The following is a 72,089-nucleotide window of genomic DNA, read 5'->3' as shown; positions in this document are numbered from 1 at the left end:
AGATGAGCAGGGTGAGTAGCAATTTTCCAGGACCTTCCCAGGCAAAGATGGAAGGAAGGAAGGAAGTTTCAGGCAGAGGGACCACTCTGTACAAAATCCTTAAGCTAAAGAGAATATTGTATGTTCTTCAGCATGGCTGGGGCATGAACTCTGAGAAAGGGGGTTGATAGGAGATATGGCTGGAACGAGAGCCATGGCTCTGTCATTTAGACTTTGTTCTGTAATCAATGGGGATTCATTGAAGGTAAAGGCAGAGGAGTGCCTCCATCAGACTGTGTCCTAGAAAAGCCACTTAGGTGACTGTGTATAGGGTGGGTTTAACTGAGCATCAGCGTGGACAGTAAGCTCAAATTTTTCTGTGTGGGACCAGTGTCACACATGGGACTATGTAGGGCACCAGATTCAATGGGGCAATGAATGTTTTTTGGTTTTTTCCTCCTTTTTTATATGAGGCTAGGCAGATGATGCCATGCCTTCGTTCCATTAAGAGCAATGTGAAATCAGTGAAATCTCCTAAGATTCTGCAAGGCAGATTTTTCTTTGTATTATTTTAAATTCCCCCAAGACCTGAAAGGGCCATTGCTGTAGAAAAGGGGCCTGGTACATGTAACACCTGGATGGAAATAACAGCTTATGGGAAAACATGGAATTTGAGGAATTCTGGGGCAGGATGCTGGAAGTAGATGACCGCAAAAGGCCTTTCCAAGTCACAGCCTTATAGCTCCTGGTCCTCTTTACCTTCTCCTCTTCCTGACCCCAACCTCATGAGGATGAAAGTGTACTCTAGAGACCTTTGATCAAATCCTGCCCACAACAGTCTGTGGTTTGAAAGTTACAAAATTCCCTGAGAATTGGTAAGCTCTCTATCTTCCTCATTAGTCCTTTAGTACCATTTATAATTTCCAAACAGCTACTGTTTATAGAGCCCTTGCTTTCCATTTCTGAGTGTGTTTTATCATTATTCTTTTTGATCTTGGAAATGTAATCTTTAACAAACCACCAATTAACCATGAAATGTCACTGCAGCAAAACATCCGTATTCTCCATGGGGTTTGTTGTACTTGGATTTGACCTTCATTGTTCATTCTTGGACTGTCTTCCTACTTTGTGGCTTATTTGGATTCGCATTTCTTCTTTTTGTTGATTACTTGAAAGCTTTTGTGTAGAAATTAAGCTGGTAAAATAACATAGAAGGCTTTTCCCCTATGATAGTCCCTTTCTTTTGATACCAGTAATTAAAAGTGTGCTGTGATAGCATTAGAGGACTTAAAGTTTGAAGGTTTTAAGAATGACTTGGAGGGCCTCCCTGGTGGCGCAGTGGTTGAGAGTCCGCCTGCCGATGCAGGGGATACGGGTTCGTGCCCCGATCTGGGAGGATCCCATATGCCGCGGAGCGGCTGGGCCCGTGAGCCATGGCCGCTGGGCCTGCGCGTCCGGAGCCTGTGCTCCGCAACGGGAGAGGCCACGACAGTGAGAGGCCCGCATACCGCAAAAAGAAAAAAAAAAAAAAGAATGACTTGGAGACTCAGGAGTGAAAAGGGACTAATACAAGTGAGTATGAATTATTATTTTGCTCAAAATACTATTTAAAAGAGATTAGAATTTAGGTTTATTGAAGAAAATGGTTATATTTGAGCTATTTGAAGTTCTAACAGTCAGATATTCTTTGAAAATCTATTTTAAAGTTCTAACTGGTGATCGTAGAATAAAATTGCCACTTGATGGAATGTGGAATGTGAAGAGGTGAAAGAAAAGTCAGACTGGAATGATGCTACAAAAAAAGAAACTTCCCATCATGACCAGGCAGAGCAAATGGAAATCAGGTGGGAAAGGACATAGAAGCAGAGGTGGTTTTGTGATTCCTGGAGCCTGCAGCTCTTTGAAAGTGCTAACCACCATGGGGCAGGTGCAGAGCACCAAATGAGAGCCTCTCGTAAAAGTCCACGCGGCAGAGATGACGGGGCACCAGGTGGGAAGTCTCTCCATGTTTGGTACACAGGCTGGAATTTCAAAGATATGAAGACACAGGTCTTTCTCTGAAAGGGGCGGACTGTTGACATTTTTTAGATAGAATTTCCAGAGCTAATGACATACTCAAGCTAAAGAAAATATATCTGTCCATCTAGGGACACTGAAAACAGTGGGAGGCAGAAAGAGAAAATATTTTGGCAACTGAGAGACCTGGGCTGGTGTCTGTTACTTCAGTAAATTACTTAATGCCTCTGAGTCCAGCTTCCTCATCTATAAACTGGTGATGTACTAATAAGATTGTTGTGGGCATTAAATGAGATCATGGACGTTGGGCCATTGGTACAGTACCTGGCACATAAGAACTGTTTAATAAGTGGAAACCAGCACTCATTATTCAAATGATAAGAATAGTGCATCTCAGGCTCTTGTTGAGAGAGGTTTCTTATTATCTATTCTAATTGCTAAGATGACTTGTGAAGCCCTCTGAATTTGCATTTGCCAGTTGCCTGCTATTGGCAATTTGTTCAATGTCCCTCTTATATTTCTTAGACCCTACCATTTTGTGCATGTGGCAAACTTTCAATTGCCATTATTTGGCATTTTCCAGCCCAGGAACTTCTGAAGCTGTTGAAGTCTGCTCTGCCTGTGTAGATGGCAGGAAGGAAGTGAGGGGAATTAATAGCTTCCCAGCAGCAGTCCTCAACCAAGGACTGATGGGAGTGGGTATCTAAATGCCCCAGCTCCCTGGCCCTTCAAGTTGGAAGCTTGTGTTTCCCAGAGTTTCTCTGTGGATTACCTCCACTTTTCCACACTGTTACCTGGCTATAACACAGTATTTAATGCTTGCCTTCTCTTCCCTATCTCACTTTCCTATTGGAGTTTCTTCCATTTCTCATATTAACTATTTGAACTGGAATGTTTATGACTGGGTTTGATTCTGGGAGAACCCATAGGAAGTCATTTTCTTGAGAGAAAACAGTTGTCAAGTTGCCTTCTATGAAAAGATATTAAATAATAGAAAAACGTAAGCTTTCTTTATGGTCGATTCATTTTTCCCTATGCACATTAATTGGCTACAGTATTGTTTAAATAATGATATAATATAGAAGTGATTCAAAAAGCAAAAGGACACTGCTGATTTTAGAATATTTGTTTTCATGTTAAGCATCTAAGACACATCAGTTATGTGAAATGAAAACATGATGACCCAAAACCTATGGGATGCAGCAACTGCAGTTCTAAGAGGGAAGTTTAGAGCAATACAATCCTACCTCAAGAAACAGGAAAAATCTCAAATAAACAACCTAACCTTACACCTAAAGCAATTAGAGAAAGAAAAACAAAAAAGACCCAAAGTTAGCAAAAGGAAAGAAATCATTAAGATCACATCAGAAATAAACAAAAAAGAAATGAAGGAAATAGTAGCAAAGATCAATAAAACTAAAAGCTGGTTCTTTGAGAAGAGAAGCAAAATTGATAAACCATTAGTCAGACTCATCAGGAAAAAAAGGGAGAAGATGCAAATCAACAGTTAGAAATGAAGAAGGAGAAGTAACAACTGACACTGCAGAAATACAAAGGATCATGAGAGATGACTACAAGCAACTCTATGCCAATAAAATGGACAACCTGGAAGAAATGGACAAATTATTAGAAAAGCATAACCTTCCGAGACCGAACCAGGAAGGAATAGAAAATATAAACAGACCAATCACAAGTGCTGAAATTGAGACTGTGATTAAAAATCTTCCAAGAAACAAAAGCCCAGGACCAGATGGCTTCACAGGCAAATTCTATCAAACGTTTAGAGAAGAGCTAACACGTCTCCTTCTCAAGCTCTCCCAAAATGTAGCAGAAGGAGCAACACTTCCAAACTCATTCTACAAGGCCACCATCACCGTGATACCAAAACCAGACAAATATGTCACGTTGATAGAAAACTACAGGCCAATATCATTGATGAACAGAGATGAAAAAATCCTCAACAAAATACTAGCAAACAGAATCCAGCAGCACATTAAAAGGATCATACACCACGATCAAGTGGGGTTTATCCCAGGATGCAAGGATTCTTCAATATACGCAAATCAATCATTGTGATAAACCATATTAACAAATTGAAGGAGTAAAACAATATGATCATCTCAATAGATGCAGAAAAAGCTTTTGACAAAATTCAACACCCATTTATGATAAAAAAGCATCCAGAAACTAGGCATAGAGGGAACTTACCTCAATATAATAAAGGCCATGTATGACAAACCCATAGCTAACATCGTTCTCAGTGGTGAGAAACTGAAACCCTTTCCTCTAAGATCAGGAACAAGACGAGGTTGTCCACTCTCACCACTGTTGTTCAACATAGTTTTGGAAGTTTTAGCCGCAGCAATCAGAGGAGAAAAAGAAATAAAAGGAATCCAAATTGGAAAAGAAGTAAAGCTGTCACTGTTTGCAGATGACATGCGACTTTACATAGAGAATCCTAAAGATGCTACCAGAAAACTACTAGAGCTAATCAATGAATTTGGTAAAGTAGCAGGATACAAAATGGACAGAAACCTCTTGCATTCCTGTACACTAATGATGAAAAATCTGAAAGAGAAATGAAGGAAACACTCCCATTTACCATTGCAACAAAAAGAATAAAATACCTAGGAATAAACCTACCTAAGGAGACAAAAGACCTGTATGCAGAAAAGTGTAAGACACTGGTGAAAGAAATTAAAGATGATTCAAACAGATGGAGAGGAATACCATGTTCTTGGATTGGAAGAATCAACATTGTGAAAATGACTATACGACCCAAAGCAATCTACAGATTCAGTGCAATTCCCATCAAACTAGCAATGGCATTTTTCACAGAACTAGAACAAAAATTTTCACAATTTGTACGGAAACACAAAAGACCCTGAATAACCAAAGCAATGTTGAGAAAGAAAAACGAGCTGGAGGAATCAGGCTCCCAGACTTCATACTATACTACAAAGCTACAGTAATCAAGACAGTATGGTACTGGCACAAAAACAGAAATATAGATCAGTGGAACAGGACAGAAAGCCCGGAGATAAAGCCACACACATATGGTCACCTTATTTTTGATAAAGGAGGCAAGAATACACAATGGAAAAAAGAGAGCCTCTTCTATAAGTGGTGCTGAGAAAACTGGACAGCTCCATGTTAAAGAATGAAATTAGAACACTCCCTAACACCATGCGAAAAATAAAGTCAAAATGGATTAATGACCTAAATATACAGCCAGACACTATAAAACTTTTCAAGGAAAACATAGGCAGAACAGTCTATGACATAAATCACAGCAAGATCCTTTTTGACCCACCTCCTAGAGAAATGGAAATAAAAATAAACAAATGGGACCTAATGAAACGTAAAAGCTTTTGCACATCAAAAGAAACCCTAAACAAGATGAAAAGACCACCCTCAGAATGGGAGAAAATATTTGCAAACGAAGCAACTGACAAAGGATCAATCTCCAAAATTCACAAACATCTCATGCAACTCAATATCAAAAAAACAAAGAACCCAATCCAAAAACGGGCAGAAGGCCTAAATAGACATTTCTCCAAAGAAGATACAGAGATTGCCAACAAACACATGAAAGAATGCTCAACATCACTAATCATTAGAGAAATGCAAATCAAAGCTACAATGAGGTATCACCTCACACCAGTCAGAATGGCCATCATCAAAAAATCTACAAACCGTGAATGCTGCAGAGGCTGTGGAGAAAAGGGAAGCCTCTTGCACTGTTGTTGGGAATGTAAATGGATACAGCCACTATGGAGGTCAGTATGGAGGTTCCTTAAAAAACTAAAAATAGAGCTACCATACGACTCAGCAATCCCACTACTGGGCATATACCCTGAGAAAACCATCATTCAAAAAGAGTCATGTGCCACAATGTTCATTGCAGCTGTATTTACAACAGCCAGGGTATGGAAGCAACCTATGTGTCCATCGATAGATGAATGGATAAAGAAGATGGGGCACATACATACAATGGAATATTACTCAGCCATAAAAAGAAACAAAATTGAGTTATTTGTAGTGAGGTGAATGGAGCTAGAGTCTGTCATACAGAGTGAAGTAAGTCTGAAAGAGAAAAATAAATGCCCTATGCTAACACGTATATATGGTATCTAAAAAAAAAAAAAGGTTCTGAAGAACCTAGGGGAAGGATAGGAATAAAGACACAGATGTAGAGAATGGACTTGAGGACACGGGGAGTGGGAAGGGTAAGCTGGGACGAAGTGAGAGAGTGGCATGGACATATATACACTACCAAATGTGAAATAGATAGCTAGTGGGAAGTGGCCACATAGCAGAGGGAGATCAGCTCGGTGCTTTGTTACCACCTAGAGGGGTGGGATAGGGAGGGTGGGAGGGAGACACAAGAGGGAGGAGATACGGTGATATATGTATATATATAGCTGATTCACTTTTTAATAAAGCATGAACTAACACACCATTTTAAAGTAAGTATAACCCAATAAAGATGTTAAAAAAGAAAAGAAAAGAAAAGATTGAATCTGACCAGGACCCGTGTGTAATCACAGCTCGGCATTTAACAACTGGTTTAATTCCTTATCATAAATATACAACCAGGCCAGAGGCATCCAATATTTATAATAAATATCAGTGACATGATAGTATCATCATGAGACCTCTGTGTATTCTTTCTGATTCAGATGAAACCCAAATTTTCTGTCTCCCCACAAAACTTACTTTTTCTATTTTCATGCATTGACTGCATAATTGATTTTGGAGAGCTGTTCCATCTGTGTTTTGAGTTGGGCTGAAGTAAGCAGTCTCCCTCTCAGTGGGTATGCCTACTCATAACTCAGACAAAATACAGCATGGAATACACATTGGATGTTTTGGTTTTATCTATCAGGTTGATTTACAAATGATGCCAGCGGTTGTATCGTCAAAAGAGCAGCTTTCAAACTTTTTTCCCCCCAGTGATTGATTCCTTTTACAAATATAATTTTCTGTAGAACTCCGAAGTATAAACTATATTATGAATATACTGATCTGACAGGCAGGTCGCTGAAAATGGTAATGGACTGCTGTGTGCTCTCAGGACACTCTGCAGTTATTATTTACCCAGAAACCCATGGGAGGTATAGTAAGAAATCCCATTTCAAAATTGCATCACCAACAATGCCTAACTACTGCTTGTTTTTTTTTTTTAATTTTTATATTTTGCGGTACGCGGGCCTCTCACTGCTGTGGCCTCTCCCTTTGCGGAGCACAGGCTCCGGACGCGCAGGCTCAGTGGCCACGGCTCACGGGCCTAGCCGCTCTGCGGCACGTGGGATCTTCCCAGACCGGGGCACAAATGCGCATCCCCTGCGTCGGCAGGCGGACTCTCAACCACTGCGCCACCAGGGAAGCCCTTGTATTTCTTATCATAAGCATCAAAGTCAGGGAAGAAGCACACAAAACTTCTAATAGGTACTAAAAGATTTATAACTAAGTAATATTAAAACATTACCTGTTAGAAATTAGTTATTGAGTAATTGACTATGATGTGGTAAGACTGGGTTCCAGGTAGATGAGTCTGAATTTTACATGGTATAGAAATTGGAGGGGCATGTTATTGTAGAAGTGGGTTACTGATATGGGAAAACGGAATTCTCTTATTATATAAATCTTAGAGAAGGGACAGTTTACCGTGATAAACTTAAATGATATGTACTTAGCCAGTTGTACCAATAGGCCAGTCTGTGCAATGTTCAAGGAACATGGATTTTCCATTCTCTGAGGTCCTATCCAGTTGCATGAAACCCAGAATGGTGTCTCATCTAACCCTTTATGATCCTGAAAACTGTTTGTCACCCTGAAAATCCAGCATGATTCCCCAACATGATTGCAAAATCTGCCATTAATCAAGCAGCCCTTGTAACCTGGCTCTAGCAGTTTCTCACTATACCACTAGCACCATCTTGCCTCATTGCCCAAAGGTTGCATGATAAGACTAGGTACTGCACATGCCCAGTATGGACTGGTTTAGCATGTAGGCTTTGACAAAGGCTTTCACAGACATGAGGACTTGATTACACATCTTTAGAAATGAGAGCAAACCAGGTACTGCTGTTTTAAAAAAATGACCAGGGCCAGTCGACACACTTACTAATAAATAACATATTTAAAGTAAGGTCATTTATATACACAAATTTGGTAGGAGTCTTACACTGAGATTTGCAGACAAGAATGAGTTAACCAGACATGCCTTGCAAGGGGGTTCACCAAAATGTGTTAAAACCTAATGTATATCACTTGTGAGTCAGTGACTCCTAGAATATTCCCACAGTGTTAAAATAGACATTAAAAATAAAAAATTTGGACTAAATTATTTGTATGTAACACCTGAAACAACTATGCAGAATTTTAGGGCTTCTAGAAACATAGCTTAAAAATAAATCCTAAAATGAGGTCCCTGGCTTGGAGAATTTGGATTATTGCCATTTTACCAATGGAGAAAAAGCAAACAAATCAAAAAATGACTTAGGCATGATTACATAGTAACTCAATGGCAGGCCTGAAGAGTGGAACTCAGGGTTTCTGTGCTGAAATCCAGGAATCCAATGAGCTAAACTTCCAGTAAGTAGAGTATAGCACTGAAGTTCCAGACGACAGCTATATCATTGAGTTTGGTGTAAAATAAAATTCATTTCATTCAAGTGAGAACTGTTAGTTGCTCAAAAATAATATTGGGATATAACTTCCTATTACTTTGACTTTGCTCCTAATCCATGTCTGATGGCTTGGTAACGATAAAAAATCCAAGTGTAAAGTTATGTGCAGGAATACTCATTAGACTTGGAGGACAGAACCAGTAATGGGAAGGAATTGTAGGCTACTGTCTTAGGCTGTGAAGTCATTCATAATAAGTTTCTTATTAGCTTTTGGGCCACCATGTTGTACTGAATATCAAGCGTTAATCAACTCAGCTTGTAGACTGTAAAGTGTCTATAGGAAACAGTGTCATTTGATTTTCCCTAAAGTGATGCTGAAGCACATGGGCAATAGATGAACATTTTAAAGGACCATCATTTAAAGAAATGCTTTTCCTCAAAGAGTGAAATTCAGAACAACCTATTCTAGCCTTAAAGTTCGGATGGCTCTTTGTTTGCATCCAACTTCATTCTGATGGGAAATTTTGGACAGTCCCCTTCCCTCATTGTGGAGAGTCAGGGGGAGCTCAGATAAGGTGCTTGCCTTGAAAATGCATGATGAAGTTTGTGTAGTGAAGGAAGATGTAGGGGTGAGTATTCACTAAAGGCGTTTAGTTTTCTCATTCAGAAGATAAGTTCAGATTTTCCCAAAAGGTAGGAAAAGATCTAGAAATGGAAGACAAAGCTGAGAGTAGAAGTAGGACAATGTGAGGTCAGGTGGGCATGGAGCATGGAAGGATCTCTTTTTCTTTTTGTTGATTTTCAACTGGTTTATTGGCTTTATTGGTGTATTAGTTTTGGAGAGAAGGTGTGAACGTAGGCTTTGTGTACGTACAATCTTCTCGTTTCCTTTTACTGAGAATCTCTGGTACAGGGTGGGATTAGGATCAGTGATAGTGGGTATGAGTCAGCAAAGGAACAGATCTCAAGAAATAGTTCAATTGAAGAATTTTAATAACGAACTAATAATTTCATAAGAAGATAGGGCATGTTTCAGCCCACAAAGGGAATATTTTATTGAAAAATATACTCTCTCCATAGTATGTGCTTGTACCCACTGGGGTAATTCTGGGAGTTAGATAATGCTTTGAAGTTAGTTGGGTGGTTTGAAGGTTTCTACCACTCTGTTCCTGAAAAGGTGTTTTTCATCTTTCTTTTTGATAATAATGCTTACAGGCTTTGTAGAGTAGATACAATGATGCAGAATAAACTCAATAGATAGAACAAATAGGTAGCTAAAATACCTCTCAATGGAAGGGGACCAAATGCATTGTGAATAACCAAGTGTTCATTTTATTCCAAGGAGGGGGTTGGGTAAATGACCCTGGTTCTGTGCCAGATGTTGTTTAACAACTGGAGCTAGTGGCGATGGAGTCTTGCTGTGTCACTTCAGAAAGGACGTGTTGACTACCATTGTCAGTCTCTCTGGTGGCAGTCTTTGTCGTCATTCGCCACAGCCGAGAAGGCAGGCGTCTCACACAAAGTTGTTTAGTTGACAGATGTTTCTTGCGTGGAAGCTCTGAGTTAGCTACCTTTGTAGAGTTTCCTGTCCAGCTCAAGCTGGGACTACAGGAACCATTCAGCAAACGAACACTGACTCTACCAGCTGTTCCATCTACAGCACACGGAGGCTTTTCAGCTTGTCTGAAGCCTGGTACAATTTGTCTGCACAGGTGCTGCAGGTGGAAAGGTATATTAGACTCATTAACGCTGGCATTTCACTAGAGGCATTCAAGCCTCCCAGAGCTGGAAAGGGTTGCACTCTTAAATGTTAGGATTCAAAGGACATTCAGATCTTAAGGAGAGAAGCAGGGACATGTAGGCAATGGCCCTCTTTGTTTATAATGTCTCCTTGGTTTCTGAACTCATTCAGTGTTTTGTCCTCCCCTGCCGCTCTGGATGCTGCCGTGCCAGATTCATTAACTGATTAACCCCCCTTTTCGTTTTCATGTGAAATGATTCTAACGTTTAAGTAATGAACCCTGGTCTCACTGGTGTGCTGCTGACCTTGGGCTTGTTTTGAATTTGCTAGCTGGCTGCAGTTTACTCTTCAAGCCTTGCCTAAAGTTATCATTCTGTGATGAGATATGAAGAAAATCGGTTAGAAATGGTCCAAAAGACTGAACCAATACAGGAATGGATGATTTTTTTCACCCAAACAGAGATGGAAGAGAGGGAAGTAGGATAACTGCATCTTGGTGGGACATGGCATGTCTGAAGTGAGTGGGAAAGGGAGACGAATATGGAAATTCTTTAGCCCTTGCAGTAGAGACTGGGGGTAGAGGGATAGCTTTAAGTTCCCTTTAGTTTATTTAAGAAATGATTTTATCCTCACATCTGAATGGTCTGAGTACAAATCCAAGTTAATTACAGTGGAACCCGTTGGACTCCTGATGTTATGGTGGGAGTCCTATACCTGCTTTATGAGTTGGCTGCATAAGATGGGTCTTTGATTCTATTCTGTGTTTCTGTTAGAAAGGATGTTAGGATAGTGACGTATCTTAGGGGTATCAGTGCATTGTGCTGTGATACTCCTTCTTGTCTTTCCTTCTCTCCCCACCTTCTTCCTTCTCCTCAGAACATATAGAAGCCAGAAATGTCCTAACCTCTTTTTACCTTCAATCTTTAAAACATTGACCATGTCCCTGGCTCTGTGCCAGGCAGTGTTGCTTCATTACCCCATTTACTATCCTCAGCAAGCAGCAGAAGTAAGCATTATCAGCACCACGTTACAGACAGGAAATTGGGGCTCAGAGAGGTAACGACACTGATGTCCGGTCGTGTAACTAACAAGTGATAAGGCTGAGATTCAGATCCATATCTCACTCCAAAAGCCGCCTTTCCCCCACGTGACTGAGGTGCATGGACTTTCAATCCGTGTTGTCTTTAGAAAACTTTGGAGAGAGACCAAGTCCTTGACTTGGGTTAGAAAGGAGTTTCATAGACCTGCATCTCAAAATGCTTAAATTACTGAAATAAGAAACAGTAAGAAGTCCAGACCTTCTCCACATTTGGAATCGTTGTTCTTCCCATAGTCTTGTGTCTGTTTCATCAAATATGAGTTGATTATGTTTCAATAACAAAGGCCACTGAAACGTAAAGCTGGGTGATTTAAAGTCATCTTTCGAGGCTTGACAGTCAGTGAATGTTTTATTCTCCTCTGTTGCTATGTCACAAGGACAAACGTAGATCTGATTATAAAATGCAATTGTGTTCCTCTCCGTATTCTACACAGAAAGTGTTATTAAGCCGTGGTGACCTTTACTCCCAAGAAACGTGGTTGGCGAGTCACAGAAAGTGTGAGCAATTGCTCCCCCATGAAGCCCTGCTCCTGTGAATGGAGAGACGTCTTTTGGTAAAATGTAGCCATCTGGGAGGATTTAGGAAGGTTGAATACTGAGAAGTAAAGTGATGTGGGTCTTATGGATGGTTGTTGTGAAGTAGATCATTTGTCTAAATCCCAAACCCTGAAATGGCTATCTCTATGAAATGGAACATAGCTTTTATGATATGAATATTCAGTGACCTGACATCAATAAAAAGAGGAATAAAAAGAAGAAAAGCACATAGGTCAGTTACATTTTTCCCACCTGGAGAGGTCTTTGCCGCTGAAGCTTGGCATGTCTCTGGACGCAGAGCATCCTTCTGGTGTGTGCTTCAGGCATTGTGCGCAGGTGTCTGGTTCCCATTGTGCTGCCAGTGGGCTGGAGGGCCACTTGCTGATGGAGCTCATTGGCAGCTCTTTGTGTATCTTCCTGCTCCCACGAAGCATCATGTCTTTATCTTCTTCCTTCACTGCCTACCTCAGGCACAGCAGGGGGATTGGATCCTCTAGCACCACCATGAACTTGAGAGCTTTGCCTCTGCTCTTAAATCTTGCCAAAAGCTTAATTGACACGTTTTCTTGAAAATTCTTTTTTACGTTATAACTAAATCTTTTGGAGCTTTTTCCAGGTTACTTTGTTGGAGTTTTCTCTTACTTGCTGTGAATTTGCTCTTAGTTCTCAATTCGTGGAAGTATCAAATTTGGTCTGTCTTTTATTCATGGTTAATTTTACGTTATTCATTATCCATTGATATTGTAACTCCTTTAAGCATATTTAATGGTGGTACACGTCATGCCAAACACGTCTGAGTTTCTCAGATCCATCTGAAGCAGAGAGGATGAAAAAAAAAACCAGAATCTTCACTTTCCAGAGGAAGGGGGGCCAGACCTTCTAATATTGTAAAATGTGTGAAATCATTGCTGTCTCCAACCGCAAGATTGTTTCAGCATCCATGAGGCAATTTTATGTGTTTTTGGAATGAGATCCTTTAGTTTCTCTCTGTATTACATTTAGTGTCTGATAAACAATCCCTACTGTCTACACTTTTGTCCTGTTAGTAGTCTAAAGACTTCATTCTCACAAACTGTACCAGTTGACTTTTATCTCCCCTGTTACAATAAGTAGTTTGATGTCTGTTATAAGTAGCCTTGCCAGTAATGTTCGAGAATCATCAGGTTCACTAAAATCCCTTTGGGCTGAAATGTTTTCAGTATTCCTGCTCACCTCATTGTGTTCAGCCAGCCCTTCTAAGCTTTCTTTAACGTTTCCATTGATTTCCTTCCTAAGTCACAGTCCCTATGACCAGTCCTGCCATTGCAGGTGCACTCAGAGTTCACCCTGGTGGATCACAGGTTCTCATGTCTATCAAATGAAGTGGGATGATATTGTAAAGAAGAAATACGTTAAGTCCGTACGGCTGGCATCTCATGAAACTCACTTGGCATGTGGGCTAACATGCTTTCATGATTTTATAGTCTTTGTTTTTAAAAAATGTTTGAAAACATTGTGGTAAAATATACATAACATGTAATTTACCATTTTAACCATTTTATAAAAAGGTATACACTTCAGTGGCATTCACACTGTTGTGCAACCATCACTACTATCCACTTCGAGGACGTTTTTCATCTCGTAAGATGGGAACCCGGTACTCATTAAACAATAACTCCTCTTTCCTCCCTTCCCCCAGCCCCTGGCAACTATCATTCTACTTTCTGTCTCTATGAATTTGACTATTCTAGGTATCGTATATAGGTGAGGTAATGTACAGTATTTGTCCTTTTGTGACTGGCTTATTTCACTTCACATACTATCTTCAAGGTTCATCCATGGTGTAGCATGTGTCAGAATTTCTTTCCTTTTTAAGGTTGCATAATATTTCACGCTAGGTGTATACCACATTTTCTTTATCCATGCATGCGTTGATGCACAATTGGGTTGTTTCCTCCTTTTGGCTATTGTGAATACTACTGCTATGAATGTGGGTGGGCAAATATGTTTTCACATCCTTGCTTTCAATTCTTTTGGGTATATATCCAAAAGTGGAATTGTTGGATCAGATAGTAACCCTATTTTTAATTTTTTGAGGAACTGCCATACTACTTTCCACAGTGTCGCACTGTTTTATATTCCCACCAGCAGCGCACAAGAGTTCCGATTTCTCCGCATCTTCACCAATAGTTATTTTCTGTTTTTTTGATAATAACCATTCTGACGAACGGGAAGTGGTGTCTCACTGTGGTTTTGATTTGTATTTCCCTAATAGTAGAGATGTAAAGCCATCTCTTCATGCGCTTATTAGATATTTGTATATTTTCTTGGAAGAAATTCCTATTCAAGTCCTTGGCCCATTTTTAAATTGAGTTGTTTGTTTGTTTTGTTGTTGAGTTGTAGGAGTTCTGTTTATATTCTTGATATTAACCCTTTGTCAGACATATAATTTGCAAATATTTTGTTTCATTCCAAGAGCTGCCTTTTCACTTTGTTGATAGTACAAAAGTTGGATGCATAAAAGTTTTAAATTTTGATATAGTCCAATTTACCTATTTTTTTCTTTTGCTGCTTCTGCAGCCTTTGTCTTTTTATATTCAATCTTTTATAGTGTTTTTATCTTGAAAGAATAATCTTGGTTATTTTACTCTTTCCTCAAGATTCATGTTATAGACCTTTACTTAACCTCACTGCTAAGCATGCTTTTCACTCTCACAGACACTAAAATCTAGCCTGGAGTGTTGCTCCACGCGGAAGGTGAGTGGGCAGGCTGCAAGGGACCTTACATCCCCATGCTTTTACTTAGGCTTTCTCTAGGTTGAAGTTGTGTTATAAACAATAACGTATGATTTGGTTTGTTGGATAGCCTCAGAATTCCACTTTCTTTTCCATCCATGTATTCACTGTTCATTGGTGCTTGTATTTTCTATTTGTGCAGTTACTTTTCTATTAGTGTTATCTGAAAAATTAATGAGTATTCTAGATACCCTCATCTAGGTCAGGGTTTTTTTAACTTCTTTCTTTAAAGCACTTGAACTCCTTTTCTAACCAAAGCTTAAGTAGAAGCTCAGTACAGTGGGTAAGAGCAGTGGTTACTCAGGAGCAGGGAATGAAGATGTTCAGCTCACTGCTTTCCCTCCTCCAGCCCTTGAACCTTTCCCTTTGAACCTGGATGGAGGCTCTGTGGAGCCGAGTTTGCTCAGGACAGAAAAGCCTGTTGATAAGGCAGGAGATGAATTACAGTCATTCACTTCCCACTTCTCCAGTCCTCCTTACATCAAAGCAATTCAACTTTTGTATGGTAAATGTATTTAGGAATCCGTGTACTATTCAGCTTAAACTACAGGGTTCTCTCAAACTGGAAATCAAATAAACATCCCCCAACCCCCTCAAAAAAACCAGGTTTCTCTGCCTGAAATTGTTGTTCAGAAACCTCCAATCGACTTTACTGACCAAAACGATAACCCACACATGCCAAGGACTTGTAACCATGATACATGATACACTTCTTGGGACACCCCATTGTGCATAGTGACCCATTTTATTGATGAGTATTTCACATAGGAAGATTCAAAAGCCAGAGGAGAGTCCCCTGGTAAGGAGGCCACCTACTGAGACACAGGAAACTTAATTTTGATCCACAGACATTTTAAACTAGAAAGGAACTTGGAGATCGGTAGCCCAAGAGGCAGCAAGAGTGGTGTGTTTGGTTTGCACAGAATTTAAAAAATTAGTTGCCAGCATTAAAAAAAAACCCAGCAGTGTTTATATAAACATTACAAATAAAGATAAAAATCTTGATTTTAGCCTCTCTTGGAAAAATCATAACATGTGACACTAGGCCCATGGTCCTGTATGGCACTGATGAATTACAGGAGGCCTTTAAAAACTCCCAGTGTCGGGCTTCCTTGGTGGCGCAGTGGTTGAGAGTCCGCCTGCCGATGCAGGGGACACGGGTTCGTGCCCCGGTCCGGGAAGATCCCACATGCCATGGAGCGGCTGGGCCCGTGAGCCATGGCCGCTGAGCCTGCGCCTCCGGAGCCCGTGCTCCGCAACGGGAGAGGCCACAACAGCGAGAGGCCCGCGTACCGCAAAAAAAAATTTTTAAAAATAAAATAAAATCCCAGTGTCCAGTCTGCATCCCAGACAAATTAAATGATATTCTCTGTGGTTAGCACTCAGACGTCAGTATATATTTAAAAAATTGTACTAAAAACACATGACAGTGATTATCATCTAAGTCATTTTAAGCGTACAGTTTAGTGTGTTTTTTTTGTTTTTTTTTTTGTTTTTTTTGTTTTTTTTGTTTTTTTTTGCAGTACACGGGCCTCTCACTGCTGTGGCCTCTCCCATTGCGGAGCACAGGCTCCAGACGCGCAGGCTTAGCGGCCATGGCTCACGGGCCCAGCCGCTCCGCGGCATGTGGGATCTTCCCAGACCGGGGCACGAACCCGTGTCCCCTGCATCAGCAGGCGGACTCTCAACCACTGTGCCACCAGGGAAGCCCCAGTTTAGTGTTTTAAGTGTATTCACATTGTTGTGCAACAGACTTCTAGAACTTTTTTTTTTTTTTTTTTTTTTTTGCGGTACGCAGGCCTCTCACTGTTGTGGCCTCTCCCGTTGTGGAGCACAGGCTCCGGATGCGCAGGCTCAGCTGCCACGGCTCACGGGCCCAGCCGCTCCGCGGCATGTGGGATCTTCCTGGACCGGGGCACGAACTCGTGTCCCCTGCATCGCAGGCGGACTCTCAACCACTGCGCCACCAGGGAAGCCCCTAGAACTTTTTCATCTTGCAGAACTGAAACTCGATACCCATTAAACACTAATTCCCCCACCCTCCTTCTTCCAGCCCTTCCTTGGCAACCACTTTTCTACTTTCTGTTTCTATGATTTTGAGTACTCTACATACTTCATATGAGAGGAGTCATACAGTATTTGTCCTTTTGTGACTGGCTTATTTTGCTTAGCATCATGTCCTCAGGATTCATCCATGTTGTCGCATTTGACAGGATTCCCTTCTTTTTTTTAAGGCTGTATAATATTTCATTGTTTGTATGTCCATTCATCTGTGCAGGAATATTTTGTTTGCTTCCACCTCCTGACTATTGTGAATAATGTTGCAGAGTGTGCAGATTTATTTCTGAGATCCTGCTTTGAATTATTTTGCATATAAACCCAGAAGTGGGATTGCTGGATCATATGGTAATTTTATTTTTAATTTTTTGAGGAACTTCTGTACTATTTTCTATAGTGGCTGCACCATTTCTCATTCCCAGCAAGAGGGCACAGGGTTCTAACCTCTCCATGTCCTCTCCAACACTTGTTATTTCTGTTCTTTTGACAGTGGCCATCCCAATGGGTGTGAGATAATGTCTCATTGTGGCCTTGATTTGCATTTCTCTTAAGTTTAGTGATGTTGAGCATCTTTTCATATGCTTGTTGACCATTTGTATATCTTCACTGGAGACTTGTCTATTCAAGTTCTTTGCACTTAAAAAATCAGTTATTTGTGGTTTTTTTTGTTGAGTTGTGGGAGTTCCTCAGATATTTTGGATATTAATCCCACATTAGATATAAGATTTTTAAATATTTTTCCCATTCCAATAGGTTGCCTTGTCATTCTGTTGATTGTTTCCTTACCTGCATGGAAGTTTTAAAATTTGATGTAGTCCTATTTGTCTACTTTTGCATTGTTGTATGTGCTTTTAGTATCATATCCCAGAAATTATTGCCAAATGTAATGTCCTAAAATTTTTACCCTATGCTTGCTTCTAGGAGTTTTATAGTTTTGGTCCTGTACTTCTTTCTTTCTTTTTTTTTTTTTTTTTTTTTTTTTTGCGGTACGCGGGCCTCTCATTGTTGTGGCCTGTCCTGTTGTGGAGCACAGGCTCCGCACGCGCAGGCTCAGCGGCCATGGCTCACGGGCCTAGCCGCTCCGCGGCATGTGGGATCGTCCCGGACCAGGGGAACGAACCCATGTCCCCTGCATCGGCAGGTGGACTCTCAACCACTGCGCCACAGGGAACCCCTGTACTTCGTTCTTTAATTTATTCTTTTGCAAGTAGATATCCAGTTTTCCAATATCATTTGTTTAAGAGATTGTGTTTTCCCCATTGTGTATTTTTGGCACCTTTGTCAAAAATCGTTTGGCCATATAAGCAAGGGTTAATTTCTAGGCTCTCTACTCTGTTAAATTGGTCTAAATGTTTTTCTACAAGTACCATACCACTTTGATTGCTGTTGCTTTGTACTGTGTTTTGAAATCAGGAAGTGTGAGGCTTCTTTTACAAGATTGTTATGGCTACTTGAGGCTCCATAAGAATCATAAGATATTTTTCTGCTACTGGGATTTTGATCGGAATTGCATTCAATTTGTAGATTTCTTTGGGTAGCGTGGCCATTTTAACGATATTCCAATCCTTGAGCATGGGATGTCTTTCCATTTATATACAAATACAATCTTCCTTGATATCTTTAAGCAGTGTGTTGTAGTTTTCAATGTACAAGTTTTTCACCTTCTTGGCTAATTTTATACCTAAACATTTTCTCCTTCTTGATGCTGCTGTAAGTGAGATTATTTTCTTAATTCTCTTTCAGATTGATCATTGTTAATATATAAAAATGCAACTGCATTGTGTTTGTTAATTTTGTATTCTGCAACTTTGCTAAAATTATTTCTTGGGTTCAGCAGGTTTGTTTGTGTGTGTGTGTGTGTGTGTAATCTTTAGGAATTTTTGTGCCTAATATGTCATCTGTAAACAGAGATCATTTTACTTCTTCCTTTCAAATTTGGATGCCTTTTATTTTATTTTTGTGTGTGTCTGATTTCTCTGGCTAGGACATTTAGTACTATGTTGAATAGTAGTGATGAGAGTGGGTATCTTTTCCGTCTTCCTGGCCTTAGAGGAAAAGCTTTAAGTCTTTCACTGCCGAGTATGATGTTAGCTGTCGGTTTTTCATATATGGCTTTTATTATGTTGAAGTACTTTCCTTCTATTAATAGTTCGCTGTGTTTTTATCAGGAAAGGATATTAAACTTTTGTCAAATGTTTTTTCTACATCAGTTGATATAATCACGTGGTTTTGTCTTTCCTTCTGTTAATTTGCTGTATTACAATGATTGATTTTCATATGTTTCATCATCACTGCATTTCATTTGGGCATGGTGTATAGTACTTTTTTTTTTTTTTTTTTTTTTTTTTGGCGGTATGTGGGCCTCTCACTGTTGTGTCTTCTCCCGTTGTGGAGCACAGGCTCCGGACGCACAGGCCCAGTGGCCATGGCTCACGGGCCCAGCCGCTCCTCGGCACGTGGGATCCTCCCAGACCGGGGCACGAACCCGCCTCCCCTGCATCGGCAGGCGGACGCTCAACCACCGCGCCACCAGGGAAGCCCGTATAGTACTTTGAATGTGCTGTTAAATTCAGTTCTCAAACTTTTGGGGGTTGTGAATCCCATTGAGAATCTATGAAAGACATAGACTCTCTCTCGGGTAAATGAATTTCAGCACATAGAGTATTTTAGAAATAACTTTGAAGGCTTCGTAGAGTGCCCGGAAGTTCTTCTTGGGGTCCTCTAAGGACAACTAACCTTTGTTGTCTGATTACCGTGCTAAGAACTATGTGATGCATGTTACCTGAGTCATCTCAATTAATTCCAGCAATGACCTGATGAGACAGGTTCTATGTTATACTCATTCTATAAGATGAGGAAATGGAGGAAGTAAGCAGAGGAGCTGAGATGAAAACCTAGACAGTCTGGTGCCAGAGCTGGAGACCCATGGAGTTCAGTTTGAGACCCCTTGGTTTGGAGAATTTGATTTGATTCTAGGCTGAATTCTAATCTGAAGGAGCATCAAGAGTATTGGACAGGGCCTCCCTGGTGGCGCAAGTGGTTAAGAGTCCGCCTGCCGATGCAGGGGATACGGGTTCGTGCCCCGGTCTGGGAGGATCCCATATGCCGCGGAGCGGCTGGGCCCGTGAGCCATGGCCACTGGGCCTGCGCATCCGGAGCCTGTGCTCCGCAACGGGAGAGGCCACAACAGTGAGAGGCCCACATACCGCAAAAAGAAAAAAAAAAAAAAAAAAAAAAAAAAGAGTATTGGACAATTATGGGGGTTCTGAGTCACCAAGGGACTCAACGGTGTGATCCATAGATCAGCAGCTTTTGACATCACCTGAGTGCTTGTTACAAATGCAAGCACTCAGTTAACACCCCAGAACTCTAGAATTTTAACAAGATCCTTCAGGAGATTTGTGTGCACATTAAAGTTTGAGAAGCATTGGCTTAGGCCCCGTGGCATTAACAATTTTGACACCCTCTGAGACCATTTCGAACTTAAAATTAAATTTTTGGTAGCTTTGGGTGATACTGCTTATTGGTTCCTGGTGAACTGACTGATAGTGATGGTTGTGGGGGAGGTGATATCGGGAGAGGTGGAGTCAGCCCTAAATGAGCGTGTGTGACAGCAACATATTTGCACCCAGTATGTCCCCTTTCTCCGAGGTCACTGTAAGGTCTCTTTCGAATATTCTTTTAAAATGATAGCATTCTAGAATTGAGAAACAAATGGATGAAAGTGCCATTCTGACTTGTTAGCTGCATGCCTTCCAGCAGCACAGGCTGATTCTGGGTAGTACTAGGCTATGGAGAGCCATCAAAGCTTCAAAAGGAAAAGCTTTCATCTCTCGTGAGTATTTCCTGCCAGGCACCATTGCTGTGGTAGGTCTTTAAGGACCAGTGGGGGTGTGTCACTCCTGGGGAGCAGGTGTCCTCTGAGCTGATTGCCTGCGGCCCCCTCCTGATACCCTTACTCTGTGACCCGATTTCTGACCTCCAATGTTGGCTGTTGTCTTAGAGCCCCGCTCAGCTTTGGCGTCAGTGCCTCCCTTGGAATCGATTGCCTCTTGGATTGTTACCGTCTTCAGTTGGATTCTGCAAGTAATCCCTTTCTTGTTTTTGAACTCTAATAAGTTGAACTTCCTATGGCTAAGTGATGGCATATCCCTAAGCCAGAGCTTTTACCAAGCAGTAGTTCTTACACTCAGATCTCCCCTCATGTGGGACCTTCTTTGTCATCGAGAGCAGTCATTATGATTAATTCAGAGGATCACAGGAAAGGACTTTTTTTAACCCTTTCAGGTACATTCTGGAATGTAGGAACATCCTGTAGAATAGTGAGGTTAAATGAGTACAATGTCCTCACAGACAGGCTTTTTTTGATGAGAACTCGAGTCCAGCAAAGAGTTTGTAGTTAATTTAATAGGTTCTGGGATAGAGATTGGACTTTTGTGATGATGAGTGAAGAGATTATCATTTGGATACTAGGAGAGCTGTGTGTGCTTTTCTTTTCTCTGAGCATGGAGCGTGAAATCTATTTAGAGGTGTAACCATGAGCCCCAAATGAGAAGTCTCTTAAAACAAGAAACAAAAAAGGCACTGCTAATAATTGTGATTCCTGTACCAAGAGTGCTCTGTGAAAGCGGTGCTAAGAACTCCCCTTTAAAAGCATCATATGTCATTAGATTTTAAAGTTCAGTACAACTTCCTCAGCTGATAAAGCTGGAGGACACACTGTTTCAGAATGTTTAATATGGGGTTCTATATTTGAGTTAACTAGACGGGGAACACAGAGAGAAAATTGAAATTATAGACATTTATATGATTACCACTGAAGTATATTGATATTTGGCATGGAAATATTATCCCCTAAAATGCAAGGAAATGCACATCCTGGACATTAGACAAACACAGATACCATTGAATATGTGGGTCCTGAGAATTTTGCTTTTCCTTTAATTACTCATTTGAAACAAGTGATGACTGAAAGAGTAAGCAATATGTAGTCAGCTCTTCAGCTGGGGGAATATTTCAGTGTGAGATGTGGATCCATTAAGGTCTTTTGATGTGTAGATTAATTTTTTTTATTAACTAACCATTGTGCAGAAGTCACAGCAAATGGCTGTTTTCCACAGGAATAGAGGAACCAGTGCAAACCTTGGAAATGTCAATGTGCCAACCACCTTGAAAAGGTTGTTCAATGGAAGGTCTTTTTTAAAAGAAATTTCGGTATAGTTGATGTACAATATTATATAAGTTATGATGCAGTGTTTCACGATTTTTAAAGGTTATACTCATTTACACTTATCATAAAATATTGGCTATATCAATGGGAGATCCTAAATTGCAAGTTTACTTACAGTGCCTGGGAATGTTTCTTCATTGGGAAACACCTAATATAATTAAACTAAACTAAATTAATTCATACTCGGCTTAGTTCCAAAGAAGAGTCAAGCTGTTACAGATGTTGCTTTCCTAAAACATAGGATAATTCAAGGTTGCCTAAGGAGACAAAGCGCATCAGTTGTGGAATCATCTATGTGTCATCTGCTGATGTTTCACTAGTGATCATTGAATCATTCAGAATTCTATAAACAATATTCTTCCACCAGGGTAAAGAAGTCCGCACTGCAGTTCACTGTTTCTTGGCAGTTGTGAAAAATGCAATCGGAGAAGTTGTCAGGGACCTTAATTAAAGCTCCCTGAGTGAATCTCATGCATATGCAAATTATCCTCACTGGAGAAGCCTCTGTTTACATACTGAAGGGTCTGACAAATACTGATTGCAACTGTCCGTGTATTTGGGGGTGTTTGTCTCAAGTACCACAAACACGTTTATTCTAGTGATATTCTGAAGGGAATGGTATGAAAATAAACTCTCTAATGTTTCACAAGCTGATGTGTCAGCAGCCTTGAAATTGAGAAAAATGAGCTTTGAAAGGAAGAAATGGGTGAAGTTGGAGCAGGTGATTGGGGACCAGGAACAAGGGAAAGATAAAACATCAGTGAGTCACAGTGGTGGAAGGGCACTGACATTTTAATGGAAGAGAGTCCAAGGAAAAAGGAAATGAGAGAAACAAAGATAAATGAACAGAGAAGAAGTATTTGTCAATTTTTTCATCAGGATTTAAACTTTTTAAAAAGTATTTTTCTTTCCTTTTTGCGTTAATGTTTCTAAGCACTTGTTGATGCAACTGGCACTGTACTAGATGCTTTATTTTAAATTTTATTATTACAACCCTGTGAGGAGGCTAATAGTGTTTAAATGTGTTTAATAATGATTAAATGTGTGAGCCCTAGAGTTTGATCGTCTGGAGTTGGAATACCTGAGGTGTCACCTATTGGCTCTGTGATCTTGGGCATAGTAAGCTTTTTGTACCCCAGTTTCTTCATCTGCAGAATAGTGGCAATAATAATAATATATAATAATAATTATTATTAATAATAGAATACCAACATTATCATATTATTATGATATACTATATAACTATATATTATTATTAACCTAATCTCTTAATATTATTATATTAGTAATACTATTATTATTATGAATATTATTATTACTATATCTCGCTTTCCGGGCGGCTGGGACGCAGGTGGGCCTGGCGGGTCCGCGCGGCCTCGGGGGCCGGAACCCGGGGTCCCCGCCCGCCCCAGCGCCCGCCGCGCGCCAAGCCCCACGCCCCGCGCTTCCGTCCTGGGTCGCGGTGGCCGGAGGCGCATCCGGCTCCGCGGGACAGGCGGGCGCCGAGGTCGCTTGTGTTGCTGGTAGTGGTGCGGCGAGGATCCGGCGCCTCCGTGGAGCATGGCGGGTCAGGGGCTGGGGGCGCCGCGCCTTGCTCTGCCCTCCGCACTTTCCCGGCTCTGAAGCCTCGAGAATACGGCCAGGCAGCGGTAGTTTAACAGGGAGTTTGCCTGCTGGGAACTAGGGGCCTGCTGGGGTCTCAGTTCTTGGCTGGCCCCGAACACGAGGTTGCCAAGCGTGTGACGGCAGCAGGTAGGAGTGAGCCGCTGGTGCAGTGATGAGCAGGGAAGGAAGGACACTGGCTGTTGGCCTGTGAACCTAGGCAAGAATGACCAGCCAACACAATCCAGACCAAGGTCCGTGGGCCCAGCTCGGTCCTGTGCGGCTGGTCAGTGGAATAGACCTGCAGGTGTGGCTCTTGTCACTCTAGGGCTGGCTTCAGGACAGATGAGGCCAGGGAACCGTCCTGGATTCTCCAGGAGGGTGCTCCGGAGTGGAGCCGGGGGGGTGTGCCCGGCTCAGCACGGTGGCCACGCACGTCCAGTCTGCCGGCAAGGGCAGTGGGGAGCCGGGGGAAGTCATGGCCTTGGGAGTCTCCTCCTGCTGTAAAAGAACCCGCAGGCTTATCAAATAACTTGTGTGTGGAATGTTGGTGGGTTGAAAAGCAGTTCTGTGTGCTTTTCCCCCTTGGTGTGGATCAGCAGTGCTGAGGCAGCAGGCGTGACACAGAAGTGTGAGCGGAGACCGTCTGGAGTCCCCGAGCTCCAGGGAAACTAGAGGGGACAGCCAGCCTAGTGAAGAGGACAGGAGCTGGGGGCGGGGGCGCTGGCAGCAGCCCAGCAGGCACCCCTCGTCTCAGGGCCCTAGTCCTGGATCCAGCCGGGTGGTCAGGGGAGCTGCAAGGTCTTCTGGGTGAGCAGAGCCCACAGTCCTGAGCGGTTCTTCGCTGTGTTTGCGTCGTCTCCCCCCATCCAAGGGGAGAAATCTAGATGAGGTTTAAGAATCAGTGCTTTAAGAATGTGGATCTCATAGGTGAAACCTCGGAACACATGTTTTCAGCACAAGGTGTTAAAGTGAATGGAAGGATTCAATGCCTTTTCCAGGAGAGTGTCTCCATGTGGGCAGAAGTAGAGAATACATGGGTCTTGAATTAAAAAAAAAAATATATATATATATATATATATATATATATATATATATATATATATATATCTCATAAGGTTACGGTGAGGATTAGAAGGTTAATATATGCAAAGAGTGTACACATGGAAGCACTCAATAATGACTGGCCATTGTTATTACCATTTATATTAATATTCCAGTTAAGTGGTTGAGCATCAGAAGAATCAAGTCACATTCTTAAGGTACACCAGTTAGTTTGAGACCCAGTTGAATGTGGCTTTAGTGCCTGTGCTTTTAATCACATCCCATAAGGAGACAGCAGAGCTATTTTCTAACTGCAACGTTAACTGACTCTTTTTTAAGTTACTTAAACTCTCTGATTTTGTTTGGGTTCCCCCCTAAAGCAGATTCTATGACAAGGGCTTGATGAATGGTCCCTAGGGAATGTGATGTTTCTTGAAGTGTATATGAACGATTTATTAATTAACGACTGTAGCCAAATCTGCTAAAGCAGGATAAGCACAGCAGATTGGGAAGAGTGGAACAGGGAAGAAAGGAAGCCAATCCAAGGATGCAGTTTTAAGAGGGTGGCCGGGTGCAGCTGGGGCTCAATGCTAGCAGGGCCGCACTGGAGTTATACAGAATATGCCTCAGAATCGTCCACCAGGGATGGGGAAAGGTGAGTGTTTATTTCCCAGTTCCTATCCTATGTTAATCAAGCGTTGCTCCAGGGGTGTTAATTTCCTTGTACTTACAGTTTTGCACATGACCCATCACAGCCCAGAATCTCAGTGGACAGAGAAGCTTGGGCCAGAAAGCAAGTGACGGGCAGTGCAGCAGAGGTGTGTCATTTTGTCAAAGGTTATATCTGCGGCACAGCTGGTTGCCACAGCCATTTGAGCAAAGCCGTGCGCCAAGGGGTTATAAAGGTGTTTAGCACCTTCTGCCTACTGGAATACACATATTGATTCCATGAGATATTTGCTTCACGTTTGCATAGGTAAATTTTCTGTCATTCACACTCAGTTATTGAGGTGATTCAATGAGATGTGTGTACAAGTGCTCTGAAAGCTATGTCATGTAGACTATTACACTACACATGTGATATTGAGCTCTCCAAAGCTGAAGGTCAAGCAGTGGTTGAACCATTTTTTTAACCCATTAGTCTGTAGGTACTTTTGAACTCAACACCTCTCTCATTTCATGTAAGTAAGAAACCTTTCATACCTTCTTGTTATGTGTCATCAGTCTTGACTTTCCAACCAGATTTTGGGTGGGGGGTTTATTCTGTTTCTTCAGAGTGGTTACAACACAGAGCAATCTGGATTTCAGCCGAAAAAAATCACCTCAAGACCGCAACAGGGCATACTTCACTGAATCCCAAACTGATTGCTGATGTGATCCTTTGGATTGGAAAAGTCCAAACAGTTCATCTGCCCCATCCCTGGTCATTTGGCTACTGGCTGCCTTGGATGCTGGACCCTAATATTCTAAGGTAAAAATAGAAGAGCAGAGAATAAAAGTTTATGCTGACTAGGTTAAAATCTGAGCCAGTCTGGCACTTTCTGTCTTGAGTGGAAATCAATCTGTGTTCTACTTTCAGAGCTAAAATACAGTTATGAAATGTTGAATTTTCTTTTTAAAAAAAATATCTATCTGTCTGTCTATTTATTTGGCTGTGCCAGGTCTTAGTTGTGACCTGCAGGGTCTTTGTTGCAGCGTGTGGGATCTTTTAATTGCAGCATGCGGGATCTAGTTCCCTGACCAGGGATTGAACCTGGGGCCCCCGCACTGGGAGCAAAGAATCTCAACCGCTGGACCACCAGGGAAGTCCCGAAATGTTGAATTTTCAATGTTATTTTTCTGCTTTGTGTTTGAATTCTCACTTCTTCACTTACCTGCTGTGGGATGTTGGTCACATTACTTCACCTCTTTGGGCTTCAATTTCCTCATTGCAAACTTGAGATAATATTAATAGTAAATCCAAAGAACTGTTACGAGGATGACTGTAATGTGTTTGGAACATAAAGACATTCAGTTCATGTTAGCTTCTAATATTATTGTTATTATCATTATATGTTTTGACAAAGATCTGTAGGTTTATTTTTTGAGTGTTTAAATGTAATGGTTATTTCTATTAATTGAATTTAGTGATGAGCTGCTCTAATCTGACATTTATATGAAATACAGAGGCTCTTAGAATTATCTTGATGTCTTGACTGAGAGAGAAGTTTAAATGCTTTTGACCCTCTGGGGAGCCCTCTGACATCATGAAATCACATATCCTTTCTAAAGTTGATTTTCTAAACAGAAAATTGATAGCCCGGTCCATAACTGATTTAGAAACAATTGGAAAATGTCAGGTAACTTGCAAAGGAATAATGATTTTGCTGCTGCTACTGTGTATTAATAGAGGTTGTTTCCCACTTAAAGAGCTGGAAGTGCCTTGTGTTCTTATTCCAGGTACTTGACATGTACCCTGTGAAGGTGATTTGGGCACACATGGTACCTATGTAACAGATCTCTATCTCATAGACTTATGTAAAAGAATGTAAGTGTAGCCCAGTGTAATAGTCTGACCGCATTTTTAAAGCATTTTAATTAATTTATTTTTATTTTTTAAAATTAAAAAAACTTTTAAAAATTTTTCTATTTTTAACGTTTTTTAAATTAAACACATTTAAAAAATATTTTAGATTTTATTTACTTTAAATTTTATCTGACCCCATTTATTTGATGTTTGCTGACATCTTAAACCTCATCCTTCCCTCCTCCCCTTGTGCCCCACTTCCGGGAAATCTGATAAGAAAGTCTGAGTGAGGGCTTCCCTGGTGGCACCAGTGGTTGAGAGTCCGCCTGCCTATGCAGGGGACGCGGGATCATGCCCCGGTCCGGGAAGATGCCACATGCCGCGGAGCGGCTGGGCCCGTGAGCCATGGCCGCTGAGCCTGCGCGTCCGGAGCCTGTGCTCCGCGATGGGAGAGGCCACAACAGTGAGAGGCCCGCGTACCGCAAAAAAAAAAAAAAAAAAAAAAAAAACAGAAAAAAAAAGAAAGTCTGAGTGCTTCCACCTTTGGTGTTGATGGGAAGTTCAAGCCACACAAGCCCCTGCCTGTGCACAGAGGCCCTCATACCAGCCTCACCCTCTAACCACCATAAAAGCCCCCGCAGGTCTTCTTCCAGCTCTCACAAACCATTTTCAGTCCAGCTTATGAAGACTACCCTGCTCTCCCCAGAAAGCCTCATTAAGTAAGTAATAAACCTTTCATACCCTCTTCCTGTGTGTCATCAGTCTTGACATTCCAACCAAATTTGGGGTGGGAGATCCATTCTGTTTCATCAGAGTGGTTACAACGCACAGATATTGGCGTGTACTGAAAGGAACCAGGGTTTCTTGGAGAACTAAGTCCAGGTTTGGGGCAAGGACAATACAAGGTAAGTCTGGGATATCTTGTCACACTGTCAAGCAGGGAAGTGCTCCAAGACTAATGGGATCATGTCAAAAGAATAACAGAAGCCAGGATGAAGGGGCTTCCACTTGTCAAAATGGGACAATTTGAGCATTGAAAAGAATAATGATGGTACGAGATTATATCACATTGAACATAAATCTAGAGTGATAGAAAGAAGAGGGGAAAGAGAGGGAGAGAGAAGAAATAAGTAGGAAAGCTCTTCTTTACAGAAGATTATAGTACATGTAGAAAAAGGAGAGAATTTTTTAAAAAATCACCATTTTGCACCTGAATGCAATTCAAGCAAAGATCATCAAAGAATACTAAAACTTTTGAGTAAAATGTTGTTGGAGGTGGCAAGAGGTATTATCCCATGGATTATGTGTTTCCATTGCCAAGGAAAATTAACCTTTAGAATAGATACCTGACCCAATGGGAGGCATACAGTGTCCCCTGTGTGCTATGTAGTACTTAAGCCAAAATATTTAACCTGATTCTCGTGGTGAAGAACAATTAAATATAGAATGTGGGGCATAATATAGGACAACTGTCCTGAATTTTTCAAGGTTGTAAAAATAGAAACAGAAACAAAAAGAATGCTCTTCAGGAAAAGATGTAAGATACTAAAAGACAGGGCTTCCCTGGTGGCGCAGTGGTTGGGAGTCCGCCTGCACATGCAGGGGACACGGGTTCGTGCCCCGGTCTGGAAAGATCCCACATGCCGCGGAGCGGCTAGGCCCGTGAGCCATGGCCGCTGAGCCTGCGCGTGTGGAGCCTGTGCTGCGCAACGGGAGAGGCCACAACAGTGAGAGGCCCGCGTACAGCAAAAAAAAAAAAAAAAAAAAAAGATAAGATACTAAAAGACATCATCGAAGGCAATGTGTGAACCTTGATTTGACCCTAGATTGAAAAAGTAAAACAATTAAAAAAAACAATTTTGGTCAACTGGGGAAATTTGAATGTGGATATATGAAAGTGATACTCTGATTATATAGGAGAACACTCATTCTTAGCAGATGTGTGATATTTAGGGATGAACTGTCATGGTGTCTGGAACTTATTTTCAAATGGTAGAGCAAGAAAGTATATATATATATACATATATATATATGTATATATATATATATTTTTTTTTTTTTGCGGTACACGGGCTTCTCACTGTTGTGGCCTCTCCTGTTGCGGAGCACAGTCTCCACACGTGCAGGCTCAGCGGCCATGGCCCACGGGCCCAGCCCCTCTGCGGCATGTGGGATCTTCCCGGACCAGGGCATGAACCCGCGTCCCCTGCATCGGCAGGCGGACTCTCAACCACTGCGCCACCAGGGAAGCCCTGAGTATATAATTTTGAAAAGCTCCTCCCACCCAAGGAGTTTCTTCAGACCCCGAGGAAAAGTCTCTAGTTGGGAGGGGAGATGTTTTCCCGTACATGTATTGAGCACCTCATATGTAACAGGTGCAAGTCACCATTCAAAGCGTCCTTTATGTGTGTCATTTAATCCTTAATGATGATAACACACACTTGTATAGAACTTCCTCTGTGCCAGACTCTGTTCTAGTTAGTTTACATACATTCACCCATTTAAATCCTCATCACGAAGTGTATGAAGTTGGTAATATAATGATCTTCCTTTTGCAGGTGACCACTGAACCTTAAAGGAGAAACAAACATAGTGCCCTAGGGCCTAGGGCTGATCTCAATATTCATAAACCAGGACAGGACAATCATCTTCTCTTGACAGATGAGGACGATGGGGTTCTAACAGGCTAAGCAAAACTGCCCACAGTCACAGAACAAGTAAATAGCACACTTGGAAATCAAACTCACGTCTGATTTGTTCCAGAGCCCCCATTCTTTCCATTTTGCTGCTTTGCCTCCCAGAGACGTTTTTACTTTGTCATAAACCGCAGAGCAGAGTGTGGCACTTTTAACGAAGGAAGAGTTTGCCAAATGAAAAGCAGATTAATGAGAGATTTGGGATGCTTTGCAGTAAATAAATCTCTTTCAGAATTCTCATGTTCTCCCACTCACATCGTTAAAGCCATAACAGTAACAATTACCTCAGCCTGGTTGAGGCCGTGTGGGAGTGTCTGTCGCCCTGGGAAGACACTGGGGACCCACAAAACTTTCCTTGAGCTGACTGAGCCATAGGTCAGAAATTGGATATATCAGAGGTTGGCTTTCCCCGTCAGAGCCTCGTCTTGCCCCTCCTGTTTCTGGCTGTGTCTTGAAACGCGGTTACCTGATTAAAATTGGGTCAACATTAAGAATATTAGACATGTCAATGTCAACCTGTTCTCCGAGACTTAGAGCACCATTTGAACACGATTGCCCAAGACTTGAGTAGAGTCTATCTTTTTTCTTTTTAATAATAGGTAATCTTAGCTATTCCCTGGGAATTAAAAAATACCCCTTTGAAACTGAGAGGCCAGAGCAGAAATGTCATTATTTCTAGATGATACACAACTGAATTTAAAGCCAAATGCTCACATTTATATTCAAGAGGAATGTGTGTCTACTTAACGGTGGTGTTGAGGGTCTGGGGGATGTGAAGACAAGCAAGTCCCGGGCCCTTTGTCTAAGAGCTAGGGAAATGGGGTGTAAGCTGTAATAATCTGTGCTGCGAGGGGAAACATAGCATTTACTGCCCATCCGCCACAGGCCAGGCATTGTGTCAAGTACTTTATACAAGGCCATGGCAAGATGGATGTCTTAGCCCCATTTCTAGGGGAGGAAAGCAAGACTCAGAAGAAGTTGTCCTGGGCCAACAGCACTTTATGCATATGGCTGAGATTCGGACTCAGGTGACTCTAATGACAGACCTGCACTCTTTCCCCTAGGATTGACTGTTAATTAGGCAGGATCCACTTAATGGTCTAACGCATTAGGTATCCTTCATGGGATTTAAAGATTCACGAAATTAGCTCACCGAGCTGCATAACGTTTTGAGATGACAATTTTTGACCTGGGGTATTTTTTTTCTTTTCTTTTTTTTTTTTTTTTTTGCAGTACGCGGGCCTCTCACTGTTGTGGCCTCTCCCGTTGCGGAGCACAGGCTCCGGACGTGCAAGCTCAGCGGCCATGGCTCACGGGCCCAGCCGCTCCGCGGCATGTGGGATCTTCCCGGACCGGGGCATGAACCCGTGTCCCCTGCATCGGCAGGCAGACTCTCAACCACTGCGCCACCGGGGAAGCCCCTGACCTGGGGTATTTTGAGGAGTCTTGGGCGAATCAAATAATTTTCAGCTTTTTCCAAGGAAAGTACAAAACAGAAAACTTTACCCATTTCTTGTGCTTTTATGTTGGTGGGGTGAGGCTTATGGATGGTCTTTGGGTGAGGGATAGAAGAGGTCTGGATAACCCAGATAGCTCCATTACTTGGTGAGAAATAATGGTTTTGAAGTATGACTTGGCTACTTTAAAGTGGCTGTATCAGCTCAGTAGGAGTTAGCAGTTTGATGTGGCTACCAAAAAGCCAGTCTTAAGAGAAGTATCTCTGGTGGGGGAGGTAAGAACCCCACTCTGCTTTGCCTTGGTCAGACCTTAGTTGGAATACTGTGTTAAGTTCTGGGGACTGTAGACTAAGATAAATATAAAGCAACTAGGACCCACATTCAGGAGAAAGTTTGGATCACAATGTGGAAATGAAATCTGGACGTTTAGGGAAATAGGGCTGTGCAGCTGAAGAAAAGACTTGAAGGGCTGAGATAACAGTCTTCAAATATTAGAAGGATTGTCTTGTGGAAGAGGAATGTTGATTTTTTTTCCTCTGTGGCCCTAAAAGATGCAACCAGAAGCCACAGGCTCTGGGGAAGTGGATTTGTCCTTACAAGGAAGAATTTTTTGTTCTATCTGCCTAAATATGTTTTATCTGCCTAAATATGTTGAGTTTTGTTGTTGTTTTAGAAAGTGGTGGATTCCCAGTCCCTGGAGGTCCTAGGACATGTGCCAAGTAATTACTTGGTGGAGCCATGGCAGAGGAAATTCAAAGGTACCGTGGATTGGATTTCACAAGCATCAAAGTCCTTCCCAACCCTGAGCACCTCAGTACCTGTGGACTGTCCTTCCAGGCTTTGCCTCCACCTTTGTCACTAGGGTTGGGGTATGTTTTGCGGGGATGGATAGATGGATGGGTGATGGGGAATAGGAAGAATGTACAATGGCAAAGCAGTTACTTGGTCCATTCAAATTTGGTCTGCCATTTTTAAATTTTGCCTTTCCTATATACTCATTTGCTTGCCCTAAACTCTGGGCACCTGGAGGCCTTTGCTGTAACTGCTTGTGATCCTCAACATCGTACCCCATCTCATGCAATTGGGTTCTTATAAATGTTATTTGACAGTGATTTTTATCAGGTATCAAGTATTGTCAGGCTCCAATAGTAAGCGAATCTAGCTTCGCTGTATGTACAAACGCTAGGTTTGTAAAGCTTGTGGCTGCCTCCCCTCTCTGGGGAAAGACAGAACCTGAATTCTTTTCCAAATTTCAGTGAGATGGAAATTTTGGGACACCCATGAGACAGAGAACCAGTCAAAGGGCTTCACACTTAAAAGTAGCCTTAAAAATTACCCATATGCCAGTTGCACTACTCCCAGCCCCCTGTCAGGTAGCAATCTTCAACTGTTTTGAAAGATCTCTAGCTCTTTTTATCCAATTAAGGACTGAAAGTGATTGACAGAAGGTTTTTGCTCATAGTCTACAGCTGAACTCTTGTGTCAACAGTAAATATTCCAGCAGAAGGAGTGAGGGTTTGATCATTTTACTGCTTTCTGCAGGGCAGACTCTGTGGGCTCATGGCAACATCTAATCTTCAGTGACCCCAGTTGTCACACCCAGGAGTAGGTTTCTCTCTAATCCTTTTCAGAGCTATGAACAGCAGGGAAACATGACTTATAGACCAAGAGGCATTTTCATCATGGGATTTGTGAGCATTTCATATCCCTTTCCTCATTATGGATACACTGCCCATCCTTTGGAAGAGACACTAAGGTGTTGGTCAGATCCTGTTAACCTCATTTACTTCCATGAATTCATGTCAAGTGTATTATGTTCATGGAGGAGATTTTCAAAACCCTACCAAATGGGTTTAGAGGAAGATGGGGCTAACTTCAGATGACTTCTTTAGGCCAGAGGTTTTCCTAGGCACCAGTAATCATCTGATTCTGCTTTCTAAGGCTGCTTCCCTTACTTACAATTCATACATAGAAGCTAAGTCCTTGATGCAAAGGTGTTCTTTACAGCTGTGGGTTTTACCTCAATCTCTGGGCTCCTTGAAAAATAAACTTGGAATATTCTTCTCAACCCTAGTTATTTGAACTCTCTGAGTCTCAGCTCAGTTTATTAACATGATTAATTTGCAGTGGATCTCTATGTCTTATGTCCTTAATACATTGCTTCACACAGGGGCACCAGCTCAGGAAGATTTTGTCTGTTGCAAATTTATGAGGAAGTTGAATATTTATTTTTGGTACTTTTTCACCACCTCCCCAACTTCTACCTCCTGATCAGATACCATTTCTTCTTCTTCCTGTCTCTACATTTCCAATGCCATTAAAAAATGGCCCAATTCTCAGCCTGTTTTCCCCTAGTCCTTGCTAAAACAGTGGCTGATGATGGTTTAAGTTAAGGCACCACTTCTCATGAGGTTACTTGTATTTTAATAAAAATCTTTGAAGGGTAAACATTCAAAGTCCTGATTCTCTATGGTTAAATTTTAGGCAGTGTAAAAAATAGTTTTAGATGGAGACGAAGGGAGTTGGGTGGATTACACAGGACATGGGATGAACAGGGCTGTCACTTTTTTTGTTTTTTGCGGTACGCGGGCCTCTCACTGTTGTGGCCTCTCCCGTTGCGGAGCACAGGCTCCGGACGTGCAGGCCCAGCGGCCATGGCTCACGGGCCCAGCGGCTCCGCGGCATGCGGGATGCTCCCGGACCGGGGCACGAACCCGTGTCCCCTGCATGGGCAGGCGGACTCCCAACCACTGCACCACCAGGGAAGCCCGAGGGCTGTCACTTTTGTTCAGTTACGTGAACATGGTGACAGGCAAGCATAAATGCAGAGATGGCATTCCTGTGCTGGTATGGGGAAAAGGAAGAGAGGCCACTGGTCAGGACATTGTTTTGCCTAGGGAGGAAGAAGATCCAGTACTTTGCTAATTTATTTAAGCTTTTGTTTTTTTTTTTTTGCGGGATAGAGGAGCAAGTAGGGGAGCTCATACTTGAAGCCGAATCCGGCCTCCGTACCCTGACACTGAATTAAATCTCAAGACAGAGTTGTGGGTGAAGTAGAAGAGAATAGCTTTATTGCTTTGCCAGGCAAAGGGGGCTAGAGCAGGCGATTGCCCTCAAAACTCTGTGTCCCTGACCTGGAGAGGGTAGTGAGGAGTTTTATAGTAATCGTTCAAAGAGGAGAGCATGATCAGCTCATGGACATTTCTCTGATTGGTTGGTGGTGAGGTAAGTGGGTGTCAGCATCATCAACCTTACGGTTCCAACTGGTTCTGGGGTCTGCGTGTTTGTGGGTAGCACACCATTAACTTCTCCCACCTAGTGGGGGTTTCAGTATCTGCAAAACAGCTCAAAGATATTGTTATGTGTATCCCTTAAGGGGGAACCAAGACCCTGCCCCAAGGCTGCACTAGTGTTTCTTTTGACTATTCCTCCCTTGTCTCGCATCCCCTCCCTTCTCTAATTAGCAACTGTTTGAACCTGCTCCTTGGAACTCAGGGAAGGTCATGGAGGCTGAATGAAGCCTATTTCCTGTAATCAAGAAATGGGGGACACCGATACAGGCTTTGTGCCCAGGAGCCCACAGGGTCCTGCTAGGGATCATACTCGGTGCAAGGAGATGTGGAAAATCCAGAGATAAGGAATCATGGCCTCTTACTTTCCAAGGGCTCCTACTCTATGTTGTGGGGGAAATCAGACACATTCATTAAGAGTCTGCCCGATTGAAGGATGTGAAAAGAGTTATCACAGAGGTACAACTAACATGCTGGGAAAATGTGTGGTCCATTCTCACTGGGATATCTGGAAGGGCTTCCTGTAGAAAGTGGGATTTTAATTGAACTTAAAAACAATTTGTACTTTGAAAAATTATACTCTTGAAAGAAATGAGTTGAGCAAGCGCCTGTCCTCTGATGGAGGGAGGGAAGTCTGGCCTAGTTGAGTGGAGGCGGGAAGGTGAGTGTTACGCTTAGTCTGGAAAACTCGGCAGGGTCTTCAACCCTACGGGGCTTTGAACGTTCGGTTGACTATTTTCAGTTTTATTCTTCTCGCATTGGGAAGCCATTTAAGATTTAAGCAGGGGAATAATATTCTTAAAGAAAATAACTATGACCAGGATGAATTGAAGGGAGGGAGAAACGACATACTCATTTATCTACAATTTGGGGAAGAGAGGAAGATTATCTCCAATTCATTAGATGTGCATTGTATCAGCAGGAGGGAAATAAGCAGCATATCTTGATACATAAATCCTCCTCCCATATATGCATTCTTTTTCACCAGGGAGCAAGTATTTGGCAGCCAAGTTATCTTTAAAGTAATAATAAGAAAGCTATTTGGAATAAGTGTTTCAGAACCATTTGTTACTTTGCACAGACCTATGAGCAAATAGGATTGAGCTAAAGCATTTACAGTGGTATGTGGTTCTGCAGGGGCCGCCACCCTATTATATATACTTATATCTTGGCTAACCTCCAGCTGTTGCCACTGCTATTAGTCAAAGAACTGAAGTGTCAACGAGCTAATCAAAATAGCAAAGTGGGAGTCAAGAGTTTTTCCGCCCGTTTCCTAAAGTCTTAGGAAGATTGTTTCCTTTTTATTCCTTCTATTCAGAACATAAAAGCCTCCCAGACATCTAATCTTTACTAGGTCAAACATTTCAAAAGGCAGTGGGATTATTTTCCAGTTGCTTTTCAGTTTAAGGCAAGTGTTTTAGGGGCTTCCAAAGCCTCCCTCCTGAATCAATTTATGAAAAAAAAACAAAAACAAAAAATGAAAGGCATTATTAACCCAACTACATTGTCTCGGTGTAAAAATCCTAACATATAGCATAGTGGGAAAAGGTTCTGAATCATGACCTAAGAGATGTGAGTTCTAGACCCAGTTTTGTGAATGCATAGCTTGGTGGTTTTGTCAAGTCTCCTATTTAACAGGGAGGGATTCGAATTTTCCTGTATGGTTTCTGTACTATGCAGTAGTAGTGTTCACAATTACTTTTGCCTAAGGAGTTTAGAAAATGGAGAGACACATGATAATGTTGCAGGAAGAGGGACCTCTTCCAGGGCCCAAGAGTGGGCTCTTGTCTACCACTCAGAAAAGAATTTTCTGAGGAGACACACGTGCTGACAAAGCAACAGACTTCATTGGGAAGGGGTGTCCGGGTGCAGAGCAGGAGGGGAGGGAACCCAGGAGACCTGCTCTGCCATGTGGCTCGCAGGCTCAGGTGTTATGGTGATGGGGTTCGTTTCTGGGTTGTCTCCGGCCAGTCATTCTGACTCAGGATCCTTTCTGGTGGTGCACACATTGCTCAGCTAAGATAGGTTCCAGAGAGAAGGATTCTGGGAGGTTGGTAGGACATATGGACAGGAGTCTCCTCTCCTTTTGACCTTTCCCTAATTCTTCCGGTTGGTGGTAGTTGGTTAGTTCCGCGTTCCTTACCAGGACCTCCTGTTTTACGACAACTCGTGAAAGTGGTTACTATCGGGCCTGGTCAGGGCAGGCAGTTTTGGGCAGTGGTTTCCCTAAAAATAAGATTGTGGTCAACAATTTTGGGTGGAAGTGATGTGTGTTACTTTTGGGCGAGAACTCACACTGCCAGTGTGAGGCTCCAGAATTCTTTCTCTCTACAAAGATGACTGAGAGAGGTGGCTTTGTCAAGCTGGGGGCAGGAATAAGGAAAACGAAGAGCAGAACTCCTAGGCAGCCCATGATGGGCATGTACAACGAGCGGGAAATGAACCTTTGTTGTTTTAAACCACTGAGATTTGGAGGAATGATTCAAGCTTATTCCTTTTTGTTTGTTGGTTTGTTTGTTTTGCAATATGCGGGCCTCTCACTGCTGTGAGAGGAAGATAATAACAATGACAAGTAGCAAAACCTCTAAAATGGAGACTATAATCCATTATAGCCAATTAATGGGAGTGGGAAGCTCGGGCTCACTGTCCAGGACATAGAAATAAAAGCTGAGGATGCTCTGAGGCATCTCTTGGATCTCTATAAGCCTCCATCATTTCTGCTGAGTAGGGTTGACAGATAAAATATAGGCTCTTCAGTTAAATATGAATGTCAGAAAAACAACGAGTACATTTGGAAGATAAGTATGCCCCAAATAGTTCATAGGATCTACTTATACTAAAAGTGATGACTTATTATTCATGTGGAGTTCAAGTTTAACTGGGTATCCTGTACTTTTAGTTACTAAATCTGACAGCCCTACTGATGAGCCACAATGGAGGCAGTTGAGGAGCGGTACGTGCTGGCTCTCGCACAGTCAGAAATGGCTCCAGCAGACCCAGGTACAGTATGAACTGCTCTTTGGATGTAGCTCAGAAGCCATGGCCAGCCCTTGACTGCAAGTACTGCCTCGGGTTTCCCTGAGGTGGGGTAAACCTTCCTCTTAATAGCCTTTGGGTAAGTCTGGAAGACCATATCCAAGGGGAGCCCCAAAGTCAGTTTCATCCTCACAACCATGTTTCCAATTCCTGGAATTGGCTGCATGTGACTCACAAGAGCTGAGGAGGTTTGTGGAAATTGGGAGTGTCATAGCTTGAACCCTTTGTAGGTAAAGTTTTGCTGTTGTGAGAGTTTGAACAGGAGCAATGTGAAAGACTCCAGGTCCCCAGGTAGATAGAAATAATCCTGTTCTACCTGTGTGTATGTGACAAGTCTCTAATAGTTCACAGAGCAAATATCTGGTCTTAGACTGATCCAAGCTTGGATGTTTCTGGTGACAAGGCAAGATCGTGAGTCTGCAGTTGACCTTTTATGGCTGAGGAGACAATAAGGTGGTCAGAAGTTCAATCATGGAGGAGACGTTGGCTTCATCCATTGTGCAGGCTTATATATGTGGTTCTATGTAGATTGTGTTTCAAAGGTGGAGCTTGTTTACAAGTATGAACATTCTCTGACGTGCTTTTTGAACCTTCATACCCAGAGCGAGAGCAGTGCCGAGGCTCTAGAAATGCCATGGATATTCTGAGCTGTCAGTGGCATTTCCCAGGTACTGTTGCCTTGGTGCTGCTCCTTGAAATGTCCAGAGGGATTATCATCTGTCTTGTGGCGGGTCCTAGCATTGTGAAAGGAAGCTGCTGCACCGGGCCCAGAGGATTTCGGATGTGGTGGGAGGAGTAGTAGTACTACGACTCTAAATTGTATCACAGCATATCTATTCCATCTTGAGAGTGGGGTTGGGGGGTTATGAAGGGGGGCTTTTATTGTACTTTTATACATTGTACCCTTGAAACTAATTCAATTTTTTAAAATTAATTAATTTATTTTGGGCTGCATTGGGTCTTTGTTGCTGCTAGCGGGCGTTCTCTAGTTACAGTGAGCGGGGGCAACTCTTGGCTGTGGTGCACAGGCTTCTCATTGCAGTGGCTTCTCTTGTTGCGGAGCATGGGCTCTAGGCACGCAGGCTTCCGTCATTGTGGCACGTGGGCTTGGTAGATGTGGCACACGGGCTCTAGAGCGCAGGCTCAGTAGTTGTGGCGCGCGGGCTTAGTTACTCCGTGGCACGTGGGATCTTCCCAGACCAGGGCTCGAACCCATGTCCCCTGCATTCGCAGGCATATTCTTAACCACTGCTCCACCAGGGAAGCCCAATAATTCAGTTTTTTTTTTTTCTTTTTTTTTTTCTTTTTGCGGTATGTGGGCCTCTCACTGTTGTGGCCTCCCCCGTTGCGGAGCACAGGCTCCGGATGCGCAGGCCCAGCGGCCATGGCTCACGGGCCCAGCCGCTCCGCGGCATATGGGATCCTCCCAGACCAGGGCACGAACCGGTATCCCCTGCATCGGCAGGCGGACTCTTAACCACTGCGCCACCAGGGAAGCCCAATAATTCAGTTTTTTATAAAGAGAAGATTCCTAATATTATTCCAAAATTTTAAAAACATGTAGTTGTATAACACTATGAAACATTAACTAATATATTCTTTTATTATTTCTCTTTGCTCCCTGGATCTTTTTCCCCATCCAGTCAGCTAGGCACTGTGAGTTCACTGCATTAGGAAGGTAAAGACTCAGCAGAAATGAGGGAGAAAAAAAGAAAATTCTCAGCTTTGGAATGTTCACAACGGAGGCCACAGTAGAACAGGTGAGAATTCTGTGAACAAAAAATAAATGTCGTCTCAAATGCAAAAAAGTATTCTCTGCACTGGGAAGCAGGAGAGGGAGGGAGGGAAGGACTGAAGGAGAGAGATCAGTGTGGCCAGGGACATGGAGACTGTGCTTGAGGACGATATGCCCAGGAAGAGAATCAGAATCTGGAGAAGATTCAGCCTGCACGTGATCATTGCCTCCAGCCAGCCCCCTCATCTCAGACGTTGGGAAATTCAGAGAGAGAGTGGGAGTACGTCAGGAGGGCCACGCGCATAGTCTGTGTGGCAGGGGTTGTGGCCATTCCCTATTTGTGAGGAGTCCCCAGCAACTTGCAGGCCTCTTCTGGAAAATGCTGGCGGACGTCTCTAGTGCTTATGTGAAAGCTTGTTCACAAACCTTGAAAGATACAGATGTAGATGACAGGTAGATGCATAGATAGAAAAATGTAATTAAATAAAAGCTCCAGGAAAGGTTTGGAAAATGCCCTTTATTGCATAGGACGCTTCTATTGTCATATGATGTTAGACTGAGGGCCGGTCCCTTCATCCTCCTTCAGACCACGGCATTCTGTCTGCTACTCTCCCGAGGGTCCTTTCTTCTCCCTGGAAGGGATAAAGCAAATGAGGTAGAACAGGAAGAGACAAGCAGCACTCCAAGCTCTGCTGGTCAGGGTTACCCTCCAGCATTGCCTTAAAGCTCAGAGCCACACACACCACAGGGAGCTTGGCTCCAGATCAACGACCACGCAACGGAGGTTCTGGAACATTTCCATATCTCGGGGGACCTCATTTCCACGTGACTCTCTTTCATATTCCCCTTTGTCACAGAAGGCTAGGTCCAGTGGTCCGGGTGAGATCTCGGCTCAGGCCCAAGGCTCTCAGACCTCAAAGTTCTGGTCCTGCAAGGGCCCCTGTCCTCTCTTGAGACCACTCCTGGCTCTCTCTGCCGAGAAGGAGCTGCTGGCAGTACGTCCTCTTAAGAGTTGAGGTCCATCGTGCAGACCCTGAGAAAACGCCTAGGAAAAGGCTCCACCTTCTTGTTGACGTCAACAGAGGTCAACGCCTTTGGTAGTGCTGGGTGTGTCCCATCGGATGCCACTGCAGAGCCATTAGGTCAACCAGCACATGTGTGCGGCCCCTTCCCTTAGACTCCTCTGGGCCCTCGTGACATAGGCTCAGAAGACTGCCAGCCTCAAGCCTTACCTCTTCCAAGGCCACACCGTCTCCAGGATCTTCTGTCCCATGAATCTCAGTTGCTGTGTAGAACTCAAAAGAGAGAAAACAGCCTGCCTGCGGGGTCTCTTCGGGCTGGGGCCTTCTTCCTTCTCTTCCTCGTCCTCCTCGTCCTTCTCGTCCTCCTCGTCCTCCTCGTCCTCCTCGTCCTCCTCATCCTCCTCATCCTCAGAGGTGGTCTCGGGTTCCACACTGCCCTCCTCCTCAGGGGTGCTCCCGGATTCCACATTGCCCCTCATCTGGGCCATGGTGAGATGAAAGACACGGCAGCTGAAGCCCTCCAGGACGTCGAACGTCACGTGCTGCTGGAGGATCTCCAAGGTGGGGAAGACCCGGCAGCAGGCCATGCACCTGAAGCCGGTCTCCATGGTCACCATCCAGTCCGGTGTCTTGGCCCTGGGTCTCTCCTGGACTGCAGGTGACCCTGATGGGCTGCCTGGCTCTGCCCTTTCCTCATACTCTTTCTCCTCCCCAGTGGGCTCACTGTCAGACAGGAGGCTTTCGGTGGACACATCAGAAGAGGTGTCAGTGGCTAATGCACACACATCCTCAGGAAGGGTCACTTCTTCTATCCTCAGCTGCTTTTCAGGCAACTCCAAGGGTTTCTTTGTCTTCCAGGAGACAGCTACACCCTTATTCACTTGTACCTGCATATAGTATATTTTCATGCCCCTTTCCTCTTTGTCTGGGTGCAGATCGTTCTTACAGGGTGAAGAGGGTAAGGAGGAGACACAGTGTAATGGGGGAGCGGTCTCCCCTTTTTCCTGAACCTGGGCTAGGGGTGCGGTAGGCTGGGTAGTGTCTTGATGTGATCTCCGTATTCCTGAAAAAGGAAATTAAAAACATAATAACATGCATGGGCCATGCCGGAAGCTGAGGGAGCAGGTGTGGTAGACGAGGGAGGGACATTTGCATGACGTAGCTATGTCGTGAGCTTGGTGTCTTTTGGCCGTAGGATGGAGCGGTGTATCTGGTGTCATCTGTGGGCTTTTCATGTGCGTGGGGGGGATACTGGAGCGGTGTCTGTATACAGGGGTGTGGAGTATGGTGGTGAGGGCTGTGGTATGTGAGGGATGCGGCTGGATGCGTGTATGACAAGGAGTGTGATTTTGGGAATATCGGTGGTGCATTCCTTGTGGAATGGGGCTGTGGTGCTTGGGGCTTCTGTGTGCTCTCAGAAGGGCTGTGCCTGGAGGGCGGATGTATGTGTGAGCTGTGTGGACCTGAGCTGGATGGTCCTGCTCTCAGGCTGGAGGTGTATGATGCAGAACTCTGTCCTTCTCTGGAAGCAAAGGCAAAGGCAAAGACAATGCCTACATTTTCCTCTGAAGATGCTTCATCTGGTCCCTCTTCCCTCCACCTCAAGCCCAGACCTTTCTGGCCCCTGCTCCTTGACTTCCCCACCATGGTAGTACCAGGATTCACACACACCACCAGACTCAGCTAGGATCCACACCCTCGTAACAGCTCAGCCATCCTTCCCAGGCTCCTCCACAGAGCCCTCATCACCTCTGATGACCCTGGGTTTCCTCTCAGCCTCCCTGGGATCTGTGTGCCTCCTGCCTCACAGCCAAGCACCCCCTCACCTGAGGAGCCCTGCGCCCTTACCAGCGTAGATGAGCTTGCGTGGAGAAGAAACACAGGAGAAGAATGTAGAGGCAGAGGAGACCTCCCCTGCCCCTGGGCTGCAGCCTTGGGCCACCACAGTGGATCCAAGCCGAGGGGGATCCTCTTGTGACTTTGAGATTCCTGAGGGGAGAATGAAAGGCTCAGGGTGGGTTCATCAGTCCTCTGTCCAGAAGTATTTACCGAGTGTCTGGCACGTGTCAGGTGCAGTGAATACACACAGTTGAGAGTGTGGTTCCCAGTGGATCCTCCAGTATTTAATTCCAATCAGTACTTACTCTGTCACTGTCTTGTTGGTACTGTAGGCCTCGGTGGTGACTGTGAGTATGTGGGAAGAGTGAGTGATGTGTATCAGTTAAGTCTGTGGTAAGTGTGGGGTTGGCATGGGGAGCACAGTGCAGATGTGTCTATGTGTGTCTGTGGCCTTTGTGTGCATGGTTTCTGTTCACAAGTCAGGAATTCTGGGACATGTAACTTTTCCTCATTACATGGTGTGGCTTGTATTTATGGTGTGTGTTCATTCACCAAGATTCAGTAAGCAGCTACTCCTATGTATCTGGCACTCTTCCATTGTTCTAGTCTCTGGTAATGCTGCACATTCTAGTAGGGGAAGACACAGACTAAACAAAAATACAATAAATATATAATACCTGAGCTGGTGGTAAGTATATAAGGGTTGCCAGGCTTAGCGAACAAGAATAAAAGGCACCCAGTTAAATTTCAGTTTCAGATAAACCCAGAATAATTTTTTAGTGTAAGTATTCCCATGCAGTATTTGGTCTTACTTAGTTTTAGTGTAAGTATGGCCCATACAATATTTGGGACATACTGATACTGAAAAATTACTTGTTCTTTATTTGGAATTCAAATTGAACTGGATAGCCCATATTTTATCTGGCAACCCTGACATGGGTTAGTGAGACTGTGGTTTACTGTGGTTTGTAGAAAGCGGGTCTGGCATTACTCAAGAATGTGTTACATGGGCTTCCCTGGTGGCGCAGTGGTTGAGAGTCCGCCTGCCGATGCAGGGGACAAGGGTTCGTGCCCCGGTCCGGGAAGATCCCGCATGCCGCAGAGCGGCTGGGCCCGTGAGCCATGGCCGCTGAGCCTACGTGTCCAGAGCCTGTGCTCCACAACGGGAGAGGCCACAACAGTGAGAGGCCCGCGTACCACAAAAAAAAAAAAAAAAAAAAAAAAGAATGTGTTAACAAGTGTGGTGTGTATGACACGTGACTGGTTCTTATAGAGGTATTTAGCGATGGCTGAAGTTAGCTGAGTTTGTGCGAGATTTGAGGAGATACATATATGTATATAGTGTGTGTGTGTGTCTATATACATATCTCATCTCCAGCGTTTGGTGTTGGAGGAGAGGATTGTGATACAGGTGGGTTGTTTGAGAACGTAGTAGAGGAGGGATCCGTGTATATATCTCCATGTGCTGTGTGTGGTTTACTAAGGAAGTTATATGTGGGGTGTGTGATATTTTTGCTGTATCAGAGTGTACATGGGTGTATGAGTTACTGTCTCATAAAACACCCCTAACAAGAAATCTGTATACACTCTTACGTACACCGAGTGTCAGCCAGGTCCAGGCAGGGTGACAAGAAGTTTACCATGCAGACTTTATATCTGGTAAGCACTCTACCCCCATTCATCCCGCACTTCTCTGCACTACCACACACACATACACACACACACACACACACACACACACACACTCACACACACACACACACATCCACAGGAACATAGAGCAAAATATTCTGAATGGTCAGGGGCAGTCATTGCCTTCCCCAGCCTGTCCCAGCCACTGCCTGGAAATCTGCCTGCTGTCTAGACCTCCATTCCCAGGGCCCATCCTACAGTCTCCAGGGCCCTGGGCCTGGTAGGAGCTACTGGGCTCTAATCTGGGGCAGAGGCCTCTAGCTGGAGCTCTGGGGTGACCACCCCTCTCCCAGGGCAAGCTACTCGCCTACATTTAATGCACGCAGGCACCCCGTGGCCCGTGGCTCTCAGAGCTTCCCCCAGGACCCTGAGGCCATTTCTCACCCCCGCCCACGCGGTCTCAGTCTCTGGAAAACCCTTCCCTTCCCTTGATCTCCTTTGGGAAATTCTTCCTGTTGAAGGAATAAAACCTCCTTGCTTTCAATATGACACCATCCCTAGACAAACAATCTTCTTTCGAAGTGCATTCTACTTGTTAAGATATTTTTCAACAGGGCCTTCAACTCATGGGGCTTCTCTTTCCACTTTGGTAAAAGAGGCCAAGCAACTCATGGGTCTCTCTCAGCATCCTTGCATCCTTCACATCCCCCACCTCATGACCCCAGGGAAAGATCCAAGAGCATAAGAGAGAAATCGGGGACTGAGAAAAGCTGCACCTCTAGGTCTGTGCAAGCAGGATGCAGCCTGCTGTGAGTGCGACAAAGCTCCAGGCCCGGCTGCCCCAGGAGAGAGTCCTCAGACCAGCGGAGCTGACCTCCCATCTCCCAGGGGGCATCTGGCCGTTCTGTGCCGTCTCACACCACAGGGACCCTCCGGATGGATACGGCAGCATCAGTGAGACCAGGTCTCTCGCTCCCTGCTTCACAGGTGACACGTTCTCAGTCCCCCACTTCCTAGAGAAGGTTCAGTTTGGCAGAAACCCATGTGCCCCAGACAAGTTGCCCCCCACATACCTCCTCCGTTCTCGGCAGTTTCCTGGGACTCTTCATTTTCCAGATGTTTCCTCTTTTGTCGCCGTTCCATCGTACCAACTAGAAGTCTCCCTTAGAAGATGCCTCAAGAGATGTCCAACTCCTCCTCTTCCCTACAGGTTGGCCCTTGTTGGCTCTTGGGCAATCCGTTGAAATGATTCAATACAAACAAAAATAGTCAAGTCTCCTAAATGGCTGAAAAACTTGTGCCACTTAGTGAACCAGCAGTACTGCCTAGTGCTCACCAGGGCTGTTATGTTTGCAAGGTTGCCAGGCGCACAGCGGAATTCTGTGACCTCAGTGCTGACATCAGAGCATTCCGTGGACCTGGGTTGAGCACAGTGTCTGCAATAGCACAGGCCCCATTTTCAAGAACAATTCCTTTTTCCCAGCCGAACCTTTCCCGTGAAAGGGGAAGGTTCATACCATATCTATTATAAATTGTATCATACCATGTCTGTTATAAAATTCACATTTTGATTGGAGATCTTTGAATGTCTTTTCTAGAGAGATTTAATATGAATATTTTAAATGGTCTCCAGTTTCCCTGTGGATTATTGACATTTTAAACTCTGCACTTCAATTTTCCCTCAATACGTGTAATTTTGTCACGGCTATTTCTGTACTTAAAGATGAGGAACTATATAATTGATTTCTTCACTTTTTCCCCATCTCTTTCCAAGGTACTGCATTTGATTGTATCTTATGAATGAGTGAAAAATGCTAGTCCTTGAGTCAGGACATTGGGCCCTTTACCAAGTAACTCAACCTATCTGGGCTTCAGCTTCTGTATGTGCGATCAAGAGGCTTGGACTAGCTGACTTTTCAAATGCTGTGTTTCTTTGATTCACTCTCACTTACTGATCTGCTCCTTAAGAAGAGGGTCTGTTCTCATAAAGTAACAACAGTCTTTTCCTAACCTTGGGTTGGGCGGAGTTTAACTGTTCGTACTCAGTCTGTTAGTTATATTTCCTTCTACGTATGCTTAGCTCTAAATAATTTATATGGCTCTTGTGACAATTTTTAGATCTTCTTTTTTTCTTATTTTCTTTTACAGTTTCTAATTTGTTATCGCCAGTGTAGAGGAGCCTGATTGATTTTCAAAATGTATTGATCTTGTATGTGTGTGCCTTGTTGAACCGTCTTACTAGTTCCTGCTAGTCTATCTGTGGGTTCTTTTGGGTCTCCTAGATAAATGAGCATATTAAATGTAAATAATGTGTTCTTTGGATAAAGTTTATTTTATTTTATTTTTTTTATTAGTTTCTGCTTTATAACAAAGTGAATCAGTTATACATATACATCTGTTCCCACAGTCCTTATCTCATGCATCTCCGTCCCTCCCACCCTCCCCATCCCACCCCTCCAGGCGGTCACAAAGAAAGGATTTCTAGTAAAAAAAAAAAAAAAAAAGCTAGATGCATGGAGGTTCCCTGGGGGAAAGAGCTTGGGAGCATGGGTTTTGGGCATACCTGTTTCTAAGGCAGACAGTTCTATGTATGGAATGAAAAAATACAAATTTTGAAGTTGTATACAGAAATGGTATCTAAAGCTATGGGAATGAAAGAGGTTGCTTATGGTGAATGTATAGTGTGAGACAAAGCAACTACAACACTTAGGAGCTGGGCAGCGCAGGGGGAGCTGGCTAAGGGGACTGAAGAGTTGGCAGAGTTGGTGGAAAACCAAGACAGGATAATGTCAAGATTGCCCACAAAAGTCTTTAAGGTGGAGGCAGTCAGCTGAAAGTGTAGATGAGGACTTGAAAGGTCCACTGGATCTAGCAACATGAATGGCACTAGTGACCTTAGCAAAACCACTTTTTTCTTTAATAGGGTCTTGGCTCAAATATTTACAGACTGGTTTTTCACCTCCATGAATGTCCAACAGGACATTTGATAGTGTGTTGGACGCTGAATTTGGGATGTCCTTCATTGTATGTGATGCCCCATGCATTGCAGGATGTCAAATGTCATAGCACAATCCAGTCATTGAGATGATAACACACGCAAACATTAATTACTCTGATTGAGAACTATTGCTGCTAAGACATGAGAGAATTGGAATCCCAAAATCCAAGCCAAGCCATAGTTTTAGCAGCACACCTGGGAATGGAAATCCACAAAGTCTTCCTGGAAGGGGTGGAATGGAACAAGTTTAATCAGGACAACAGCCTCACTTAGGTGTTTATTTGTTTTATGGAAGAATTCTACAAGCAGAATCCTAAAGTGAACATTTTTCAGAGTTCTGCCGTTGTTTCTGATGAGACACTTTCCATATAAAAATATAGTTCCGGAGAAATAAGGATGTTAGGAGACCTTAGATTCAACATACCTATAAGATAAGACCTATAACACATGCATTGGTATTGCATCTAATGGTGGTGTCATTGATGCCAGTAACAATAGTTATCATTTACTGAGCTGTTGTGTAAGTGGCTGGGTTGAGATTCCCTAGAAGCTGCTTGAGACAAGGACCCAGATGCACATGATTTTTGAGAGTGTGCTCTTTAAGGTAAGCCTGTAAGGGAGTCAGGGAAGCAGAAGGAATCATCGAAGAATGAGCGCTCAGATAAATTCATGGCCTGACTCACAGGGTGCTCTGGAGGGATTATACTGCAGAGTTGTCCCACTGTCCCACTTTGAGGCAAGAGGTGGGACTATGGTAGCCCTAGGCCAGTCAGGCATTGGTTGCCGCCTCCAAGCCAAAGTCGTTAGGCTGGTGGGCAGGGAGGCAGGGTGAATCACGCTGGTGTTCCTGTGCCTGCTAGCTCCTTCTTTCACACCAGCTGGAGAATGGATGATGAATTAAGGGTAAAGGGGACCTGGGTGGGGTGCTCACAGTCTTTATTACAATGCCAGACACCTAACATATATTATTTCCCTTTTATTTTGAAACAATCTCAAATTTACAGCAAAGTTGCAAGCATAGTACAAATGCCTTTCCCTCTCCTCCCAACCATTTGGGAGTAAGTAGCTGACCTAATTCTCCATCATCCTTGAGTACTTTTTTAATGATTTACAGAATTTTATTATTTAAAAAAATTTTTTTTAATTGAGATATAATTGACATATGACATTATATTAGTTCCAGGTGTGCAACATAATGATTTCATATATATTGCAAAGTGATCACTGTAAGAAGTTAACATCTATCAACACATAGTTATTTTTTTTCCTTGTGATGAGAACTTTTAAGATATATTCACTTAGCAACTTTCAAGTATACAGTACAGTATTTTTATAGTCACCATGCTGTACATTTACATCCCCAGGACTTACTTATCTTATAACTGAAAGTTTGTACATTTTAATCATCTTCACCCATTTTGCTCACCCTGCAAAAAGCACTTTTGGTGGAATAACAGGACAGAATCCATGTTGGAGTAGGTTGGAAAACAAATGGGAAGTGAGGAAGTGGATACTGGATGTGTAGCAACTCCACAAAGAAGCTCAACTCTGAAGGGGAGTAGACAGCATGAGAGATGGAAGATGAGATGGAGGTTGTGTTTGAGTGTCAGCAGAAGGATCGAGTGGAGAAGCTGAAGAAGTAGGAGAGGGGTTAAGGATGACCACAGGATGGAAGTCTAGGAGCAGGGAGGACGGATCCATTCTTGAAATACACTTCGGTAGGAAATTAGGGGGGAAAAAATTGTACCACCTCAGATTCCAGAGAAATGGAATTTAGAAAGATGTAATATAAGCAAAGGGCAACAGAATTGCGTGGCTCTTTTTAATGAGAACTTGGAAAACTCCTACTGGGACTAACTATGCACGGAATCCATTCCCACCTGCATAATCCAAGAAAGACTAATTACTCAGAGTGACTTCAATCAATAGGGTAATAATAAATAAGGAGCCACTGTGTCTTTATTGTAGCTTTATATGGAGCCCTGGTCATCGTATCGGCATCACCAAATTGTGAACACTGGAGCTTCTTACTCCAAGATGCAAGTCTTGATGGTTTCTATTCGAAGCCAAAAGAGAGATTGATTTCTGTGGAAGACTGAAACAGATGACCACAAATTCTTTGGGCTCCTTTCATCAAGAGGTGGGGTCCATTTCTCCACCCCTTGACTCTGGGCTGCCTTTGCTGGTGCTTTGGACCACAGAATGTGGCCAAAGTGCTCCTTCCAAGGCTAGCCCTGAACGGAGGTGCCCCATCAGCCAGCCAGCACCAGCCGCCAAGGGTGTGAATAAGGCCGTCCTGGACCACCCCGCTCAGCCAGCCTGTGCTGAATGAAGGAAGCCACGTGAGCAAGCCTTGACCATATACATGTTAGAATAAATCGTTGTGTTAAGCCACTGGCGTTTGAGGCAGTTTGTTACGCAGCTATAGTTACCTGGAACTTTGCCTGTCGGGGGAATTTCCCATCTGGCTAAGCCACAAGAATTTTCTTGCCAGCTGCACCGAGGGACACCCCAAGTGGTAACGTTCATTGCCCTCAGTGTGTTTGTTCTCCGACCCACTTCTTCCTACCTGTTACCATCTCTGTATTGGGAATACCAGCGTTTATTCCTTTAAATGCCATTTATCTTTTAAAACCGATTTTAGTTTCGTCCCCTTCCAAGTGGAGTTGCCTGCCCTTTGGACTATGAGACGTGCAAAGCCCCGCGCAATGCCTGGATGTTCAGTAAAGAACATCCGACCCGACTGCTCTAGGTACCAAGCGGGCGCCTCTCCAGACTGACTCAACCCCGCTCCTGCCTGTTCCCCGCTAACCCTCTGGGCTGTCACGCAGGGAACCTCCATCTGCCCTGGGGCTCTAGGACTTTCGATATTATTGATACTATTATTCGAACGTGGGCGGCGTCCCTGCCTCTCCTCTGGTTCGGCGCCAGCTCGGCCGGTCGGAAGGACCCTCCGGCACCCCCCGGCGCCGCCCCCACGCAGCGCTTCCGGTGCCCCGCCCCCCGCGGGCCGGGGTGACGGGCGGGTCGGCTGCGTGCGCAGCAGGACGGGACTGTGGGTCGCACGCGTCCTTCCCCCACGGGCCCGCGCGCTGCTTGGCCGCGACCGGAAGCCTCAGGTGCGTGAAACCGGAGGCGGGGCAAGGCGGGGCAAGGCGGGGCGGGGCAGGCAGCGTGGGCCCCGAGGACAGGCAGCGGGCGGGGACCTGAGACCCTGGGGCGGTGCTCACGGCTGGCGCTGCACGCCCTCAAGTGTCCGGTCAGAGCTTGGGAAGACCTAGCTCCACGGTTAGGAACGGATTATCCGGAACACTGGAGGGTCAAAAAATTAGACATGTTGGGTGCCAGCCCTGTGCGCGCCCACCGAGAAGCAAAAAGGCGAAATCAAACAGGCACACGGCTGTCCTGAGACTGGATAAGTTATGTACTAAGAGGTGGCAAGATGGCAAGATAAAACTTGGGGAGGATTTTTTGAAGGCGCTGGGCCTGCCTCGGAGGGTAGGTGGGGTCCTGTTATTTTTTGCTTTCTGTTCGATGATGGAGAAGCAGGTTTGGTAAATGCGAAGTGGTGGTAGAAGTGTCCCCCCAACCCCTGAACATGGAAATATGATTGTCCTCTGATTCAAAAACGATAAAAATGAATAATTAAAAGGTAAGAGTAGAGATATGCCAAGTTAAAGAGACAAAATTTTATCAGGCCTTCAGGACTTGACAGTATCCTGACAACTAAAAAAAGACTGTGCATCATGCAGCTGGAGGTCTGATCTGTTTTTGAAGCATGGAGTAAAAGAGAGGTGCGCCTGACCGGATGAATCCAGGCCTCCTCTGGGAGAGACAGGGTGTCCTGGCGTTAACAGTGGGATCTCTCCGGAGCCCAGGAGCTGAGAGGCGCTTTCCTCAAGGCTCATTCCACCAGACAGTGAAGTCGTATAACTCCATCCTTTTGTCCGGATTCAGTATTCACCAAGCAAACTTATGATGAGAGGGTAGTTGGACAGGCCGATCTGAATATCCGGTTGATAGCCTATAGTTCTCTTTGTAAATTAATAAATTGGCATTCAGGTTTTCTCAGACATCCCTGTGTTCCCACTTTCTCTCACTCTGTGTGTGATTCTTTCTTGTCCTACGGGGCTCAGTGGAAATGTTACATCCTCACAGGGTCCTATTTGTTTATGTGTTCAGGTGCCTAGAACAGTTTCTGGCACATAGTAGGCGCTCAGCCTAACTCCCTCGACTTTCAGTCTGCTTCTCTCTTTTTTTTTTTTTAATTGGAGTATAGTTGCTTTACAATGTTGTGTTAGTCTATGCTGTACAGAAAAGTGAATCCGCTATACGTATACATATATCCCCTCTTTTTTGGATTTCCTTCCTATTTAGGTCACCAAAGAGCACTGAGTAGAATTCCCTGTGCTATACAGTCGGTTCTCATTAGTTATCTGTTTTATACATAGTAGTGTATATATGTCAGTCCCAATCTATCCCACCCCCCCTTTCCCCCTTGGTGTCCATAGGTTTGTTCTCTACATCTCTGTTGATATTTCTGCTTTGCAAATAAGGTCATCTGTACCATTTTTCTAGATTCCACATATATACGTTAATATACGATATTTGTTTTTCTCTTTCTGACTTACTCTCAGTCTGCTTTTTTGGTCACTTTTTTGATGAAGCCTAGCCTGACAACCCTATATGAAATTGCAGCCTGGGGACTTCGCTGGCGGTTCAGTGGTTAAGGCTTGGTGCTTCCACTGCAGGGGGCATGGGTTCAATCCCTTGTAAGGGAACAAAGATCCCACATGCCTCGTGGCCAAAATAAATGAATGAATGAATAAATAAATAATAAATTAAATTAAATTAAATAGCAGCCCAGTTCCTCTCACATACACGTTTCCTACGTTCCCTTTCCTTTTTCATATGGTCCTCATCACCTCCCTGGATTTGGTTGACTGATGAATCCCAAGTGCCAAGAACAATGTCTGTTGCGTAGTAGATGCAAGCTCTCTTGAATTAATATCTTTGCTGTGTTTCACTCACACCGTATCCACAATGCCTGGATGAATACAGATATTTTGAGCACTATTAATACATTAATTGGATCAATTCTGGAGCCCTTAGTTACCATCTCTTCAGCTCTGTGCCATTGGCTGCTGGTAGCCAAAGACTCTCAAGTTCAATGCAGTCAAAACGGACCAGTTATCTTCACCCCATATCTCCTCTTCCTATGAAATCTGTCCTAGGAAATGTCACCTCTTTCCACCCATTTCCCAGGCCAGAAGTCAGGGTATGCATAAAATGAATAAAAGAGGTAACATCCTGTGTACTTTCTATGTGCCAGGCACTCTTATAAGCACTTTACATGTATTAGTTCATTTAATCCTGATATGAGTCCTGTCATTACCCACATATTACAGATAAGGGATCTGCGGCACAGAAAAGTCAACTAATCTGCCTTAGCTGGGAAGAGACAGAGTTGGGATTTGAATGCTGGCTCGTAATCATACCATAAAGGACCCTTGACTTCTTTCTGTCACCCTCACTGAACCAATGACCAAATAGCAAGATTCTCCCTGCTTAAATCTCTAGGCAATGTCTCTGAAGTATACATCTGTAAAACTCTTCAGCACCTCCTCATCACCCTCAGGGTGAAGTTCAAGTATTTAACATGGATCTTTTTGGCTGGAGGCTTGTGGGATCTTAGTTCCCGGACCAGGGATCAAACCCATGCCCCCTGCAGTGAAAGCACAGAGTCCTAACCACTGGACCACCAGGGAAGTCCCTAACGTGTATTTTAAGTCTCTTCATAATCTGATCTCTACTTCTGCCTCCTTATCTCTTGCAGCTCCCCATTCCTGCACTCTTAAATACCAGCCAATTGAATTAAATTCTTCGAATTCTTTGAATGGGTCTTCTTTTCCTCCAAGCTATTGTACTTTGTTGGAATACTTTTCCTTACCCCTTCTATGTCTCAACTTCAATGTCACTTCCAATCATGAGAAGGTTAAATGGCCTTCTAATGTACTTACCCTGTCATAGCACTTATGACACCGTATTTTAATTATCACCTTCCTTGGTTTTTAGTGTCTCCCACTAGATAGTGAGTTCCTTGAAGGCAAGGACCAGTCTGTGACCTTAATGTTCTCCTGTCCATCCCTTCTCAGTGTCTGCTACCCTCGTTCAGGCCCTCATTATCTCTAACTGGGACAACTGCATGGGTCGGTTAAACCGCCTCCCTGCCCCTAGTCTATCTGTTTTTAATCCATGCTCAACACTGCCAGCAGAAGCAGTTTTGTATAATGGCTGACTTAACACTTTCCCACTTAAAACACCTCACTAGATCCAGCTGCTTTTAGAAAAAGGCCAAATGCTTTAGAATTACATGAATTTGTCTCCTCCCCTTCTTTATTCTACCTTGTGCCTAGTAGGCACTCCATAAACATTTGTTCAGTGAAGGAGGGACTGTATCAAATTTGGTCAAACAGAACCAAGAACAAAGAGTTTAACCAAAGAAACGGCATCTGGCTGCAGAGGCTTCCTAGGACAGCACAGCCAAAGATTTCAGTGGAGCTGGAAGACTGGTAGTGGAAGTCCTTTGAGGAGGGAGTCCCCAAGACATGCCTTACTGTTGGAGGACTCTCTGTCTTTGCATTTGCCTGGAACATGCTACACCCATCAACGTGGTAAAAAACATCAGATTTCGAGACTCAGTTCAAGTATCCCTTCCTCTGTTACACCTCTCCTGACCTTTCTAGATAGAGTGTAAATTGGTTCAGCTTTTCTGTAGCATAATTTATCAAGATATGTCAAGAGTGATGAAAATATGAAGACTTGTTACCCTAGGAATTGTGCATCTAGGATATAACTACAAAAGAATGTGGCCTAGTTCTGGGCTTTAATAACCCAGTCCTTCCCAGGTCTTTAACCTAAAGGAAAATTATGACCATTCTAAGAACTGAAATCGGAATAGAATGGTTTCTTTACAACCATAACTAGTCAAAATACTTCATTATTATAGCTAGTATTTTCAGCCTTTTCATCAGCACTGCTAACACAAATAATGTGTAAAGTGTCAAAACATAATAAAATTGTTCCTAGCCTTTCTATTTAACCTTGCTACTCTGACCACCTCTCCCCTGACTTCAGGGGGTCCATCCTAATTTAATATTGATCTAAATAAAACAGGCTGCCAGTAAACATGTATCTCAAAGTTAAATAGGAATTATTTTTAATGTACTACAAGGACATAATTAAAGCTTTTCAGACAGATGTTCATGAATACATTGTTAATAACATAGAAAAACTAGAGACCATCTAAACTTACAAACTGAGAGATTGGTTGAGTAAACGGTGGTGTTATCTTGACAATGGAATGTAACACGACATTAAAACGGATGTAAAAATAGGTTTAGCATTGAATGAAATGAGTATGGTTCCACTTTTGGTGGGGAAAAGTGTGTGTGTGTATTTTACACATGCACATAAAAAAAATGGGTACACACTGAAGTGTTAATTGGGATTATCTCCGGGTGGTCATGTTATGGTTTCTTTTATTTTGCTCTTTTTGCTTGTCTGTATTTTCTCATTTTTCTCAAATAATGTGTATTACCTGTGAATTCAAAATAATTTGTTTGTCTTTGAGATATATTACATAATGTATTTTCAGCTTTATTATTTGAAAAATCTGTGCCCTTATTCCACTTCAACTAAAACAGTTTGAGGTTTGTCTGATTTATTTCCTTTGAGTACTCTGTTGTACAATTTTTGCTAAAGACTAATGATAAGGCTAAAAGGCAAGAAAAGCAACCAGACTGGATACTTAAATAAGTTTGGATTAAATAACCAAGAACTGATAGCTACAAACTAGAATTTAATTTTCTTTTTCTCAATCATTAATTTGTTTGTCTTCCATTTTTAAAAGCATGCTGATCCCATTTTCAATGAAGAATTGCTTCCAGTTACTTTGTAACCTCAAGGTCCCAGCAGCTGGTTTTAAAGACACAGTTAAAAGTGGGCTCATTTTGCAGTCAGTTTCCAATGATGTTTACCAAAACCTGGCTGTAGAAGACTGGATCCATGACCATATGAATCTAGAAGCCAAGCCGGTTCTTTTCTTTTGGAGGAATTCTCCCTCTGTTGTAATTGGTCGGCATCAGAACCCTTGGCAGGAATGTAACCTGAATCTGATGAGAGAAGAAGGTGTAAAACTAGCTCGGAGGAGAAGTGGAGGAGGAACAGTCTACCATGATATGGGTAACATCAACTTGACTTTTTTTACAACCAAAAAAAAGTACAATAGGATGGAAAATCTAAAATTAGTTGTTAAAGCTCTGAAGGCTGTCCAGCCGCAGCTGGATGTGCAGGCTACCAAAAGGTTTGACCTTTTCCTTGATGGACAGTTTAAAATCTCAGGAACAGCTTCCAAGATTGGCCAGACCGCTGCTTATCACCACTGCACTTTGCTATGCAGTACCAATGGGACCTTCTTGTCATCTTTGCTGAAGAGCCCTTACCAAGGGATCAGGAGCACTGCCACTGCGAGCACACCTGCCTTAGTAAAAAATCCTATGGAAAAAGATCCCACTCTGACCTGTGAAGTAGTGATAAATGCTATTGCCACAGAGTATGCTGCATCTCATCAAATCGATAATCACATTCACCTAATAAACCCAACAGACGAGACGCTGTTTCCTGGAATAAACAGCATAGCCAAAGAACTACAGGCCTGGGAGTGGATATATGGCAAAACTCCAAAGTTCAGTGTAAACACTTCCTTCACTGTGTTATATGAACATTCACACTTGGAAATTAAAGTATTCCTAGACATAAAGAACGGAAGAATTGAAATCTGTAATATTGAAGCACCTGACCATTGGTTGCCGCTGGAAATACGTGACAAGTTAAATTCAGGTTTTATTGGTAGTAAATTTTGCCCAATTGAAACGACTGTGCTTACAAGTATATTACATAGAACATGTCCAGAAGATGATGAACTACACAGTAAATGGAATATGCTCTGTGAAAAAATTAAGGGAATAATGTGATTCCAAGTAAATTTCTTAATATTGACAGTTTCAATGAGAGAATTTAAAATGTCTACAGTACATTGTATGTCTCTTAAAATAAAAAAGATCTAGTCTCCTTCAGTAACTTCTCCCTATTTGAAATTGTCTATCACCTATCCTAGTCCATATTTTCCATTGACCTCTAAGATACTCTCTCTCTGTCTTTATTGATTTTAATACCTGGCTGCATCTGTATTTCACCTCCTTTCTCTGTTACCATCTTGGGGTTGTATACCATATGGGACACTCTGACCTCAGAGTTAGTTCTCTTTCTTACCACTAGGGAATATAACCCCAGCTTCTTGCCACCTGATACCTTAAACTCTAAAATTCTCCCATTTCATTGTTTCCTTATCCTTCCATCCTCTCCCATTAAATCAAGCTTATTGCACTTTTCTAAGCCAATAACTTTTCCTCAGTCTCTTGCTTCAACTCCACTTCTTACCAGCATTCTCATTTGTTTCTCTTGACCTATCATAGCCACCCTTTTTTTTTTTCCAACAATTGATTTCCACTCCTATACCCAGATGGCAGGCAATGCTAGAAGAAAATTCACATCATCTATAGTTTTCAACTTGTATTTCTTTGTTCTGTTGGTGCCAGATTCGACTCACCCGTTGACTCCCCCTCATTCTTCAGAGGCCTTATTCATAAATGTTCCCACTCTTCCTAAGCTCAGAATTCCATTACTCTTGATCTGGTCGCAAACCTTGATTTATAACTTGAGAGAGTGGAGGCTTTCAGAAATGAGCTCCTTCAGCGCCCCCATGTTCTCTACTTCAACTTTTCTCATTTCATTCAATCTCAAAGAATTGGCTTGAGAATTGGCTTGTGGCTTTTTCCTCTCCAGCTTGTTTGTGCTTTGTATGTACTGTCAGTTATTTATCTCCTTTATCTTGCCTAACTCTCTCGACTTTTACTGGATCTTTAGCCTTAGTGAATAGACATGCTCATGTCTCCCCTTTCCCGAAGACTCCTGCTCAAGGCTTTACTCTGTTTATCTCCTACTCTGTTTATCTCCATCACTTCATTGCCAAACTTCTTCAAAGGGTACCACCACTGCCAACCATTTCCTGTCTCTACAGTTCACTCACATACTCCTCTTATTTCTACAGTAGTTCCTACATGTTTATTGAGTGTCTACTCAGGTACTTTGCTAGTTGTTGGATGTTCATGGTGAGTGAAAGCGACATGCTCACTGAGCTTAAGAACTGACAGTTTATAGTAGTGGTTTCAAACTTTTTAAAAACTGGAGTAAAAAATGTATTTTGTACTGTGCACCAGCACACACATATGTTGCCTATACCTAACAAGTTTCACAATACGATGCTTATCCTTTACTACTTACTTATCTGATATTTTATATTCAATTTTATTTCTTTAAAAATTGACTTTATGACCCATTAATAGGTCAAGACTTGAGTTTTTTAAAACTAGGGAAAGAAATCAGTAAATGCTTACAAAATGAGAAAAGTATGAAAGAAAAGTCCAGGCAGTTAGACAATACGGGCTCCCTAGCTAGAGCGATCAGGAACCTGACATTGAAGCTGAGCCCTGAGGAATGAGAAGTGGAGCAGGCAGGAGAGTAATACGGATTTACCGGTTATCTATTGCTACGTAACAAGCCACTCCAAAACTTGGTAGCTTAAAATAACAACAGTCATTTATTCAGTCCAAGATCAAGGTGACGGCAGGTTTGGTTTCTTCTTCTTTTTTAAAAAAATTATGTTTTAATTTGGCCACACCTGGCAGCTTGTGGGATCGTAGCTCCCTGACCAGGAATTGAACCCGGGCCCTAACAGTGAAAGCGCCAAGTCCTAACCACTGGACCGGCAGGGAATTCCCAGGTTTGATTTCTTCTGAGGCCTGTCTCCTTGGCTTACAGGTGGCAACTTCTTGCTGTGCCCTCACATAGTCTTTCCTCTGTGTGCGTATCTGTGTCCAGATGTCCATTTCTTATAAGGACACCAGTCATGTGGGATTAGGGCCACCCTAAAGACATCATTTTAACTTATTTCTTTGAAGACCTTATTTCCAAATATGGTTACATTCTGAGGTACCAGGGGCTGGGATTTCAACGTGTGAATTTCTTGGGGGGGGGGGGGCCTGCGGTTTGCACAATTCAACACATAACAGGGGTTTCAGGACTCAGAGACCTTCAGACATCTTCGCCTGAAACAACCAGTGTTTGGCTATCACATTAATTTCAGTCCTCTTAGGAGATCTTCTCCTTTCATGTATCTCAGTGGATCCAGATCCCATCCTTGTTTCTGAGTGGCTGTGGGGAGCAGGGGTGGACATACAGGGTTTTGCTGCAGCTGGTTATCTCAAAATGGGAGCAGGGTAAGGGAAGGGGATTTTTCAAGTTGCTCCTGGGACAAACACAGGTGCCAGGCTAGCTGTTCTTCATTTGAGGCAGGTTTCATGGGCAGGCCCCATTGTTCTTTGCAATATTAAATACCAAGTAAACAAAATTCTGAAGGGGTTGTTCATGGGCCCGTTTTTAAGCACTACATTTGTCACAACAACTGAAAATTATTTTCTAAGAAAGGTATAAAAACCCTGACATGATGTGCTTGGTGCCATAAAGCAGCCATGATTTTCTGATACCCTTTGTTTCTCGAGAGAGAGGACGACATCAGGTGAAGGCTTCAGGTTCCAAAAGGGAAATCTGACGGGCATTCCTGGAACACATGGATTAAAGGCACGTTTTGCAGGTCGATTCTGCAGAACTTTCTGTATGTCTGCATATGAGGATGAAGGGGAGGGAGGAATCAAGAATGACTCCTAGATTTCTTACTTAAGCAACTGGACGGATGGGGGTACATGGGAGCAGTGGGGGAGTGTGTATCCAAAGTTCAGTTGGGACCTGTTATGTTTGAAATGCTTGTGTTTCTGAGGTGCCAGGTGAAATACCAAATAGGCAGCTGAATATGTGAGATTCGAATTCCAAGAAGTCTTGGCTTAATAGGAGTTGACAGCATGTAAATCGTATCGTATATCATGAAAATGGATAATTGTGGACTTTTGTAATTCATCTAAAGTTTAAAGGTTTAGCATCCAAGACCCCCATGTTTGGGGAATCCTCCAACTTACAAATCTTGGTGGGAGGTGGAGCCCACCTTTTGGAGGAGGCCATCAAGAGGATGTGACCGCCAGCTGTCCTTCAAACTGGACCCAGGCAATCAGAGGCTCCTAACCTCCTCCCCTGTCCTTGGAATGTATGTTCTGCCCACTGTTCCTGTACCAGGAGTCCACCAGGTCTGGCTTAACTCAAGCTTTCCCCTGTTGCCATGCAAAGCAGGCTGCCACCGTAAGGGCATTAGAGAAGCTGAGTACCATTTATGGATACCCTTGTCCAACATACAGTGACTGGGGAGTCACATTTTAAAGGTCATGATATGCAAGTGTAAAACAAAGAATGTTGCCCACCATCCAGCTCTACAAGGCTCAAGTCATTAGCCACTGCAGTCGCTGACTGATGGTGCACCCTGAAAGGAATTCAGGACGAAAAACAGGATGAGAACGTATATGCTTTGGAAAAACGGGCCCCTTAGATAGTTAGATACATCTCAGGAAGATTTTTAAAAGGAATTCAGGACGCAAAACAGGATGAGAATATATATGCTTTGGAAAAACGGGCCCCTTAGATAGTTAGATATATCTCAGGAAGATTTTTAGAGAACCCAGATTCTTGCATCTTCGCATACACAGAAAAAGCACTAACATCAGTAACTAATATATCTGTTCCTCATGACCAGCACTAACCTTCTGCTGAGATGTATACTTGACTGCACGGTTTCCCTGGCCAAAATTACATATATACTGGCTTCTCCCCCTGTGTCTTGGGGAGCAGTCCCCTCTGGGCTACCAAGAGGCTGTTTCCCAAGCTATAGTCCTCACTAAGTTTTCCAAATAAAACTGAAACTAACAACTCTTATGTTGTGCCTTTTTCTTTCAGTCAACACAAGATTGGGCGAAGGACCATGACACTGATGGAGGTTCTGTCTCTCCTACAAGCTACAACCAGCAGAGTCGGTAGAAAGGAAGAATGAAACATTAAGGCAGCAGATTGAATTACTCACAGGTAAAACCCACCTTGGCCAGACGGACTGAAGTACTATCCCAGGCTTTAAGATACTTGAGTGATCAACCAGTAGGGCCTGCTGCCCCACAGGCCAGATGGGAGACCCTTGCTCAGACACACGATACCCACATTAAGGTATGGAAATTGCAGGAGACAGCCATTTCCCTCTCACTGTGGATCTACGAGCTATGCTGCTGAGAACACCAAGCCCCATCACACCTGGGAAGGGAGTTTGCAGTGGGATTTGTAAAGGGACATCCCACCAAGATGGGTGAGTTACTTTGCATCCCTGTTTGAGGAGGAATGACTCATTCTCCACTGGGATGCTGATGTTCTGCTGCAAACCAGACCCATCCAGGTACTACACCTGGAACAGGACACACATCTTTGAAAAAGGGGAGAAGGTGGGAGTCCTGGCCTGGCAGATCCTGCCCTGTCCATCTCCTCACACCTGATAGTGCTTCCTCCCCCAGCCAACATGGAAGGTACACACAACTAGGTCAAGTTCCTAAAGCTGCAGCCACATTAACATCTAATTATCAGGCCACAGTGTAATTCTTTTTTACTTATTTATTAATTTTTTTCCCCATAAGTGTAATTCTTATAGGGGAAGACCTCCCCATACAAGTTCCTACTAAAAAAAAGGTTACTACCTAATACCTAGTTTAGGAGAACTCCAATATTTAAAAGGTAGGGTGGAGGAGAAGCAAAGTGTGTTACATGGAAGTTGAGGTTCAAGAAGGGAGCGGCCAGGGACTTCACTGGTGGTGCAGTGGTTACGAATCCGCCTGCCAATGCAGGGGACTTGGGTTCGAGCCCTGGTCCAGGAAGATTCCACATGCTGTGGAGCACCTAAGCCCGTGCGCCACAACTACTGAGCCTGTGCTCTAGAGCCCGCGAGCCACAACTACTGAAGCCCGCGCACCTAGAGCCTGTGCTCCGCAACAAGAGAAGCCTGCTCGCTGCAACGAAGAGTAGCCCCCACTCGCTGTAACGAAGAGTAGCCCCCACTCGCCGTAACTAGAGAAAGCCCGTGTGCAGCAGCGAAGACCCAATGCAGCCAAAAATAAATAAAATGAAATACAAATAAATTTTAAAATGCTGTGAATTCAGAACACAATGATAAAAAAAATTACAAAAAAAAAAAAAGGAGTGGCCAGCTGGGTCTAATACTCCTGAAACAAGTAACACGAGGGTTAAAAAGTGTCCATTGGATATGGTGGTATGGAGGTCACTGCTGACCTTGATAAGAGCAATTTCAGTGGAGTGACTGGGTAGCCGGATAGAAGTGAATTGAAGTGTGAATAGGTGGTGAGGAAAGGGGAAAAAACTGGATAGAGAACTCCAAGAAATTTGTTCATGAAGAACAAAGAAACAGGGTGTATCTGGATGGGAATGTATGTACCACAGGAACAAGCCAGTAGAGAGAGATTGCTCAAAGGACCAAATCCTTGGTCAGGTCAAACTTGCTGAAAATGTGGCAATATTCCTTATATGTTAGGACTATTAACCCTTTTCCTGTATGTTGTAAATTTGATCTCATATGTTTTTAACTTTTTTATGGTTCCCTTTATTCAAGTTTTAAATATTTATATGATCATTTGCTCTTTACTTTCCTTGATAATTCCTGGGTTTTGTGTTATGCTTAGTACATTCAGTGGAGTTAAAAAAAAGTGTTTGGATATTTCATTTCATTAGCTCTTTAACCCATTTAGAATAATTTCTCTATGTGGCATAAGGTAGAGATCTAATGTTACCTTTTGCAAACTTTTATTGGCTAGTCTACTCGTTTCCCACTAATTTGAAAGACCTTTATTATCTATTATGTGCCTATATATATATATATATATATATATATATAGGTAAATGTCTGCTAAAGACACAATTGTAACGAAATTTTCGGTGGTTATTTTTTTCTGGCTGTTAGACCCACAAGCCCATCTGTCTCTTAAGAGTACTCTAATTCATGATTTTTCTTCCTGGACTCTACATTCTCAGGGACAAGATTAAAGCATCCAATTCATCTTCTTAATAGGTGCTCATTACGTGTTGATTCACTCTCCAACAGGCAAATAGAGAAAATCTGGTAAAATGTTTAAATTAACCATATGACTTGAAACACTATAACTCTACTGAGTAATATATTTATAAAAATACTTAGGATTGGTCACACAACTGAACAATGAATCCATAAATTAGTAGGAATGTAAAAGTTTATTGTTAAATTCATACATTATAGGAATGATCTGTCCAAAGTAAAAAAAAAATCGAATATTCATTTAAAATAGAAATATATAATGTAAATTAGGCTACTACCCATCATATTTTTTGTGTGTGCTTATTATGAAAAATGTCCACTGTCGTTTCATGACATGGTCTTAAATCAAAATCACAATATCCAAGGGAAAAACGACTCTAAGAAGAGAAGAAAAGAAATTTTTTTAACAAAAAGGACCAAAGCCATTTTGTTAAAATAAAAAGAGTGCTCCACAGTCGCTCATAAGACTATATCCTACCTGTGGTTTCTTAAAATAATCAAGTCCCCTTCCGATCTTAATCATCCATCCATTGTTGAACCTATTGAAATTAGTATATAGTATTACACTCCAGACATTTAAGTCAGACAATGACCAAAGCTGTAATGTATTAAGTGTCAGCTAAATTTCCCCCTAACGAATAAAATCACTTCCTCCAGTGGCAAGAGTTGAACCAAACCTGGGTTTACCCATGGGCTGTGTCTACAGTGAAACAAAACGTCCATTAGCTGATAAAGAGTTTCACAATTCAATTAAACCTTCCTCCTGAATTTCACCTTGCTGGTAAAGCTTCCCAGTTCTGCTAAGAAGTGGCTTCCAAGTGTACTCAGGCAGACTGGGGTGATGTTTCAGGGGTCCCCCTGCCTAGAGGTGGGGGACATAAGCAGGGGGAGCCCTGGCAGGCATGACACGACGTCCTGTCATGCCTCCTAGAATATTTAAAAGACCATGAGAAGTACAACCACATTAAGTCAATGTTAGTATCACTGGAAAAGGAAATTATCCCAATGCCATAACACTGTGTATAGCTGAATGACAGAAAAGCACTTCCTCTTCTCACATGACACAGAACATGTAAATTTTATTCCATTAGGAAATAGGAAACTCACATACAGGACAAAATCAGCCAGATTTTTTTTTCCTTCAAAAGTGAAAAGATATGAAAATGGAGCTTTATTTAAATCTTTAATATTTAAATTGACTATTGTATGTAATTATATATAACGTATTATGAGAAATAAAAATAAGTATTTTTCAACTGCATAAAAATTAAAATATTACTATACACTAACCTAATTTCCCGGTCGTGTATCAAAGAAGAGTATTCTAATTCCAACTGCACTCCATGATTCCTGAGTGACTCTCTTATTTCTTCCAGGCCACTACTTTGCTGTTCTTTCCCACTGCCCTGTTAATAGGAAAAATACAACTTTTTGCCTCAGTTATTAATATTTTAAATTATTCCTAAACTATGCAATGTGTATCATAGGTAAATTAAAATGAAAAGATTCTATACTAGTTTCATTGTCCATTATTGCAAACAAGCAACCGAAGAAGATGAAGTAGTTTAAGAGCAACTGTTTTTATCAAAATAATTGTTTTTTTCTCTAACGTGAACATAACACAACTCTGTCCTATCTCCTAAAATGTATTTTATTACATTAGCATTCTGTGGCTTGGCAAATCTGTAAATTTTTTTTTTTTTTTTTTTTTTCAGTACGCGGGCTTCTCACTGTTGCGGCCTCTCCCGCTGTGGAACACAGGCTCCGGACGCGCAGGCTCAGTGACCATGGCTCACGGGCCCAGCCGCTCCACGGCATGTGGGATCTTCCCGGACCGGGGCACGAACCCGTGTCCCCTGCATCGGCAGGCGGACTCTCAACCACTGCGCCACCAGGGAAGCCCTGTGTAAATATTTTTTATAATTTCTAGAGATGCATGCTTTTTCATAGTAAATTCTTCAGCATGGCACAGGACTCGTTTACTAATAAACCCAGATATCTTTAGTTTTTCTGTAAAAGGAAGTGAAAGTGAATAAACCTATATTCAATTAAAGAATAAATAAAATGTATTTTAATGGTGCTGTTTCGTTACTCAGATGGGGCTTCCTTCTTCTCAAATTAATCCTAGAAATATGAATTCTTTAGAAGCATTCCTATTTAAATCAAAATCAAGATGACAGAAATTGTCAATAATGCAGACAGTGTGATTGCCTCATAGAATATCCAAGAAACTGAGAAACTACTTGAACAAGAGAGTTTAGCAAAGTGGCCAAATCTTCTGGGTGAGCAGAGCCCACAGTCCTGAGCTGTTCTTCGCTGTGTTTGCGTCGTCTCCCCCCATCCAAGGGGAGAAATCTAGATGAGGTTTAAGAATCAGTGCTTTAAGAATGTGGATCTCATAGGTGAAACCTCGGAACACATGTTTTCAGCACAAGGTGTTAAAGTGAATGGAAGGATTCAATGCCTTTTCCAGGAGATTGTCTCCATGTGGGCAGAATTAGAGAATAAATGGGTCTTGAATTAAAAAAAAAAAAAATATATCTATATATATATCTATATATATATATATATCTCATAAGGTCACGGTGAGGATTAGAAGGTTAATATATGCAAAGAGTGTACACATGGAAGCACTCAATAATGACTGGCCATTGTTATTACCATTTATATTAATATTCCAGTTAAGTGGTTGAGCATCAGAAGAATCAAGTCACATTCTTAAGGTACACCAGTTAGTTTGAGACCCAGTTGAATGTGGCTTTAGTGCCTGTGCTTTTAATCACATCCCATAAGGAGACAGCAGAGCTATTTTCTAACTGCAACGTTAACTGACTCTTTTTTAAGTTACTTAAACTCTCTGATTTTGTTTGGGTTCCCCCCTAAAGCAGATTCTATGACAAGGGCTTGATGAATGGTCCCTAGGGAATGTGATGTTTCTTGAAGTGTATATGAACGATTTATTAATTAACGACTGTAGCCAAATCTGATAAAGCAGGATAAGCACAGCAGATTGGGAAGAGTGGAACAGGGAAGAAAGGAAGCCAATCCAAGGATGCAGTTTTAAGAGGGTGGCCGGGTGCAGCTGGGGCTCAATGCTAGCAGGGCCGCACTGGAGTTATACAGAATATGCCTCAGAATCGTCCACCAGGGATGGGGAAAGGTGAGTGTTTATTTCCCAGTTCCTATCCTATGTTAATCAAGCGTTGCTCCAGGGGTGTTAATTTCCTTGTACTTACAGTTTTGCACATGACCCATCACAGCCCAGAATCTCAGTGGACAGAGAAGCTTGGGCCAGAAAGCAAGTGACGGGCAGTGCAGCAGAGGTGTGTCATTTTGTCAAAGGTTATATCTGCGGCACAGCTGGTTGCCACAGCCATTTGAGCAAAGCCGTGCGCCAAGGGGTTATAAAGGTGTTTAGCACCTTCTGCCTACTGGAATACACATATTGATTCCATGAGATATTTGCTTCACGTTTGCATAGGTAAATTTTCTGTCATTCACACTCAGTTATTGAGGTGATTCAATGAGATGTGTGTACAAGTGCTCTGAAAGCTATGTCATGTAGACTATTACACTACACATGTGATATTGAGCTCTCCAAAGCTGAAGGTCAAGCAGTGGTTGAACCATTTTTTTAACCCATTAGTCTGTAGGTACTTTTGAACTCAACACCTCTCTCATTTCATGTAAGTAAGAAACCTTTCATACCTTCTTGTTGTGTGTCATCAGTCTTGACTTTCCAACCAGATTTTGGGTGGGGGGTTTATTCTGTTTCTTCAGAGTGGTTACAACACAGAGCAATCTGGATTTCAGCCGAAAAAAATCACCTCAAGACTGCAACAGGGAGTAGTACGGTTTGCGGCTTAAGCGCCGCCGCGGTCTGAGGAATGTCAACTATTCAACATGGAGGCGGAGGTCGATAAGCTGGAACTGATGAAAAATCCTGTTACACTCTTAAAGGAATTGTCAGCAATAAAGTCTCGATATCAAACTTTGCACGCACGCTTTAAACCAATTGCTGTCGAGCATAAAGAGACTAAGAGCCGCATTTGTGCTACTTTCAATAAGACTATGACCTTGATACAAGAACTACAAAAGCAAACAGACCTGAAGCTGTTACCACTGACTGAAGAAGAGAAAACTGCGGCAGAGCAATTAAGAGCTCACATGTCAGACTTATGATGAAGAAATGGACTTGCAAAAGGGAACTCTAATGGGGAAGAGATCAATTCCAGAGAGATTTAGGAAGCTGTCCTGTTAGCATTTGATGACTGTTGGTGGGGGGATGACAAAGGAGATTTGGCTTGGGTTACTGGATAGTGATGCCTTCCACGAGAGAGGGGAATACAAGAAGGGCAGATATTGTACACATAATGTTCAGCCAAAGGGATGGAATGGAAATAAAGAGATTTACAAATATATATGCGTATACACTTAGTCTTGTAATTTCAGGCAAGTAAGTCTCAACACCATTTTGTATCTGTTTTTGTATAATCAGGATAACACGGATGTCCTGGCCTATTGTAAAAGAAAATTATTTACTATCAGTCAGTCAAATGTGAATGAACATGCTTTGGAAATGAAAGGATAGAAAAAAAATTTGTATTATGTTATACATATGTATATAATTTTATTATTGAAAATTCTGATTGCAGATGTGGTCACATTATTGGTGAGACTGCTAATGTGTGACTTAACAGTCTGCCATAAAACCTAACTTAGTAATAAGCTGGCTTTTCTGTGACAGCCTCACGTTTATCTTTGTCCTATTCCCTCTTCCTGCTAATGTTGAACAGCATGAGCTCTGCTTTCAAACGCGGTTTTAGATTGTCCCTGTTATACTTCAATACTACCTTTGTTCTCCTCTGGTCTGTATTACTGTAATTGTTCATTCTACTGTATATGAAAGCTAAGAAACTGAAATGAGAGGATCACTGGCAACCGCTACTTGCCAGTTTGTTTTGTGTGTGCGCGCGCGCGCGTCAACTTCCCTATTTATTAAAAAAAAGAAAAAACTAATGGCAAGTAAATATGAAAGTAAATCATGGTATATCTATACAACAGAAGGTCAAGTTACCAGTAAATTATTACTGGTATTAATGTTCTGGGAAATGCTAAAGCTATGCTAAATAGGTAAGAGGAGAAGCAGATATTGTAGCTTTGTCGTCAAGATTGGGCTTTGGGCTCATACCGGATATGTAAACACAGGTTTTAAATTCTAGCTGTACGACCCTAAGCAAACCACTTGACTTGTGTGTGTCAGGATGGCTGGAAGCACAAAAAGATGGTAAACTATTAGGGTTTGATATTTAGTAATCCTTCAATAAATATTTCTATATATGTCATAAAAACAAGGCATTGAAAGATTAGGAAAAGTGTATCAAATGTTAGTTTTACAGATTATAGAATTATACTTTAATGTAATTTTTAAAGAATTTTTTCTGTTATTAACAAACATAATAGCTGACAGACAGGGTTGGAAGAGTAGCTTCAGTTAAAGTTGTCTTGTCTCTTCTGAATATCTGGAGAACAGAAAGTAACCGCCCCCCCCTTTTAAATTACAGATAAATAAGTCACACCTTAGTAACAGATATTTTTTTTCTTCAGTACTCAGGCAATTAATATTGAGGAAGTTCCTGTCATGGTATGGCTCTGTGATGTGATGGTGATGGTGGGATTGAAAAATGGTGGTATCATGAAGAGGTCTTAACAAGTTACTGGTGTTAAAGGGTTTTGCTTTCAATCAGAAAAAAAACTAGACTGTACTGTTTTTCCACTATGACTTCCTTCACAAGTTACCTTCTAAATGTTGGTTCTTCCCCTCATCCCTCTTAAAATTGCTCTTGTTTATATATTCATTTATTGCCCTTTTGGGGAATGATTCCCAAGTATAACTTATTTCACTAGATCTAGATCCAAATTTCCAATAAAAATCTCTACCTGAATATTCAAGTTGAACATGTCCAGAATACTTAACTGATTTTCTTATTTTGTTAACAGCAACTATTCTGTTAGCTGGAATTAAAGTTTGCATCCCTTTATCTTCTTAGTTAATAAAATCTATAATTCTTTGAAATGTATAATTCTTTGAAATGTTTGTTGTATCCAACCTTCACTTTACCTTCACTCTTACTACCTAATTTAGACCTTTTTTATTTCTCATCTGGATAATTGTTTTCTCCTATGTGACTACTAGTGTTTTTATGTCTTAAGTTGTGATACAAATTAATTTTAATTAGGTTGTATTTTAAATACAACTTTAATTTTAAGAAATTAAAAAATATAAGTATGCTTATTTTCCCAAATAATTGCAACTTTTTCAGATGTTTCTACATGTATACAAATTAAAAAACATTTTAAACAAAACAAACAAACAAAAAAAAGACTGCAACAGGGCATACTTCACTGAATTCCAAACTGATTGCTGATGTGATCCTTTGGATTGGAAAAGTCCAAACAGTTCATCTGCCCCATCCCTGGTCATTTGGCTACTGGCTGTCTTGGATGCTGGACCCTAATATTCTAAGGAAAAATAGAAGAGCAGAGAATAAAAGTTTATGCTGACTAGGTTAAAATCTGAGCCAGTCTGGCACTTTCTGTCTTGAGTGGAAATCAATCTGTGTTCTACTTTCAGAGCTAAAATACAGTTATGAAATGTTGAATTTTCTTTTTTAAAAAAATATCTATCTGTCTGTCTATTTATTTGGCTGTGCCAGGTCTTAGTTGTGACCTGCAGGGTCTTTGTTGCAGCGTGTGGGATCTTTTAATTGCGGCATGCGGGATCTAGTTCCCTGACCAGGGATTGAACCTGGGGCCCCCGCACTGGGAGCAAAGAATCTCAACCGCTGGACCACCAGGGAAGTCCCGAAATGTTGAATTTTCGATGTTATTTTTCTGCTTTGTGTTTGAATTCTCACTTCTTCACTTACCTGCTGTGGGATGTTGGTCACATTACTTCACCTCTTTGGGCTTCAATTTCCTCATTGCAAACTTGAGATAATATTAATAGTAAATCCAAAGAACTGTTACGAGGATGACTGTAATGTGTTTGGAACATAAAGACATTCAGTTCATGTTAGCTGCTAATATTATTGTTATTATCATTATATGTTTTGACAAAGATCTGTAGGTTTATTTTTTGAGTGTTTAAATGTAATGGTTATTTCTATTAATTGAATTTAGTGATGAGCTGCTCTAATCTGACATTTATATGAAATACAGAGGCTCTTAGAATTATCTTGATGTCTTGACTGAGAGAGAAGTTTAAATGCTTTTGACCCTCTGGGGAGCCCTCTGACATCATGAAATCACATATCCTTTCTAAAGTTGATTTTCTAAACAGAAAATTGATAGCCCGGTCCATAACTGATTTAGAAACAATTGGAAAATGTCAGGTAACTTGCAAAGGAATAATGATTTTGCTGCTGCTACTGTGTATTAATAGAGGTTGTTTCCCACTTAAAGAGCTGGAAGTGCCTTGTGTTCTTATTCCAGGTACTTGACATGTACCCTGTGAAGGTGATTTGGGCACACATGGTACCTATGTAACAGATCTCTATCTCATAGACTTATGTAAAAGAATGTAAGTGTAGCCCAGTGTAATAGTCTGACCGCATTTTTAAAGCATTTTAATTAATTTATTTTTATTTTTTAAAATTAAAAAACCTTTTAAAAATTTAAAAATTTTTCTATTTTTAACGTTTTTTTAAATTAAACAAATTTAAAAAATATTTTAGATTTTATTTACTTTAAATTTTATCTGACCCCATTTATTTGATGTTTGCTGACATCTTAAACCTCATCCTTCCCTCCTCCCCTTGTGCCCCACTTCCGGGAAATCTGATAAGAAAGTCTGAGTGAGGGCTTCCCTGGTGGCGCCAGTGGTTGAGAGTCCGCCTGCCTATGCAGGGGACGCGGGTTCATGCCCCGGTCCGGGAAGATGCCACATGCCGCGGAGCGGCTGGGCCCGTGAGCCATGGCCGCTGAGCCTGCGCGTCCGGAGCCTGTGCTCCGCGATGGGAGAGGCCACAACAGTGAGAGGCCCGCGTACCGCAAAAAAAAAAAAAACAGAAAAAAAAAGAAAGTCTGAGTGCTTCCACCTTTGGTGTTGATGGGAAGTTCAAGCCACACAAGCCCCTGCCTGTGCACAGAGGCCCTCATACCAGCCTCACCCTCTAACCACCATAAAAGCCCCCGCAGGTCTTCTTCCAGCTCTCACAAACCATTTTCAGTCCAGCTTATGAAGACTACCCTGCTCTCCCCAGAAAGCTTCATTCAGTAAGTAATAAACCTTTCATACCCTCTTCCTGTGTGTCATCAGTCTTGACATTCCAACCAAATTTGGGGTGGGAGATCCATTCTGTTTCATCAGAGTGGTTACAACGCACAGATATTGGCGTGTACTGAAAGGAACCAGGGTTTCTTGGAGAACTAAGTCCAGGTTTGGGGCAAGGACAATACAAGGTAAGTCTGGGATATCTTGTCATACTGTCAAGCAGGGAAGTGCTCCAAGACTAATGGGATCATGTCAAAAGAATAACAGAAGCCAGGATGAAGGGGCTTCCACTTGTCAAAATGGGACAATTTGAGCATTGTAAAGAATAATGATGGTACGAGATTATATCACATTGAACATAAATCTAGAGTGATAGAAAGAAGAGGGGAAAGAGAGGGAGAGAGAAGAAATAAGTAGGAAAGCTCTTCTTTACAGAAGATTATAGTAAATGTAGAAAAAGGAGAGAATTTTTTAAAAAATCACCATTTTGCACCTGAATGCAATTCAAGCAAAGATCATCAAAGAATACTAAAACTTTTGAGTAAAATGTTGTTGGAGGTGGCAAGAGGTATTATCCCATGGATTATGTGTTTCCATTGCCAAGGAAAATTAACCTTTAGAATAGATACCTGACCCAATGGGAGGCATACAGTGTCCCCTGTGTGCTATGTAGTACTTATGCCAAAATATTTAACCTGATTCTCGTGGTGAAGAACAATTAAATATAGAATGTGGGGCATAATATAGGACAACTGTCCTGAATTTTTCAATGTTGTGAAAATAGAAACAGAAACAAAAAGAATGCTCTTCAGGAAAAGATGTAAGATACTAAAAGACAGGGCTTCCCTGGTGGCGCAGTGGTTGGGAGTCCGCCTGCCCATGCAGGGGACACGGGTTCGTGCCCCGGTCTGGGAAGATCCCACATGCCGCGGAGCGGCTAGGCCCGTGAGCCATGGCCGCTGAGCCTGCGCGTCTGGAGCCTGTGCTCCGCAACGGGAGAGGCCACAACAGTGAGAGGCCCGTGTACAGCAAAAAAAAAAAAAAAGATAAGATACTAAAAGACATAATCAAAGGCAATGTGTGAACCTTGATTTGACCCTAGATTGAAAAAGTAAAACAATTTAAAAAAACAATTTTGGTCAACTGGGGAAATTTGAATGTGGATATATGAAAGTGATACTCTGATTATATAGGAGAACACTCATTCTTAGCAGATGTGTGATATTTAGGGATGAACTGTCATGGTGTCTGGAACTTATTTTCAAATGGTAGAGCAAGAAAGTATATATATATATATACATATATATATGTATATATATATATATATATTTTTTTTTTTTTTTGCGGTACACGGGCCTCTCACTGTTGTGGCCTCTCCCGTTGCGGAGCACAGTCTCCACACGTGCAGGCTCAGCGGCCACGGCCCACGGGCCCAGCCCCTCTGCGGCATGTGGGATCTTCCCGGACCAGGGCATGAACCCGCGTCCCCTGCATCGGCAGGCGGACTCTCAACCACTGCACCACCAGGGAAGCCCTGAGTATATAATTTTGAAAAGCTCCTCCCACCCAAGGAGTTTCTTCAGACCCCGAGGAAAAGTCTCTAGTTGGGAGGGGAGATGTTTTCCCGTACATGTATTGAGCACCTCATATGTAACAGGTGCAAGTCACCATTCAAAGCGTCCTTTATGTGTGTCATTTAATCCTTA

The 72,089-nt window shown here is 42.6% G+C and overlaps 1 protein-coding gene and 1 long non-coding RNA gene across 6 annotated transcripts; one reads left to right on the top strand and one right to left on the bottom strand.

Annotated features, from left to right (window-relative positions):
- The first annotated feature begins 26,104 nt into the window (after positions 1 to 26,104).
- LOC132502203 (lipoyltransferase 1, mitochondrial-like) lies at positions 26,105 to 64,177 on the top strand. 5 transcript variants are annotated; one of them, XM_060118050.1, is made up of 3 exons: positions 26,105 to 26,187; positions 32,049 to 32,133; positions 54,840 to 56,064. In XM_060118050.1, the coding sequence occupies exons 2-3, from the start codon at positions 32,114 to 32,116 to the stop codon at positions 55,960 to 55,962; spliced, it is 1,143 nt and encodes a 380-aa protein (XP_059974033.1). In that variant the 5' UTR covers positions 26,105 to 26,187; positions 32,049 to 32,113; the 3' UTR covers positions 55,963 to 56,064. The 5 variants fall into 5 exon arrangements, 4 of the variants coding, with proteins under 4 accessions (XP_059974033.1, XP_059974032.1, XP_059974034.1 ...); XR_009534412.1 differs by lacking the exons at positions 26,105 to 26,187; positions 32,049 to 32,133; positions 54,840 to 56,064 and adding exons at positions 49,947 to 50,046; positions 59,945 to 60,070; positions 63,824 to 64,177; XM_060118049.1 differs by lacking the exon at positions 26,105 to 26,187 and having other exon boundaries at positions 31,212 to 32,133.
- Positions 62,324 to 63,694, bottom strand: LOC132502216 (uncharacterized). Its single transcript, XR_009534415.1, has 3 exons — positions 63,399 to 63,694; positions 62,587 to 62,647; positions 62,324 to 62,485 (listed from the first exon to the last, which is right to left on the bottom strand). It is a non-coding gene; the product is annotated as an uncharacterized LOC132502216 (long non-coding RNA).
- Positions 64,178 to 72,089: the final 7,912 nt, after the last annotated feature.

The sequence above is a fragment of the Mesoplodon densirostris genome, chromosome 14 (assembly GCF_025265405.1).
Source record: "Mesoplodon densirostris isolate mMesDen1 chromosome 14, mMesDen1 primary haplotype, whole genome shotgun sequence".
NCBI lineage: Eukaryota > Metazoa > Chordata > Mammalia > Artiodactyla > Ziphiidae > Mesoplodon > Mesoplodon densirostris.
This window is presented reverse-complemented; position numbering and strand designations above follow the sequence as displayed.

Coding starts and splice junctions, on each gene's coding strand:
- LOC132502203 (XM_060118050.1), top strand. CDS start 32,114: ATGGCAGAGGAAATTCAAAG. Junction 32,134..54,839: donor ATGGCAGAGGAAATTCAAAG/GTACCGTGGATT, acceptor CATTTTTAAAAG/CATGCTGATCCCATTTTCAA.